We start from the raw sequence: 72,089 nt of genomic DNA on the forward strand, positions 1-72,089 counted from the left end.
GATAATGAACCGTGCAAACAGAGGTACGTAACGACTATATTCGTAAGCTCTAATTTATGTGTGTCACGGTGGTAGTATTACGTACGTTGAAGCAAGTGTTCGAAACTCCCGTTCCGCCATTAGGCGATCTCTTGAGTTATACGTTAACTGCGTTGTCATGCAATATGCCCAACTGTAATTTTGGCTATTGTGTTTTTACTATCTAGTCGATATTATACGTATTTTTCTCGATTCGTAGGTAAGATTAGAATGAGGAATAGAGGAAAGGTACAATTCCGTATGTAAGTAAGGTTAGAATTATATATTTCTCTCTTTCTCTCTCACTCTCTCATATCATATGTAGCAATAATGATATATATATATATTTTTATTTTCGGAAAGACCAACACACATATGTACACAGATTTGTTATTGTTATATATTTTCTTGAGTAATTGTATCACCACGCAAGAATTTTATGCCTAATTTTGATTTTGATAATTATATCTTTATTATCAATCTGATGATATATACATCTCTTTCTTTCTCTTTCTCTTTCTTTCTTAATTACTTATATATTTATATTTATATATATTTATATTAGATTTTTTTAGAATTTTATATTATCTTTTAATATATATATATATATATATATATGTGTGTGTGTGTGTGTGTGTGTGTGTGTGTGTGTGTATGTGTGTGTACAGATTAGTTTTTTAGTCTACATTGAATTACATTTAACTAAACAAGTCTTGTTTAATTTTAAGCGTATTATATACACATTTCTCTTTATATTTTTTGTCTAATTTTGATTTTGGTAATTATATCTTTACTATTAATTTGATGATATAATATATACATCTCTCCCTTTCTCTTTCTCTCTTTCTTTCTTAATTACTTATATATTTATATGAGATTTTTTAGAAATTTATATCTTAACCCTTAAATGCATGAATTTTTTTTTATTACTAAGTTATTTTTTTTAAATTCATAGGTAGTCCCAGAAAATGAGAAAAATATTTAAAAAAATCTGAGGCATATGTTGAGCATTGCCTTTGTGCCTTTTGGATTGTATATTTCGTTCTAAGGAAGAATTTTATCTTCCATGTTTAGGTGTGCCTTTGATCTCGACAAAGAGGAAAAAATAAATATGTTGCAAATTTGCAACACTATGCATTTAAGGGTTAACACACACACACACACACACACACACACACACACACATGTGCAGATTAGTTTTTCAATCTACATTGAACTACATTTTACTAAACAAGTCTCGTTTAATTTTGAGCGTATTATATACACACTTCTCTTTATATTTTTTACCCCCCCTTTTAATAAATTGTTCCGAATAGAGCGACGACTGTTATCATTTTGCGACAGAGACTGTCGCGACGAAGCGAGTGACAATTTTCATAATTAACAATGTCCTGCTCATTACGATAAGGTAACGATCTGACGGAAAAGTCAGTGGCGCGAAGGTATCTCCTTCCGCCTTAGCCCGTGAGTCCTGTAATCCCGCCTGCAATCATTTTGCGTCCACGAGCGGACTTTCACTTTTCCTCCGCCGACGATGCGTCTAACCGAGCGATTCTTTATCCGTACGAGAAAGAAAGAAAGAGTGCATGCGGAGAGCGCGCCGGCGGTAGAATTTACGTAGCACTTAATCCCGCCGCTTAGAGGCCTGGGCAAAATCACCCTACTTCACATTCTCGGGTACCTATTCCTCCGCTTCTTTACGCCTCCTTCGCCACTCATCATCGTGAACATCCTTGCTTCGCGTTCGAGCACTTCTGCTCGCGCTTTTTATTAGCTGCCGAGAGCGGCGGTATTTCCCTAAAGCAGCTCTTATCAGCATATATCACTTTTCACCTTGTTTCATACTTTTTTATATCCTTCCTGATATTTACGGGAAATCAAGCGAAGTAATAACGTAAATCAATAGTCATGATACAACAAAACAGATATTTTTTTATGACTGATAGCACAGCTAGATTTAACAGAATTGTAGGATCACTCAGAATTCTTTACGTATAGAATTGATCTCATTTGTGTGTTTGTGTGTGCAAAATTTATCCTATTGGGAATTTAAACCTTTAAACTTTAACGTTGGTCTATCGTATCATATTTATATCTTTTATATCTCTTTATCCTCTTTACCGCCATTCAGCGTTATTAGCGAGTGCTTATCTAATGTTCCATAATGCGATATCTCGCTTAATATTACTACAAGCATTCTTATTCTCTACATGCAACGAACATAGATGAGCAACAGAAGAAAGCGGCGGAAAACGAGTTAAAGCATTGACCGGTCCAACGAGAAATATCTCACGCCTTTTACATTTCAAACCAATCGTTGTTTACTTTTCACGCGACAGGCGAAACTCGAATCATCACCTGTTATTCACGAGACGAAATCCGATCGATCGTGTTCGAATCATCTCGATAGTTCGCGTTACGTCTGTCACGATCGCCGGGATGCACCGCAAAAAGGCGCCCCGAATCAGCTGCGAAGCCAATCCTTTAATCGTCAGTACTAAAATATTATAAGGCGCGTAATCGCCGCGATCGCGCCGAAATCCGCCGGCTAATCTCTCCACCGTAAAAGCGGTTTTATGTACCTATCTGCCGGGAGCTCTCGACCGCTCTCGGTGCTTCGCTCTCGCTGCTTTCCGAGATTTTAATGGCAGTCACACAGTAGAGCCGATGGCAGAGCGAGCGGGCCGGTACGAGTGTACACATTATTCCGTCGTCAGAGACAACAGAAACGTTAATCTCGGTCGCCAATTATCGGTTTTAGGCGGCACTCTTCGTTGTCTTTCGCCCGGCGCGGGCGTCGTTCGCGCTAAAAACCGCCTGCGCTCGTTCATTCGCTCGCTCGCTCTCGCTTGCCCGCTCGAAAGAATGATTAAACGCGGTTCGATTCATCGATTATCGGCTTCGCGCGCGCCGAAGGGAAATCGCCCCACCTAGCGCACCTATATACATCCCGCGATTAATATCACGGACTTCAGCGAGACGTCGCCCCAAATTCACCGAGCTTAATTCCAAATTTTTTCCATTCGACTAATGTTCTAAGGGAGATTAATGTCGGATATTAAATATATTGTAACGATGGAAGTTTCGGAACAAAAATGAAGTATGAGATCATCAGTTAGAGAGAAAGAGAGAGAGAGCTTACTTTGAATATGTCACAGTATATAATATTTTATTTAAAAGAGCATCTATAGCATCTATAAATCATAGACTTGCTCCACTTTTGCGTCTGTAATCTTTCAAATAATAACTCAGAATTCTCTGAAGAATTTGTCATTGAAGTTAAAGTCCGAGTTTGTGAGACACGCTGTAATGTCTCGTAGAGAGTGCATCTGTCAAGATGGGCATCTATATTAGAATTTTCTTCGCTATATATCTTCATCAAGTATGAAGCATTTAGCTGCCGCTGCGATAACTGTAGAATATAAGTGTCTGCGGCTTATTCGGCAACGTTACGTCGGCGATTTGATACCGGCGACTTGCGATTCGGCGAGCCTGACGGTATCAAGTCGACGGTGGCTCGTGATTACTGGACAAATCAGTGGATTATCCGGAAGCTTGGTTTCGCGGGGATGGGAGCTGGGAATAGGACACCGAGGCAGTTTCCATTTCAGTCGGGAAGATAACAACTCGGAGCGGGGAAGTGACGAGTCTCCGTCTGTACTGTTAAAGGGCAGGGAATCGCGGGTGGAGATAGGTCGAAAGTGAAAGAGAAAAAAGGGAGAGAGAAACAGGATTGTGTGTGTGTGTGAGAGAGAGAGAGAGAGAGTGAGACAGGTATATGAACAGGGAGAGAAAACTAGGAACATGGCATGCAAGTGAAAGAGAGGAACGTAGGACGATGACGGGTGAGTAAGGGACAATCATGGAAGGAACACGACGAAGATCACGCAAGGAGAAGAGAGAATAGAGAGAGAGAGAGAGAGAGGGGGAGGAATAAAGAAGGGGAAGAAGAGAAAGAGAGTGAAAGGGGGGCATTGCATCCGAAAAAATAAAGGAAAGTAGCGCCGGTAATCCAGAGCGCGGCCCGGGTCTTACCGAAGCTTCCACGGATGTTTATTGAGTCGGTACGCGCACGCGCTACATGCAACACTATCATCTCATCTCATCCGGTCTCGTCTCGTCGCCCGTGTATTCCCCCATGCACCTTTCTTCTTCATCTCTCTCTCTCTCTCTCTCTCTCTCTTTTTCTCATCCTTTCTTTCTTTCTCTCCCTCGCTCTTTTGTTTTCCGCGCTCGGTTCTACCTCCATTACATTTTCCTTCTTTTCTCGCGACCGCCCCCGCTCTTCTTTCCCGCTCGCCACCTTATCCTGCGCCTTCGCGACGTCCATTCAATCCTATCTCATCTGCTCGAGGTTACCCAGGACCACCCGTCGCCCCATTTTCCTCGGGAGCCGGCTCCTTCATTCATTTCTAACTCGGTAAACGCGCGGACCGATCCTGCCGCCTCGATAGCGCGTCTCATTTTTGCCCGGCATCGTTTGCAACGGTTTGGAAATGATACCCGATGCGACGAGCAAGTCCGAGACCGAGTCTATTTTCTTGCGTAATCGAATTTCGCACTGACTTCTTAGAATCGAGCAATTAAACCCCCCCCCCCCCGAAATTAGAATTAGAATTTTACTTTTGCATACTAATTTTCTATACTATCGTGTTTGTTACTTGTGACTTGCGCAACGCAGACCCGTAGCAGTTTCATAATTACGCTTGCGGGAGATATTTATTAATAATTATGGAAAATACACACTGCCATTAATATGTTGTTACTTTTAATGATTTCACGTGGATTACACCCCCTCGCAGCAATTATGCTGATTGAGGCCGGCAAGATCGCGGGCTGCGAAGTAAGCTCGATCAAAGCGGCAATAAAGACGCGCCTCGGCGCGTTCACGAGCGCGCACGCATACATGCCGCACACGAATCAGATAAATCTCGCGTGAAACACGTGCGCGTGTGGTCCCCTCGAAAGGGTTGTTTACACGCTGATAACTGGGCGTGTACGATATGAGATTATTGTAAAGATAGGAAACGTATATAACCTACGGTTGTAACCTACGCCACGCCGACGCAGATAGAAACACGGGAATCGCCGCATTTTTTCTCCGCGCTGCTTCAATTACGTCGACGCGTGTTTACGCAGCACTTATGCGCGTCGTTCTCCTCTCCGTCGTTAGGAGGCTCCGTCGATTTTCCTTTCGTGGCGGCAAATTATTGCCACGAGACGCGTTCGCACGTATCGCTCTATCCCTCGCGTAGACATTTTCCCAGATTCTTCTATATACAGCACAGACTTCGATTGGAATATTCAAATTTGTCCTGAAATGGGTTATCCCACTACGATGAAAATCTTATTCTTACATCGAACATGGAACGAAGCCTCTTTTCCGCGACGCTGATTGGCTGCGCACTGCGGCTTGCTTAATCGCCATAATCGAGCGGCAGTTTGACCGAATATCAGATTAGGAGATTAATAAATTGGATTATATTTTTAACGTTGCTATGTTTAATAATGCGCGCGTAACGTGTGTATATTCGTCAAGTGTAAGCACTTGAAACGTTACGTATGTTTTGTTCAATCGTAGTGTAAAGTAAGCAGGAGAAATCTTGGAGAAAACGCTGGGGATGACCAAATATATATCGTTATATCGTTTAGCGGGAATAAATATCGCGTCACGTGACACTCTCATTTGAACATCCCGTGTCTGAGAGATCTTGATCGCTCCGATCGATTTTCTGGAATTAAAGAGGATCTACAGTGGGATTTGTTTGTCAAACGTAATGCAGCCGCGGGCGCATTCGCTAATTTACCGACTTTGCGTTTGTTAGTGTGTCGAAGTGCGGCGGTGGCCGGATAAAATTAGAAATAATTAACGAAGTTAAACCTCCCCGCGGCGTAGAGCGGGCGGGTCGGAGAGGGAGGTTTAAAAGCCACCTGTAACCGTTATTACTTTTTCGCCTTCTCGGATCGTTCGCCACGCACGTACCGGCAAACGACGTTCCCGTCGTTGCCGTAAACGAAGCCTGTCCCTTTCCTTTTTAACGCCGGAATCACTCTCTTTATTGTCGCGTCGCATCGCAATGCATCACGCGCACGCGCGACCGGAGCACGCGCCGATCAATCTTGAATCTCTCGAATTTTCTCCGGGACGGAAACCGGCGTCGGAGGATCCCACGACGTTATATATTTCGGAGTCGGAAGACGTCGATCTTCGCAAGATCGCCGCAACATTAATTATCGCGGTAATGATCGCGTTCGGAAAACACAACGGTTGAGTAATTCGTCATCTGATCTAAATTTCGGGATTTAATAGTAAAGACTTTACTGGTCGCTTGTGTTTTCTGAACACAGCCAATGTTCGGTTTAGTTACTCGTTAAGAAGCGATTTTCCTGGCTCTCTCACATAGATTATATAATTATACTTTACAAAATTTCTCGTAAAATCGACTGATAATTGCTGTCAGAAATTTATGTGTGAGCAAATTTGCCACTTCTTATTAGCGTCTGTTTCCGGCATTTTTCAGAGTCCCGATTTTTATCTTGTTCGTTATCCTCGATCTTCGTGAATGGGTGGCACGGGGCGCAGATCGTTTTCCCCCGAGCGACAGACTTTCTCATTCTTTACTTAATTGCGAAAATCCAAGTGGTAGACCATCCTTGGCCTTTCGGATGCTACGCTCGGTTAATGCACCAGCACCTCCGTCGTAACCTCGGCAGCCCGGAAAACCGACGATTTTCTTTCCCCCGTCCTCTCCTACCCCGCATTTTCACCAGCGTTCTTCCTTCTCTCGTCTCTCTTCGTTGCTTTTGGTGTTCACCGACACCGGAGAGAATTAGAAGCGTAGAGAACGTCGACGTCGTCGTCGACGACGACGACGAGTCGCACCCTTCTCTTTCTCGCCTGGCCTCTTCTTTTTCCCTTCTTTCGCCTCCGTTATTCTCCACCTCGATTCTCCTGCTACTCTATATCGGGGAGCCTCCATTAAATTCATTAGGCCATTAGTGGCTGCAACCCTCCAAGATGGCTCCCGTCGCCTGGCAACGCTCTGCTTCTCCACGCTCACCCTCTCTTCTCTTCTCTCTCTGTCTCTCCCTCTTCCATCCTTCCGTCTTTCTCCATTACTCCCTATCTCCTGGGTCCCATCTCTCTCCCTCTCTCTCTCTCTCTCTCTCTTTGTCCCTCTTTCGCTCGCTTCTGGTCTTCCTCGTCCCTCCTTACGTCTCTCTCTCACTTCCCGAGCGAGGTTCCGCTCGCTCTCTGAGGCGGGTGGGTCTTGGCGGGTGTAATTAGATTCAACGAGCGAGAAGGGAAGGGCGGAGGGTGGCTGGTAGGTTGGAAAAGGTGGTGGCCCAGGAGGTTAGCCTGCTCTCGAGGTACGCCGCTGAAGAGGGCCATTGCCAGAGGATGGCCAGAGGCTTCCCCCGTTTCTCCTCGCGATATCCTGACAACCCCCTTCGTTCTTCTTTACTAGCGCTATCCCCCTTCTTACGGCAGGTCGCTTTCGGCGTACACCTACATGCTTCCGGGACAGTTTGCTTCCGTCCTCGTTCGCTCCGCGAGTAAATTTTATTATTGTTCTCCCGCGGAGTAATTGTACGCCGCTTTTATCCACCGACAAACTAGTCCGCTCGAGCGGATCGGAGCGTGGAAACGAAGATCGATTTCGTCACGCGATGAGAATCGCAAGAATTTTCTTTTCCACATAGTTTTACAAATTGGATTAATTGTATTTTGTCTTTCGATAACTGTGAAGAAAGATGATAGAAATAGGCGTCGATTCAACGAGCTAGTATTAATTCAACGTTTTTGAAATTTAATCAAGTAACATTCCTTTGACAACAAGCTTCGTTTCTATTTCCGAGTAGACGTTTTGTTGCAAGGTTGGGCTTGAATTTGCGGAACGTTTACGATCCTCGTTCTCCAAAGGAACAATTTGTCCTCGCATCAGAAATTAGAACGTCGTCGTGTAACACATAGATGCACCGAGTGCGACAAAGCGACAGCATTACTATGGAAAGATTAGGCGAGACAGGACGACGGTGGACAGTGTCGCATTTCTAAACACGGAGGCCGAGGCGCGCTCGTACGTGCGGCTGTTTTCGGGGGTGGCAGAGCAAAGGGGACTCTTAAAATACTCCAAGAGCTTCTAAATCATGGAGGCTTAGTCGCCGTCGTGCGAGCAGGGATTACCTACCTTACTTCAAAGTGCCCTGCAGGTGCAGGCTCTCCGTTTCGAATCCTCTTCCACGACAGAACGTTGAATCATGACGCGTCAGTCGCATTTAACGACACCGTTTCGTGCGTGCTCGTCGAATGCACGTTCTTTTTATCCCCGACGGTCGCTCCTTTCTTTCTTATTACGCCATCGCGAAATTCGCTCGAAGGAATTCCGAATTAATATCCGGCCGATGTTCTACGAGGGTATTTCCGACATTTCCAAGGGGACGCTCACTTTTCGAGACTCTCTCATCGGAATCAGATTCGCAAATGCGAACTAATTGAGGATATCTCGAAAGTATTCGCGTTCGCTGTCTGAGGGCGAGTAATTCGATTCGATCTGCTCGTCACGGATCCGCCTCAATTTTCCGGTGCGTTTCCTCGTTAAGTGCCGACAAATTTTTTAAATCGCGCTCTCTCGCTCGGGACTCGCGCTCCAGTCTCGTTACCGAAGTAACACCGGGTTGGCTCGGAATATTCGGAAGCGCGGCTAACGATTACCATAAGAATTAAACGCGAGCGGGAGCGCGGAGCGATTCTCTCCCCGACGAGGCAACGTCATTTCATTTTCGCGGCAAACGAAGCCGAGGAAGAATTCTCCCAATTCTCTAAGCCCCCGCCCTAAGCCCTCAATTTCACTAGAGTAAAAGCTCAACGGGAAGCGTGATAAAATGGCTTCTTATTCTCGCGTTTATATTCAATCTCGGTCGACGGCGCAGCCACAAAGGGCTCCATTTGAAACACGTTAGTCGATGCCGTATACGCCGGATAGACACACGGCGAAGGAGGGAGGGAGAGGGGGAAGGGGAGAGGAGAGAATCGCGGTGATGCATTATGTAGTACCACGCTGATCCTTATATGCATCTATGCATGGACTCCGCGACGCACCAACTTTATAGGCGTGCTGTACTAACACTTACCAGCGACCCGAACCGTTAACGTAATCACAGACACATGCGCACACACACGCGCACACATCCATCAATAAGGTATTTTCGTAAGGTGTGCTCGAAAAAGGTCTTTTTGACCGTCGGGATGCTATTGTGTATTCTCTTTATTCATCGAGAAGTCGATCGTGAGATGCGGATTAATCTACCAATCGGATATTCTCAAGAAGACAGAAATATATTTCTTTAGTTTGAAATTTTTAAACGCTTTATCTGAAAACGTAAGAGTTGTATTAACGTCTTTTCGGAAAATAGAAAGTGCCTTTTCCATCTTTCTGTCAGTTCTTTGCTTTCGGATTTTTATCGAACGTGTTTCACGGTTGCCATTTCTACGGCTCGCGGTTGTAATTGCTATGACTTCTGCTACTTATTTATTCGCACGATTCGAATTTAATAATAGGAGAGGCGACCATTAGTCTTTTGTAAATGGAATGTTGAGCAGTGTTCATTTAATCACTCGAGGCATCGGGTCGCTGGAGTTTCCGTTCGAGAGAAAATGCGGGTACAGCTCGACTTTATGGCAGCGTGCATATGTACAACGTTTCGCACTCTGGCTGATTGCTGTGCGCGGAGACAATCGGCTCTGCTAAATGGGTCGATCGACGTCGGCTTCCAGATGTTACAGCAATTACAGTAGGCCGCGAATAAATAATTCACCTGAGTGTGCTGACTGGCCTCCAAATATTAGATGTGTAAATTAATTCGGCGCTTTCCTTGCCAAAAATCAAAGATTTATTTACCAATGGAAAGTGTATAGTTAAGTATACTTTTAAATATCGAAGTATTCCACGTTATTACCGATAATCTTACACCACCTATCGGGCAGCTGTCGAATCCCATCGCGATAAAAACTTGGCGGTTTTGAATCAACAAAGTCACCGATAGATTTTCGAGTATCTTCTTTTACTTTAAAATATGCGTCAGTTAAATGGTGTTGTGACAACAAGTGAAAATCTAAAGGAGCAAAACGTCGGGAGAATAAAGCGAGTACGTTACAACTTTCCAGCCCGTATTAAAAATGACGACTTTTGTTCCTTTTGCCACGTAAGGTCGAGCGTTGCCTCGGAGCAGGCTTTTCCGAAATCTTCTTAAAACTTCTGATATCATTTTTACAAATTGTACAACTCACTGCGCTTCCGCTTAGAACCGAACAAATCGTTTTTGCGGCTTCAGTAATATTTTCTTGCAGTTGCAAAATGCAAAAAGAATACAGCGCCGAATACGCGCTTTTTCGATAGCAATGCCGTTTGCTACTATTTTCTGAGGTTGTATTGATCGTCCTGCAATATTACGTGATGTTTCGCAAACACAAATGGAAGCTCTCCGAAACTGAATCATTGAGCGAAAAAGTATTTAGATTTAAATTTAATTTTCTCTTTAGTAAAATTACGTAAAATTGAGGGCATCGAATTAATTGACGCGCCAAGTAAATTCTTCCCCTTTTGAACGATAATCACCATGTGCATCTCTGCCACACTGATCGTCGGTGCTCATCACGATGAAAGTGCTTAGAACTTCAGAAAAGTCCGTCGCTTCAACACTGGTGTGACAATCGATTCGAATCTTCCCCTTGTCAATATTTCGCTGCGCAAAGGCATCCGGCGGTACGTAAATTGGACAACGGTTTTCTATCAAACAAAGATTAGTCGTCGCGGGAGACCCGCCCATTCGGCTCGTTAAATTACAGAACGCATTATTTTTGCACTAATGAGTTGCCGGGACGAGCCGGTCGGAGGCAACTTCGAAAGTAAGTCGCGCACCGAGCACGCCTCGCTTGATTCGACACCACCACCACCGCCGGTACCGCGGCGGTAGCTCGTGTACCGGCAATAAATAACGCGCTACCCAAGATCTACTCTATACACGCGAGATATAGTAGCCTGCAATAGTTTGCATAGAGGACCCACGTAAGGCGAGTGTGGGCAAAGGGAAGAATAAAGGCGCGCGCGAGCAGAGACCGCCAAACTTGGAATCGAATCTTTTTACAACCGACGTCGGCTTAATGTCTCAAGTAGCAGCTCGCAGAGCAGCGCGATACGCGAATATCTCGTGAGCCGCTCGTGTTTCTTTCGGTAAATAAACACGCGTAAACTGTTTGGACCGATTCGCGTGTGTCGTTGTTTTTCCGTTCTGTAAAAATCGCTGTTTACGAGCGTTATTCCTCTCATCGGCATTGATATCCGCCGTTACAGAAGTAACGTATCACTGACCTTGGCTACGTTGCCGCGTTGACGGCGCGAGATAATAATAACGACGTAGGCGCGGAGTTCGCGCGAACTCGCCAGCACGCTGGTTACGCCAATGCGTAAGAGCGGCGATAAGGTCGAGCGCTGATGTTGGCGCAGATACGCGGCCTGCCGCGTATCTTTATTACCCCTCGCGAGACACGTTGCTCAAGTTAATGTTAATTGCCATTTTATCTTACTCAGACGCCTGATATTTTGTGCGCGTGATCCTCGCAAACTTTACGGCGCGTAAACGAAAGGCGCGCCTCACGGCGAGTCACAGCGGCGACGAGCCTCGTGAAAATGGCTCGTTTCACCTAATAACCGTAGCGCACCGGCGTTAATCTCGCGAAGTAATCATAAAAGTAATTATCGCCGGCACGTCGGAATTTATCGTAAGGAGCTCGACATCGCCCGGTGTCCTTACCTCTTGCGCGAACAGGCACTCTCTTCTATCTTTCATCGGAGAGAAAGATGTATGATATTTGGAACGATATTAGCACTTAGTTGAACGATTACCGTCAAAAATCCATGTTTTTGCCATGAATTATGATGATTTTTTAGTATAATTACGGTAAATATAATAAATTATAACAAAGTAACAAATATGGAATGGTAACAGAAATTGATCATTTCACATGGTTCAACACAATCGTAATAAATAAATAATACTGTGTATAACAACGTTCTTAACACATGTTTTATTGTACATATGGTAATAATAATAAATAAAATAATGAAAGAAACAATCATTTCTATTGAAAAAAAAAAAACGAATCACTGTCATTACACGAATGTTTACGTTTGATTATATTCATAACTCGCAAATTACCATTATCAGCTCGTCCTACCGCTTCCTGCACACTCATTTACTGATATATTTTAATTAAATCTCAATTGTCTACTTTTATATAATATTAATTATATTGTTCAATAGTTACATAATTGCGCTAATTATACCATACATAGACAATACGCAAGACACCTGTCAATTGAAAAATTGGCGTAGTGCGTGAGGCAGGCGACTCACAACACGTACAGTCACATCTTTATAGGAATTGTTTTTCCTTTCATTATTTCATTTATTATTACCATGAGTAAAACGCGTATTAAGAATGTTGTTAATTATAGCATTATTTGTTATTCGTTACGAGAGATTGACTATGTGCAAAATGGTCGATATCTCTTGCCGTTCCATATTTACTACTTTTTTTACTGTGTATAAACGTAAACAGTTGAGGCCATGTTTGACTATAAGACATAACAAAATTATAGTTACTCCGTTCATTTTTCCCTCAGTGCGTTAACCCTTCGCCTTTGCTCGCACGATCCGTCTAATAACTTCGAGCACTTAGCCCGATCACTGTCGATGAAATCATCATTCTAAAACCGGCGTAACTTTGCAGGCTTGACTACGTTGCGACTGACAACACTGGTTGAGTACGCACGCACCTCGCATGACGGCGTCTCGGCGTACGAAGAGGAAAATCGCGTCGTCGCCCATGGGAGAGCGAGCGCGCCGTAAGTAAGACAACATATTCACGAGGCTGTATCGGATTTTATTCCGCGGGTAAATCCTCGAATCTCAACGGGCCCGTGTCTTCGCGTCTCTTTCGTCCCCGGGCTGCTCGTCCTGATGGTCCTCACCCTCCTCCGTCTCTTCACTCACCGCCGTATCCCGCGCGCTTTCACTCGGCGCGGAGAAGTTTCGGGAGTTACGGCGACTGCTCGTAAGCCGACGAAGACGATGACAGTCCCGGCACGTCTTTTTACCGGCGAAGGTCATTTCGTCGGAGAAACGTGGAGATGGCAGGGTTGCGGCCCGCCCCAGCCTACTTCGTTTCGCCTCTCCCCTTCGCCCTTCGAGCCCTCTCTCTCATCCCTGCCTCTCGTTTTCCTGCCACGTCGCCGGAGCTCGTCCGTATTCAAATGTTCGGTCGGGGATGCACGGAGGCGGACGAGAACCGAATTACCTGCCCTCTCCGAATTGGAGACCGGGGACGGGGGCGAGTCGCTGTTACGGTAGCGAGGCGAGAAGAAAGTGGGACATCCAACGCGGAGAAGGCTTCCCCTTTTTCATTTATTTTTGCGAGAGACGCAGCGCGTCACTAAACATTTCATCCGAGCACGAAGTGGGTGTTGTCCAATAATCTTAAAATAAGGTACAAAGGGACAAAGCGTGACTTGCCGTAGTTGGTTTTTCTCTTCCTTTTCCGAAGCTAAATGCAAATCGGACACGAGCCGGCCGTGCACGACGACGAAGCGAGATGTATTTTCGGCACTTGCGTTCCCGGCGATTCCTCCTTTTTATGCGAGTTTCTTCGTTTAATCCTTCGACCGCACTCTGCATCGGATTTGTCAATAACCTAACACCTGTTTATCCTCGCATGCGTGCGATCAAGCAATAAAGTAGGAAAGTTACACTTTATTCTAGAATGTTGTCAACCTCTTTTGGAGTTCTTCAGATATGCAATTGAGAAAACCGCGCGAGGTCAATATGATCCTATTTGCGTTGCGCGTGACTTTTCGAAAGGTTAACGTGATATACAAGTGCGCGGGAGGAGAGCGGGCAAGCAATCTCTCGTCGAGATCTCTCCTCTTTGTCCATAAATAGTACACCGATGTTATAAAAGAGTTCGTCACGCTCGGAGATTTTTAAGGAAAGAGTGTCGTGTACCCGCGCGCGCCCATATGAGCGATAAGATTACGGAAGAAGATAAATTACGGAGAGATAAAACGCTCTTTGTACGTTGGACTTACAATTAGGAGGAATTTTAAGAAGAAGCGCGCGATGAGATCTTACCGAGATCTCGAGAAAAAGAAGAAGAAGAAGAGAAAGAAAAATAGCAATAACGTTGAATTCGCGATCGCGATTGAAATTGAGTCGCGGCGGCGGCGATCGTCTCTCGTGAGAACGTAATTAATGCGATTAACGAACCGTCTCTCGTCAAATCTCGCTCGGCTTTCTCGAGCTCGTGTCCCCGGTGTGTCATGTATGCATAACGGGGAACGTACGGGCAACCCCTACGCGCAACATCTTATAACTGCCGCGCCATTAACGGCGCCGCGCGCGCGATCATTGTAATATACGTTTAGTTTAGTTTAGCGTACGAGGGGCTGCGAGAGAGCGAGCCGCCGCCGATGCGACCCCTCGCGTGCCAGCCGAGGGTGCATAATTTATCGCCGCGTCCCGACCGCCGTAATGCAATACGTTACACGCTCGGCATGCATGCGGATTCCGCGTAGGTTATCGATGCTCCCTCAATGTCCGAGGGGGCACGGTGGCATAACTAACTACCTATAAATAGCGCGATCATGTATCGGCATTCATTGGCTGATACCGCCCCGTTTTGGACAACGGCACTTTATATTCCGCCGTGACACATAACGACGCGAAAAATAACACATCTACGGGCTCTCTCGCCTTCGTCTTCCGCGCAGAAATGTCGTTCACGTCCGGGCGATTTTTAACGCCAACTTTCACGCGTTCCTCGCAGGAGGCGGCGGCGGCTCGTCTCCTCAAAATCGCCGGAGATCAATTTTTACTTCCCCCCATCCGCCGTATATACGCGTCGAGAAATGAAAGTTTTTATCTCTCTCCCTTTCACTCTTCTTTTGTCTTTATTTTTGTATTTTTTTTTTTTTCAATTGTCAAGTTATTATTTATGTGTGTATTATTAGGCGTTTGAGGGTTTCCCAGAGAGCGTAGAATAAATAATGCTTTCTCTCTTTCACTCTCTCTCTGTCTGACCGCAGCGAAGTCGAAAGTCGCGTGGGCAGGGTTTTGCATTTCCGAGGCGTTCGACTTTAGAATAGAATTGGTTTTTATTGTGACTAGATTACAAACGGGGCCTTTACGGCGCTCAATATCGCCCAGTAGGAACGTTTACACGTAGTGAGTGAGGTGACAAACGGGAATGAAGACATTCTGCGTGACGTTACGGATCACTCACCGCAGGGACCGGGATATGTGATTACGACGAAACATTTGTACGACATCGGGATTCATACAAAATAGCGGTCGTTTCTTACGCCTACCTTACGTGACTATGTCTCGATCTACGGCGATCATCGGCCGCTCGCTGTCGACTTTCGAAGTCGATCGATTCGCGATCGTGTCGTCGTCTCACCCCGTCTCTCTCTCTCTCTCTCTCTCTCTCATAATCTCACCGACGCAGCGCCGCGTCTTCCACCCCCTTCCCCGACCCTCCCCCCGTTATATCATATAATTTATACAATTATCCGTGGCCCTCCGCGCGGCATTTGATCACTTTACCATACGTAATATATTTGGGTTTAACTTTGGCTTGTTGTTTTTCCTCACAGCGTGATCTATCAAATAATAAGCTACTTATAAAAATAGGACACTTTTCGTTGGTACGTTAATGCCTCTCTAATTACGCAATCAAGGGATACGTATTATAAGTTAAACGCTGCCGTTGGAACGATAGACGAATACGAAGTGGAAGAGGAATCGACGGACTTCAAAAATCCCAAATTACACGCGCCCCGCGAGAGAGGATACTGTGTGAATATTATTTATAATTATTCCACGATACTAATTTCATATTTATAACGTACGCCTAGCCTCGATAGGATACTCCCTGCTCGTTACACTGTACAACGCATAGACCGTTTCTCGCTCGCTTACAGCCTACAAGATTTTGGTATTTTGCTGAATAATCGTTATTATCGTCATTGCAATGTAACAATTTTGGTATACAGTTACGCCCGCGGCGTAAAGTGCCCGGCGTCTACTATACATATATCTACAGAATAGTGAGTACACGATCCCCCCTCCTCCCTCCCCGTCGGGAGGGTGGGATCTCCATTATCCCTTCGTTTTCCGCGCTTCCGTTCAGCGAAAATTAATCCCCCGATCTTTCGCGTCGTTTGCGGAAGAAGAAGTTCACCGTGGAGAACGCATCGTATACAATCGGCGCGCATTCGCGTGCGTTCGCGCACGTCGAAGAAGAAACCTCTCTCCCCGCGTCCCCCGGCTGAAAGAAAATATTACACGTGGATTCATCACGAGACGTACATACCTATATACAGCGCATCGAGGATAACGGATATATATATATATATATATATCGCGACGGCCGATCGGAGAAGAAGGATCGGGGGATTAAATGCTCGTCTCGTCGCGGCGGAAACTCGACATTTGTACTCCGTCAACTTCGACGCGTTTCACGAATTAATATTTCCACCTCCGCGCCGGTCCCGACCGTCGTCAGAGCGGCCCGATACAGCCGGAGAAACGAAGAGCGAGATCTCGCGAGACGAGCGTCGGAAATCTTACTGCTGCCCTCAGTCGTCGTCCCGCGGCTGCGTCTGCGAGCCGGACGCGATCTGCGGCGTCGTCCAGCAGTCGAACAGAGACGGCCAGTAGGTAGGAGCGGTGGTCGCGTGCTGCCAGTAACCGGCGAGGCCGGTGCCGCCGCCGGTGGCGGTGCCGGAGCCGCTCACGATCCCGACTCCCACCGGGATGCTGCCGGCGGCAGCGGCCACCACCTGTTCGGCAGCGTTCACCATGCTGTTCACCCCGAGGACAGCCCGCTCGTCTTCCATCTTCTGGTCCGCCGCGGTCCCGTCTTCGTCGTACATGAGATAGTGCGGGTGTGAGGTCGTCGACGACGGCGTCGAGGACAGCGTCGGCGAGGCGGCGGACCGAGGCCTGGGTCACTCTTGCGATCTCAGCTGATTGTCGGCCGACTGGCCGGAGCTCATGGCGGACGGCACCACCTGGTTACCGCCGCCGGCCAGGGAATTGCCGGAATTGGACGCTACGCTGTGGTGATGGGGGCTAGAGGTAGCCCCCGCGTCACCTCAGACCTGAGCCCTGGCGGTGGCGTTGCCGTGCGCCTCGGGGCCGCCCGGGGAATGTGGGTTCGCGCCGGCCGCCGTCGTCAGCGCGTACTGGCAAGCGCTGAGACCACCGCCGCCTCCGCCGCCGCCGCCGCCGCCAACGGAGGACGCCCTCGAGCTGACCGGGCTGATGCTGCCGGCTGTGGTGCCGGTGGTGCCGCCCGCGCTGAAGGTCCCGCCGCCGCCGCTGTAGCCGCTGCTGTGCTGCTTCGCCTTCAGGCGTAACGAGGCGATGCTGCTGGAGGTCATCACCGTGCAGGATTCCGGCGGCGCCGCGGTCCGATGGTGCGGCGTGTAGACCGGCGGCCCGTAAGGATGGTGCGGCGCCGCCGGCGCCGCGTAAGGACACGCCGCGCCCGACGCCGCGACCGGCGAGCTCGCGACGCCCAGACCGGAGCCCATACCCGGCAGCATGGACGTGGCCGCCTGGCCGACCGATACCGACATGCCGCCCACGTGGCTGCCCGCGACCGACGTCGCCGCGGCGTTGAAGCAATTCACCGGGCTGACCTGCGCGTGGTGGTGATGGTGGGACGCCGTCGGCACCACCGAGCCTAACGTGTTCATCCAGGGGAAGCTCTTGCCGCTCAGCGGCGACGGCACCTTCGTCGCCCAGTTGTTGTACGTGCTGTACGAGCCGTAGAGGGTGTCCGGGTCCGGGAACGGCTGGGTGATGAAGCCGTTCAGGCTGGCCGTGCTGAAGCCCGACTTGAAGTCCGCCGCGGCCTGCGCGGCGGCGTTCATCGCGTTCCGCTCCTTCTTCCGCCATTTCGCCCGTCTGTTCTTGAACCAGACCTGGAAGCAGGAAAAGGAAGCGTTGCGTTGAGTCGTGCTGATAGGTGTATTTGTTGCGCACTCGAGAAGGGAATTTCCCTCGAAAAGCGTGTTGCGTATTAAGTTGTTGCGTATTGTGCGAAAGAAGATGACAAGGGGGATGACGATTCGACAATTTTTCGAACGACAAAGAACGTTCGAGGCTTTTAATAATAATGATAAATAATCTGTCGTAGTTTGACTTCGATCTGTCGACGACGGTAGATGATGTAATAAGAAATAAGCGATAATAAGGAAGCTCCTCTGGTATTTAATCAGGTGTAAAAATGACACAGGCCTTTAAGAAGCGATATACGGACGGTTTAGTACCATCAGATATTAATATTACTTATTAATATTAATATAATTGAGGAAAGGTAACGCGTGTTAACGCACGTGTCGGATTATTCGTCGCTCAAGCGTGCGCGACGTATCAGTTTCTCCACGCTTTGACCGAATCCTGAATTCCCATCTTTCGATGCGAACATTTTTTCCCGGAAAAACTCCATTCTCACTCCATTTAGCGTAGAATTTGAACGTAAGTAACGGTACAGCTTTAGTTCGAAATGGAAAGAGCGGGGAAGTTACTTCTGTTTTCCTCATTTAAAGACTTGATGCAGAACTAAGTAGACTTAATGCAGAAGCAAGATTTTTGTTAATCGTAGGAACTCCTGTCATACGAGAAATTTCATAACTGCACAGAAAATAAGTTTGCCTGAATTTACTTGGCAACGAACGAATCAGATGGTTTAGTTGAAGCAACCGGGATTTCTGGTCCTTACGAACCAAATTCGGTTCTCATAACTCTTACGATCGGAAATCCGGTTTCTTTCCGCCGAAACGCGCGAACCGAACTCTAAATTCAATTTAATTCGCCGACGATCGTCGGACTTCTCGTTTCTTCGACATTACCGTTCTTTCTTTCAGAACACGCGTAAACAGCATTTCAGGCAACCCCACGGGGTACGTTTTCTCACGGTAGACGAACGCTACTCTCCCTTCCGAGATTTCGCCGCTAACGTATATACGACTCGCGCGAAAACGACCGAACGGAGGAGAGGAGAAGCGCAACAACGCGTAGCCGTTTCTCGCCAGATTTCGCCGGAGAACGCTCGCGCACCCGGGGTTATTAGTCACGAAAACGCAACGAAGAAAGCAGCAACGACGGCTCCTCCGACGCTACTCCGGTAAACGGCGGAGTTCCGAGACAAATAGCAAGAAAACCCCGGCGAGCTTCTCCATCCTGAAATATGACGGCGTTAATTCAAGGCGGCCCTCTCTCTCTCTCTCCCTCTTTCTCTCGCGCGTGCGCTCGATACCACGGCGAACCTTGTCAGCCGTTTCCACCCTCTCTTCTCATACCGACTCGCCCTTCAACCTCAAACCCATCCAGCGTACTCCAACGTCTCTCTTCCTCAACGACGCCCGTTGTCCCTGCTCGCCCCCAACAATTATACGGATGGTTGCGCTCAGATACACGTCGCTCTCGCGTAACTGTAAGGCAAGGAGCGGGAAAATGCGACATACGGAGGGTCGGCGGAGTAAGTATTCGGCGAAGGAAGGGCCCCCGGTAGTTGGCGAGGAGGAGGCTGATAGGAAGGAAGGAAGGTCGGTATCGGGGGTGAAACAGCGCTGAAGGAGGTCGGAGAATACTCCGCAAGATGGATGGCCTCACGATCACGCCGTGGAAACGCTAAGAGGCGCGACGGGTCATTGAAAGTGGGGGTGGGAGACTAGCTAATGAAGAATAATGTCCCTTCCCTCTTGACGATTATTCCTGGGAAACGTCGTGCAGCAGCTCGAATCTTCTAGTAGTCTTGATTGCGTAACCGGACGTGAGAATTTTAACGAGATAACATAAAACGGGCAGGACATGACGTGAACAGAATCACGAGACAAATTTCACCAAATCGTGCGAATTTGTTCTCACCGATTTTCCATTTGCGTCCCAGTTATATTTGATGCTTTACTTACCGACACCGCAGCTACGTTTGCTTTCAATACGGTTTGGACACATTTTCCTCGATACTACTTGGAACACAGCCCGAATTGAAATGTCGGCCCTTGTTAAATCTTTAATTCTATAGCACGGTAGAAGCAAAGCCAAAATAGGTTCAATTTCAATTCTAATAATGTAGCATTAATCCCTTTTTTCTGATATCTTAAATTTTCGTTCTAGTTGTTCTAGCGTCAAAATAGATTCTTCAAGGTAGCATTAAAATTCAATCTTATGAAGGTAGAATTAAAGGCTCAAGGGAGAAGTTAAAAAGTATATCAGTATTATCAAAGTAGGTTTCTATTAGTCTACAGGCCGTCTAAGTAGGCGCAAATTGTCTTTCAGAGATTATTTATCAGAGTAACATTAAAATTTCGAGGCGATGTCTAACGAGAGATCTTAACTTTTGAAAATTATTCAAAAGCAACTTCCATCGGATATCGGCTGCGTTCCAAACTACGTTGAAAAGAAGTGTTCAAGTCGTATTAAAATCAAGTACACAGCTTATTAATAGGTTTCCGAACGGTAAAATGTCAATGATGTATCGGCATATTGTTGTATCATTTTGTTACCGCGGAGAGTGAGTTTACCCGCGATCTGAATCCGCGGCTGGCTTATGTGCCGGTATATTTCTTTCCGTTGTTTTTTTTTTTGTTCGTCTCGCATTGGTAAGCCGCTCGTGGAACATCATTGAATTTTACGAAGCGGCCCGGTAGCCGCGACACCAGGGCGACGACGGTAAGCCAGGAGGGAGTAAACTCGATAGGACAGAATGGTACTACGGTGGGCGAAAGATGCCGCGACTCGAGAATCAATAAACTCTCTCGCGCAAAGGCGCACACCGTATACACACGAGGTGCCGCGCCCATAAAGTTTAACAGCGCCGCGGAATCTCGACCAGCGGCGGATGGAACGACCGGGCGGATCCTAATGCCTCCGGTTCATAAGGTCGTAAATTTGACGAATGTACGCGCGAATCTCGAACGGGAACTACCGCTTGACCCACTGGATCCCCAGCTATTGACCGAATGATCTGTGAATCCGTGAGAGAAATCGCGCACTCGACGTAAATGTGTCCGTCCGATGACAATTCACGATACGATCAATCGTTTCGATCGATCTCATTAATATTATCAATTCAATCGGAGATATAGAACGGACTTGTACACAGAAAAAATACATACTGCGTTTAAGTAAATATTTTTCTTGTTTCAAGTATTTCTACATATAAGTTGATGTATCCACACGTACATCGTAAATTCATCGTAAGCATGACATTTATTCCAAATATGTTCTGAATCCTACTAAGTTTGGTATTTCAATCGAGAATATTGAATTAAAGCACTGAAATTAAAACTTCAGTTCACTTATTCAAATTAACTGAATTTAACATTTCTTCGACAAGTTTATAATATTCTTGAAAAAAGAACAAATTTTTGTTCAAATAAATGATAATGAGCCTTTCTAATACTTGTGATGGCTATATTTTAATACTATTATCAAGAAAAAGAATATTCTTCCTTCAAGATCATTTTTAAAGGGAGACAAATAAACTGATTAATTGCTTTTCTTCGAAGTACAGGTAATATTTTTCTATAAACAGTATGTATAACAGCGGCCTAGTCGTGGCGTTTATCGTAGCAATATATTAATATTTGTAATTGTTGTCGTGGGAAGATTCGAATGTATAACATTTAACGATGCGCTCACACGCATCTGTAAAAAATTAAAAATAATGGGAGAAAAGCGCGTACCAAAACTGACATGGGTATTGTAAACCGACATACCCATGTTTCTCGGTTACGAGAGTTACGAACGGTCACGACGTATCTGTGACGATGTCGGAAAATTGAAAAGAAAACGCCACAATATGACGGATACGCATCATGGATCTCTTCATAAAACTAAAGTATGCAAAATTCGGAAAAGCGTGTTTCCGCATCGCGGACCGATTAATCGCGTGTCGGACGACTCCCGACGGCGATGTCGGGAAAATGTCGAAGGACGTCTCGGAGGCGGTCCGGTAGACGCGATAAATCGAATCCACTGTTTTCCGCCTGGCAACCGGCTCGAACAATGGTCCCGTCACGTCATTCGGGCAATAAAACCTCATCAAATCACGACCCTTCGCCACCGTGTAAGCTCGTGTGCGCGCGCACTCGCACGCTCGGCTCAATCTACGAAAGCTTATATAAATGTAATGAGACCGTGACCGGGGGTGCCTCATCAATCACACCCCCTCCGCCCAACCCTGTCCCATTCCGCCGTCGACGTCGCTCCTTCCCTCGGTCGTCTTCCGCGCCGCACATACGTCTACGCGTTACATAGACACCCTTGAACACCGCACCGGCCCGTCCGTGGTAATCCCGTGACTTAACATCGGGCTCCGGGCTCTCCGGGTAACCGCGATTTGTTCCATTGCGCTCAGAAGTTGCGCGCCACGCCGCGCCGTTAGTTCCTCGGTCAAGAGAGTCCTCCAGCTCTCATGGCCGTGGCTCCGGCCCGAAATTCTCCCTCGAGTAAGTATCTGTGTTCAAATGCAATGCTCTTTGAGCGATATCCTATCGGAGCAAAGCACCATGTTCCGTAAAACTACGATATTCGGAATATCGGAGGAGAAGATGGTATTATGGCAAAATACATATCGATTGTGGACAAAGTTATTGTACTAAATGGAGGGAAGGGGGTGGCTATAATACCACCTTTTCTTCTACTAAGAACTTTTTCGATACCGTTAGCGCGACAGATTACAATCAAACTACAAAATTTGCCGAGTCTCCTGATAACGATTCGCGTGAGATTTATTAATTCGCTGCGACTGCAGCTTCAGCTGCGGATGAACTTGTTGTCGTTTTTACGTTTGGAGAAGAAGGCGGCGTATGTACAGGCAGGTTTTCATCGTAAAATTGGAAACAATCCTGACGACAGGATTTCTCTGAGAAGTCACATCTCGTTTGATAAGGTTAGCGCAATCCTGGGAGTTGGAGGGATAAAATGAAAATTGCCAGCATTCCGACTGCCACGAGTTCTTTATAAGATATTCCTTCCCGAGCGGATCAATCGATTTTGCACAACATAGGTTTCCTTCACTGTGTAGATTCGATATCGCACGCTGCAGATAAACAGAAGCCGTGAAATATCGCGCGTCGAAGAGAGAAAGAGAGAGAGAGAGAGAAACTTTTATTTCCTCCGGCAAATATCGACCTAAATTTTCAAGTGGAAATTACACCGAAAGTCGACGCTCGGCGTCATACGCAAATTGCGGTGTTCGCCAAATTTATTCGTAAGATTGTACGTAAAAATGTTCGTGTAAATATTTATTGCATACGTAACGTGATAAATTACGTTGACAAGTCTCATATATATATATGGAAGTACAAGTCTCTTTTTTAACACCGTTTCGCTTCACATCGATCGGGCACGCCACCGAACGAAAGAAATTTCAAAGTACTGTGTTGCCGCGTGTAAACACGTAGAATATAAATTTCTCGACCTGGCATGAAATCGTAGTTCCTTTACGCTTTTGTGAGTCTAGATTAACGATCTCTCGCCCATATTGTGCGAACATTCGCGGGAGTTCGTGCGAGTTCGCGTCGTCGCGAGACGACGAAGGAAGAAGGAGACAGAGAGGCCGAAGGACGAGTCGAAGGAGGAGGCTGCGACGCCGGCAGAGGGGTGAGGAAACTGACATTCGTAGGGTGGAGATGGGGATGGTGGTAGCGTCGGAGGGGAAATACGAAGGGGAATCTGAGGGAAGGTTAGTCGTGGGTGTAGAGAAACAGAGAGGAAGAGAGTGAGTGGAAGAGAAGCAGAGAGAGAGAGAGAGAGATGCCTCTGGACGAGGAAGCGGAGGTGGAGGTGGAGGAGGATAATATTGATCCCCTCGTAGTCCCGCCCCTCCTCGCCCAGCCGACGCCATCATTATATTATCCACCATCCCTCCGTCTCCGTTCCCGACGTATGCGCACACCTACGACCTCTCCAAACTCACGGGTGTCCTGGACATGCACGCGTGTTGTCGCTCCTCTCAAGAGGGACCTCGTCGAAAAAAAAGAGGGAAAACGCATCGAGAGAGAGAGAGAGAGGGAGAGGTAATTCTTGGCGTTCCTACATTCCTTCCTCGATCCTCCGTTCTCCGAGTCTCTCTTGAACACTCTCCGTCGCCCTTGTTTCGCTCTGCTCCACGTCTTTCCGGAGAGAGTGGGGCTCAAGGAGGAGCGCGTTGCCGTGGCCACGGTGGATTCGCGGCAGGTCCCGAAAACCTCGCGAGAGGACCAGCGCACGAGGCGCCACTTCATTAAAAATAAATTCCATGAAGGAGCCGACGGATATCCGAGGGCTTCGCGAGGATTTGACACCGCAGACTCCGCTCTTCCTTTATTCTCTCGCGCTCCGTTTCACCTTTCTCCCGGCGTACGCGTTCGCCTATTCGCGCGCCGATCTCGATTGTCCTCTCTCAATTCTCCCGTATTTCTCTCCTGCTTCTTATTTTCGTAAAAATCGTCCGAACATCGAAGAATCACGAGTTCGCGTTCGTAAAAAAGTGCGACTGTGCGTTGGAGTGTATTGAAGATTGATGATGCCTCGGTCGAAGAATGCGCCATAACTTCCAGCGGAAGTCCACCGAAGGAGTTCGCACTCCATCCCTTCGCTCGAACGTCGTTACGTCGTTTCACATTGCCGAGCATCTCGTTGTTGCAGCTCGAAAAGCGCGAGCAATCGCAAACAGGTGCGGTAAAGTGTCCGCGGCTGTGCCGAAAACACGGGGACGGCGCGACGGCGCCACTTCGTTAAAAGTAAATTCCGTGAAGTATACCGCCGGATATCCGGAGGGCTTCGCGGGGATTTGACGGCGCGAAGGTGGAAACCTTTTGTCTGTCGGGAATAAGCGGTTCGCCACTCGTAACTTTGAACTACTCCTACATCGCTTTGGGAAAGCTCTCGCGACACCGTCCGCGATTTATAACAACATCCGCGCTTTCCCTCCCCCGCGCGCTCCTCGCCCCTCGCACAAGCGCGGAGGAGGAGGAGAATTCGCCGCGCGGCTAATTTCGCGCTCGTCGATATTCCCGATTGCTCGCCGGCTGCGATTAATCCGCGCGCCCGGTGTTGCGCGAGACAACATCACACGGTAATTTTTAAACATTTCCGTTACGCCGGAAATAAATACGTCCGGTACGAAGGAGAAGCCAGCTGCTCTCTTATGGCAAGCTCGCTTACGCCGACCATCATGGCTGCCACGATGAATTCTCCTACCTTTCCTCCTCCTCCCTTCTCTTCTCCCGTTGCTTTCGTTCTCTCTCTCTCTCTCTCTCTCTCTTTTAAAAATCTCTCTCTACTCTACTCTCTTTCTTTCTCGCTTCCTCTCTACGATATCCTCCTTCTACCTCCAACAAGCTTTGACCCTCTTTTTCTCGTTCTCCCCTTGCACGAAGAGCAAGAGAGAAAGAGAGAGATCTCCCTTTTTCTCTAGCGCTTCCACATGCACCCACACACATGCGCGTTCGCTTCCTCGCACGCGAAATATACTCTCCATCTTCTGGCCGTTCCTCTCTTCCCCCGTCCCCTCCATCTCCTTACGTCCTCCCGCGCCGGGTCTCAGTTTCCAACAGTGGCGTCTCCATAAATCTCGCTATAACGTCGAGATGGATCAGCGAGAATGGCCACGTTCCGACAAGGGGGAAACGGGACGCGGCTGCGTTTGTATCGTTGCATACGCCATGCATACGTGGTGTGCGCACGCGTGTGTTCGAGGATAGGATCGGTACGGATGCAGCATACCACGGGTCGGTGAACACGCCGGCGGGCGAAACCGGCCATCGGGAGTGGATACGAAGAAAATTCGTCACGTCCGTGACAACACCGGTCCGCGCTTCACGCGTATATCAACAGCTCGGCGCGAGCGGTGTTGTTTCGCAGTTTCTGCGGAGACACGGACGAGGGAATTACAGTTGTAGATTCGGACACATTTTTCTTCCTTCATCTTCAAAATTCGCTGCAACATTCGTTCTTCTAACTCCAAAGCACCGGTATGCACCGACGGAGGTCGATGGTGCGAACGCGAGGAGACCGATAATTGCCGGTAATTAACGGGAAAATGGCTCGAGAAGGTATTTAACAAACGAGCGTCTGAAAGCGATCTTCAACAGCTGAGAGTTTAGAATCCAAAGTTAACAGCTGGGAGCCGAGAGAGCCGGGACTTGAGAAATTTTGTAACTTCGTCGCGTCGGAAATTTTTTTCATTCGGATTTTATCGTGTTTTACCCTCGTCTTTCGTTGTTTGTCTGACAATTACTCGCTACGTAGCCGTGCAGACCGGAAGTATATACGACGGCAACGAGAAATCGTTCGTGTTAAAGCATTGCGAAGGGCGGTGCTGAACGATACAAACGGCGTACGAGCCGGCGCACGACGCGAATGGGAAGGTAAGCTTTCTCTCTCTCTCTCTATCTCTCTCTCTCTTTCTCGCTCTCTCGCCCGGTGTGAGTAGTTTTATGGATTTTTTTTATCGTTGTGCTGGTGGACCGTAACAGCTGCAGCCGGGTGGGATTCGGATATTCAATGTCGGCGTACCTGTATGGATATTAAATTAACACCCGTAAGCCGCGAGTATTAACAACTTTGCAAAAGATTATACGAGATTATGAGCTCAAGCGGAACACGTGATTTTTAATGCCGCCGTCCCGTCCTAGCCTCTCGAGCCTCTCCTCCATTTCTTTGTAATTTATAAATAGTTACGGCTCATTGCCCGCGTTCCATTCCCGCCGATTCGTTTCCAGTTAAATGCACCTTTTTTCCTCCGTTCCTTCGTTCTTTTTCGTTTAACCGCCGTGGGGATCGGGCGGCGATTTCTCCGCGATATCGGCGCGGTCGCGGCGAATTTATCGCGTTTTGGAGCTTCGGGATTACGGGTGGCTCTCTCGTCCCTCGTTTCTTTCCTTACATCGCTAAACAAGTCATCAGCGAAAAGCATCGGGATAGATCGGCCGATGAATAGGACGGCCCCGGATATTTATAACGCGTGACGCGCTGCACGTCAATTATTTGTGCAAATATTAAACGTAAATAACATTTCCATCGCGCACTGAAAAAAAGGATTTGGTAACGCAAGTACTAAAATTTGGTGAATATTTGCCGACCAAATATTTGATTACTACAACCAAATAATTTAAGTCCCGCATACTAAATGTACGATATGCGAAACTACAGTACTGTATGTACAGTATATGGAACGAAATCATTTGGTTACAGTAATCAGATATTTGGTCGACAAGTATACACCAAATTTTACTACTTATTACCAAATCCCTATTTTCAGCGCATTATTATTTTATTCCGAACAAGGCGCAGCAGTCTCCGCAAATCAAAATCACTGACTGTTAAAAATCGCAAACACTTCTTATCGGGATAGACATAAACGCAGTCGGCACTGGAAGAATGATTTATCGGCCGCGGTTATCCGAAAATCTGTGCGGTTTGCCCGACTTTGAACTCAAACGCGAGATATGCATCGAGTGCGTGAGATTATGAGGAAATATTGAGAAAAAGGAAAGAGAGATAATTAAGATATAATATTGCTCAGGCTGATGAAATTTCGACTACGTGGCGATACATGTCAAACATTGTCCATTGGTATTTCTAGTACTACACAGTAAATTTCGAGTTAAACTTAACACATTTCACATGTCCTGAACGGTCCGCACAAGCTTTTGTGTTGATTCAATACAAGATGGATATGTTGAAAAATAACGCAAATATTACGATAGAAATTAATACAAAATTAACCACCCAAAATGTTTCATTATATATTAAACGACATTGAGAAATACAAAATGTGTAATTTAAAACTTACATGTTGAATATCGACTCAATACAAAATATTGAGATAACGTAAACACGATATACAAGTGTTAAATTAACGCACGGATAAGTTAAAAATTTAACAAACAAATTTTAACAAGGACCGAATCTAACACAAATACAAAAATGGTTTCTTTTACCGTATATCTTTTCCTCCATTCAAATTCGATTACCGTTATAACGAATATCGACTTATAATGAAAAATATAATAACGTGTCAAACTTCGCGCGACATATTTCGTAGTATCCGCGCGATGGTATGCGTTTTCAAAACTGCAGAGCTCTGAAATTTTCCGACAAAACTGCGGAACGCACTGCAACCCTCCGTGTCAAAAATACAATGCCCGATGGAAGATTAACTGCCGCCGATTCGAATCCTGATTCGCCTGTGGAGTACACGCGGCTCGCCCTTTGCCATTTTTCATCTCGTTCAACGTGATATTAACTTGAAAACGGCCACTCTCGGACATTACCGTAAAGCCGATCGTATCTCCGCTTCGACCCACTCTAAACTCGGTGCCGTCCAAAGGGAGCCTTTTGCGGGATCAAAACTTACGGCGCCTAGCCTTAAATTGAATCTTACGCCGGGTTACTTTTATCATACGGCGAGACGCATCATCACGCGCGTTAAACGTATCAAAGCTACCTTAAGCCATCAATTATTATTACAGCTTGTTATACGAGCGTCACCACTTCTGCTCACTCATTATACGAGTCTCAGTGCTCCCGAACGTTACATGAGTTCTATCATTGCTATACGCCCACACGTCAATCCTAGCGTACTTACTGCCGCACATTTTGCAACTATACCGCTCATTACACGAGCGCTGTCACTAGTCTTTCGCCGTATCGCTCGGCAGGGGGGGTGCAGCAGCGTTCAGCAGAACTTACGAGCCGGCGAATGCGACGCGCGAACCAGAACGACGGCCGACCAACCAGCCAGCCAGCTAGCCAGCCAGCCAGCCAACGCGGGCTCGACGTTAAACCCGCGTAACCCGCGTGGAAGCGCGCGCGGAGATGCGAGAGGCGCGGTCGCGGCGCGTTTGCATACGTCGCGATGCAAATCGGCTCGCGGACGCGAGCGAGATACGCGCGGGTGGACGGGCGGGCGAGCGGGCGGTGCACTGCGGCAACGGAGTCCGTGCACCGGAATGCAGCCGAGCGTTGCACAGCGCGGCCAAAGGTAATAATTGATATATAGCGATAGCATTGGCCGCTGACAGCCGCTAACCCGGCCGAATACGGATGACACCCGGTAATCCTCACTCTCATACCGGTTAGTGTCCACCTATATTCCGCGGCGTCCCATTTCCCATTCCCATGGCGTGTAAGCTCGGTTCCTCTCTCCCGCTCATTCTCTCTCTTTCTCCCCCCTCTGTATTTATCTCTCTCTCTCTCTCTCTCTCGCACGTGCAATCCCTTCACCCTCCGCGGGCGGAGGTATACAGACGCATATCCTGAATGTGTGTCGGTCGCGATCAGGGCTCCAAAGAGGATGTGGATGATTGCGCGAGAAAGAGTGAGATGGAGCGCGAATTGGACGGAGAAGAGAAAGAGAGCGAGAGAGAAAGAGGAATGAGAGAGATCTAGAGAGTAGAAAGAGAGAGAGTGTGTGTGTGTGTGTGTATGTGGCACCGCTACTGGAGCCTGGAGCCACAGTGCGACTCCCGTGCACCAGCCAGCGCCGCCACGAGGTGTGCGGTGCAACCATACTAATCCGCCGATGGATTTATGGTCTTAATCACCGGCGGATTATCTCGGACAGCCGCGCTCTGCTGCCACCGACCGAAACATACGCCTGCCTCTTTGCAGATAACTGTACCCAGCTTCGCGCTCGACCTCTCTTTTCCTCCCCCCCCCCCCCCGTCTCTCTCTNCCCCCCCCCCCCTCCGTCTCTCTCTTTCTCTCTCTGCCTCTTTGTCTCTCTTTACACTCTGGTCTCGCTCGCTGTGCTCCTCTCTCCGACTCTCCAGCGCGTCTCTCTTCTGTTCTTCTCTCCAATATGACGTTTCCGGATCTTTCGTCCGGTGCCGGGGATTTCCATGACGTCACGCTGAGAAAATGAGCCCTTGCGCTAAGGTGACGACGCTGCGACGCTGTTATCTCGCAGTCGAGACATTCTTACAAGAATCCGTCGATCCTATGATCACGCGTCACGATGTCCGGAGGATCTACACCCGCGTTCGAAACCGTCCCGGCGTGACGATAGTCAGTGAAACGTTTCCCGAAAAGGAAGAAACCATTGTTCAGCCGTTCGCGGTGAACCGGAGCGAGTCTGAGTGAAAGCATAAGCGTCTCCTGAAATACGGCCCTATTATCCTCCCATTATGTCGAAGGGTACAAGTTAAGCTCCGAGCTAACGAAGGTCGCGCGAAAGGACGTCCTTCGCAGGTGAAGTGCACGCGCGAAGGGAGGTTTAAAATGAAGAATGTCTCCATAACGACGTTACAGTTTGCGAACGAGCGACGCGGTGTCGTCGGCGGCGGTGGTTGCGGCGACGGTACCGCGACGGCCGGGGGATCTGCAGCGTTTTGGTACATGGCGTATAGCACCGTGGCGGGAACACCGTACCACGCTGTGTGTGGTTCTATAAATCCACCGGGGCTTACTGGCGCAAAGCCTCCCCTGCGGCCTGCGCGCGGCACTCTCACCTCTTTCCCCGTGTGACCTCCTATCTGTCCGCTCTTCCCGCGTCCTCCCGCGCCTTGTCCACGCACACACTTTGTCCACGGTTTCGTCTCGCGCGGAGCACCGGAACGGTGCTCTGAGACGCGCGAGAGAAAGAGAGAGAGAGTCCGGCCGTCCGGGATTTTCAGGAGCGTGTCCGCGCCGCTCTCGGCTGATCCGCTTCGAAGTCTCTCGGACTTGGAGCGTGCGATCCGTCGTTTGTTCGCGAATCAAGTGGCAGAGACGCAGCCGGGGGATTCATAAAGCGTTTTCGGATTTGCGAACTTTCCCGCTCGGGTCTCCTCTCCTCTCGGACGCCGCCGCCACTTGGTCGCCGGCGACCCTCCGTTTCGCGAACTTTCGGAAGTGCTCCCGGGGAGAAGACGTTATTATACCGCCTGCTGTGCTGCCCCGGGTCATTATAGCGCGCGGTCCTTTCGAATCGGCCCGTTTGTATACGAGACTCGGGCTTCTTCTTCGGAGCTTAGAAACTCAGCCGGCGGAGCTTTGTTGTAAGCAGGCGGATTTTTTCCCCGGCAACCCTTTCCTCACCGTATATAAGCAACGATACGAGTTTACGTGGGAGACGTTGTGAGATCTTTCTCGTCGCTTGATCGTCGTCTGATCGCATGATTTGTTGTCAATGTAGATTCACGCAAAACGATCGGGTGGAAATTGTTAAGAGAAATTCTCAACGCGAGTAAAAGCGTCCTCTCGGACTGAGAGCGTCTGATGATGTTTAAAATTACATCGCGCCCTTGTGTCTGCCCGGTGCAGTCTTTCGCAGACTGATCCCAGCGAGACGTTGGGATATCATCCGAAGTTAACGGATTGTTGCCTTTGTAATCGATATCTTGACGTCTCAATGCGCCCATTGTGAGAGCCCACTACCGCTTTATGAGCCACGAGCTCAAATTCCTCGAGGCACAATTCCTGAGAAGACAATTCTCGAGATCGCTGGTGTTTCGGAACACAACGTTTGTTCGAAATGAAAGCGATGCGTTACCAAAATATTTCAGAAGTAAACTTGAATTTAAACCTGATGTATTAATTTGCATTAACTCTTAATTAGTCACGTATATACTATTTCTCTTTAAATTTATTAATGCATTTCCAAATGATGATTTCTAAAAGGTTAGATTTCTAAATGATTATCTCAACCTTTGAGGTCAGTTCGATTAGTCATCATTGGAATCGTCTCCTTCCGGAAATTCACTTCGGATTAAAAGATACGCGATGATTCCGGTGGTAAAATTTCAGATTGCCGATAATAAATTGCGATGAGTCTGCTTACCCTGACTCGAGCTTCCGTCAAATTCGTCCAAACGGCCAACTCTTCCCTCGTCGCCATATCCGGATACCGGTTCCTAATGAAGGTCTCCTCCAAATTTTGAAGCTGACTCGACGTAAAATGCGTCCTTTGTCGCCTCTGCCGTTTGTTCTTCTTGCCGTCCTTGTCGTCGGCATCGTTGACCCCGACCACTCCGGGAGAAACGACACCGCCGCCGGCACCCAATTCGTGTTTTACTTCTGTGTGTGTTCGTACACCTGGAAAGTGTTAAGGTATCATATCCTCGATAAAACCATTAAAAGCGTGTCGAACAAAACCGATAGTAAATGAAGAGTCTTTCGAAGGAACGGTTTAATTCCGAAGAAGAGCGGTAACAAGAGAAAACATCGATTAAAAGAGGAGACTTCTCTTTGAATTTACAATTCGTGGGGTTTAAAATTATCCATATAATTTTATATAAATTATACAACAATGAATTACTTATATAGATGAAAAGAATATATATTTCTTTTTTAATTTATAAATACGTTTTGTACGTAACTCAAGGCAGCTTGACACGAGCGTAACACCATATATATATATGTATTTTTTTTTTTAATTTATATCTAAGAAAATGTCATGATATCAGAGATGTTTGATGTATCGAGGGGGCGATCCGATTACGTTTACACAGCTTTCGCGTCTTTGCGGTAGAAAATATGACGGACTCGCGTTGAGAAGCACGCGGAGTGACTGGCGCCTCCTCCATCGAATATTACAACGGATGAAGTGAAATGCGCGGCGGAGGTTTGTTGTTAGCCGGGAACGTAAGACTCAGGGTGATATTTCAATTTGCGGGGATTTAGAACGCGGGTGAGAACGTTTCGGCTAAGTGCCGAACAAACGTGCAAACAAACGTAGGCGACCTTTTCCGCGCCTCCCATCTACCGCGCCATCCACCATTCCGCGCATTCGTCCCAGAACTCCGTGTAAACGTGAGAGCGGATGGCGTCCTCCCTCGGACGAAACTCCTCTCTCTCTCTGCCATGAACTAAATTTTGATTCGCAAATACGTCTCTCGTTATGCGGAGTCTAATGTCGAACTTTGAATTACGAGTGATTGTGGATACACGAAATTCACGTAGATCTCGTATGATTTTTGAAACGTATATGTCAGGCGTACATATGTCAAAAGTATCATTACGCTAGTATAACTAATAAGATAAAATAATCTCGGTATTAGCCACAATTAATATAATAACCGGTATGAAAGATATTGATATTAATTGCCAATGACGAGAATTTTCGCCATTTTAGACTGCATTTATTACCGCGGAAAAAGATGCATTTACTCGCCGTGAAATATTTTTTTAAATATTATAACCCCTAAGTAATTTTATTATTGAAGCAAAGTATAACTAGGGATTCTTGGTGAGTACAATTTTTAAGTTCGATTTGCAAAATGTTATCTCGGAAAAAAGATATGGCTATCAGAAAAATGAGAATTTGTCGAATTTTCGAATGTTTACGTCATGAGATGTTATGTTACAGTTTTACAATGCACTAAATATAATATTCAGATAGTTTAAAAAATGCTTACATTTATTGTAAACTATCGTCAAATTTCAATTAAAATTTGCTATATTACCTATCATTTTGGATCTGTGACAAAAAATTGTTTAAATTTGACTTGAAACCCGTCATCGGCATTATCAAAAACTGATATAAGTTTCCATTAATCTTCGAGAATCTTTTGTTTCTGGCAATTTAGAATATTTTCTTAGCGTAGTTTTAGATATGACGGTACGATAATGACTCCTCATCTCACGATTTTGCCACGCACGGGAAATATAAAGAAGATCGTATTCTGTTATCCTTACGCAGAAGAAACATACCTTTTCGAATATCTGGCCTATGAGTGGTGTTTGTGCGGTTCCTCGGCTGAGCGGTGGAGAATCCACCGGATGGTGTCGTGGGGGTCGCTCCCGGTGTGCTAGGGTTACTACCGCCGGGAGTGTGGGCGCCGTGACCCGTGGTGTCGAGCCTCGCAAGGCCCCCGTTGGTCTCGTCCCTGAAGTCACTCTGCGCCCAGACTGCAAAACACATCACACCCTCTTGCAACGTCGTCTAGGGCCACGGTAATCCTTATTTATTCTCGACCAAGGCCGATCGTTAATTAGAGGGCAGCCTTTATGCTACGTCATCCCACGCGATTTCGCGGCATAATGAAAGATACATTGCTATTTCAGATTAAATCGGGACAAATAATTGATGGTAGCGAGATCTGTGTGTGTATGTTTAAGCAGATATTCATTTATTACATGTATAATTGTTTATATTAATTGTAATCTCTCTAAATACGCTGAGCAACACGAAATTTGCTTTGAGGTTCAGTAAGTCGTTACAAAACAATTCTGAACAATTCTGAACGTATAATGTCTCTGTCATGTTAAGATTTTTGAAAAAATTGCTAATAAAGTTGGGAAAAAATCGTGATTTTGCATTTTTCGATAATGATTAATTCTTACTAACTCTTGTCCAGAGTTATTAATTATCGAAAAATATTAAAATTGCGATTTTGAGCAATTTTACTAACAATTGTTTTCTCAAAATCTTTCTCAAAATCGTCTTTCTGACGTGATAGAGACATTCTGCGCCAATATTCGTGTTTAGCGGCCCGAAATCTACAGGAAACCATCGGCAAAATCTTATGTCGATGAAAAATCGATTTTTCGCTGCTCAGTGATATCATTCCGCGCGTATAATTCGGTAAAGCGCCAATTGGCTTTTATCTGGGTTATCGCGGGAAATTCTTCTGCCGATTATGAAAGCAAGCACGGGGAGATAAATTTCTGCCGTTTTCTTATCTCCCTCCTTGAACTTCACCGTAACATTTTAATGTCGAAAATCAAGGGAGACCCCTGTTGGGGACCCATTCGGATCGTAACGTTTCCCGTACTTTGCGCAATCGGAGACAAACGGGCAGCAACGTGACGCTAATAGCGATGCATAATTCGCGCGAATAGGACGATTAATAAAGCGCGTGTTACCTCGCCACCCAAGTAAGAGTAACGTCTCGGTGGGGCGTGAGCGCTCCTCAAATCAACGACTATTTATCCGCCGACGGAAGTAGACGCGACGAAGAAGAGGCGAAAAGGACTTTCGCTCTTTTCGACGCCCGCCGCTCACACGCACGCACACGTGAGAGACGCGCGCTCGTGAACCGCGGCTGCAGGAGCTGAGAAGTTAATCGGCTCAGTCGTTTAGTTTCGCTCCGTTTAGTTATATTTGGTCTCCACGGGGGCGGCAAGGAGGAGGGACGTGGTTCACAATTAGTCGGCGCATAACTCGGGCTGATTTAGTGCCGCGGAGCCTGCTACGAGGCTCGAAGACGCGCGTGTCACTCCGCCTCGATACCGAGTCGCCAAGTGTGCGCGCACATGTGTTCGAGCCGACGTGTATGCGCGGCAACGGAAAGCACCCCGCAATATTTCAACGGCGGACCGGTCTCGAGCGCGTCTCAGGACGGACCTTTTCGAATTAGCGCCGATTCCGCCGCGCGAGACGACGAGGACTCCATTCAGAAGTTTCTCACTTCACCATTGAGCTGTTTGCTTCCCCACGTTATCAGTCGCTCCTCTGTTGGACAAAAAAACCGGGAAAAGTTCGTGCGGCTTCCTTCTTAGCAACGAAGCCGTCGAAGTCAACGGCGACTGCTTCGTCGAGTGAAACTACCTTTCAACAAAATTTCCGAGTCCAATCTTCACCTAAGAATCCGCGCGAACTTTTCCGGTATTTAATATTTATCGGGCATCGCAACGAAGCAAAATCCGTATATTTCGGCATCGGATCGGCACTTCGCGAGTCTTCCAGCCGAGCGTGACGAACAGGATTCTTGCAAATGCGGGGAGATCGGGAAGCGGCGATCGACAGCGCGAAACCAGCCAGATAAGAAAGGACAACGGGACAGTTCATCGAGAGAGTCTATCCGCGCCGCGGAGTTTCGCGACCGCGCGGCTATTTCAAGCGCGGAGTTATGACACCACCGCGTAGTGCAGTTTATCACGGTTTCCCGCGCGCGCTGCGAGTCAATGCGAGACATTTTTTTGGCAGCCGGGGGTACCTGTCGGCGTGCGAGGGCGCGATATTTCTAAGCGGATACGTCCCGCGGCGTAGATTCGCCCGAAGTGTAACGTAATTCGCGCGCTCTGATCGAGGAAGTCGTCGAAGCCGACGACGGACAAGCGCCAAACGGTCGTTGACAGTGTCAAACGGCCTCTCTCGGTTGTTGTCGTCGCCGTTGACAGCTCCTCCTCATCGGCGAGCTCAGACACTCGGCAACTGCGACGACCCGTTCCCGCCGACTGTGACTCCAAGTCGGACATGCGTTTCGTGACTTGTTTCCTTCTTTTTTTCTTTTCTACTAAAAATCGCGCGAATAACATATTCCCGAAGACTGGCAGGTTCCTCCCGGGGGCAGGCCGTATTTATAGCTCGGCTATAAATTCGTAGGAAGCCGTCCCTTCACATCCTCGACGAGGGGGAGGGAGGGGGGGAACGTGGCGAAAATCGTTGCACCGCAACGCGGAAAATTGATATTGACGAATATCGCGACGCGAAGTCGCGTAAATCAATCTCGTCGCCCGCGAAGCCCGCGCGATCATGCATGCGCGCGCGGATCCTCGTCTCTCTCTCTTTCTCTCTTTTTCTCCCTCGCGTTCTCGTTGAAGCGCCGTGTATGTTTACACAATCATTACTGTTATTTATCGCTCCGGTAGCGGGGATTGAAACCGGTGTAATTTCGGTGAGTTCGGATCTCGTGACCTGCAGCGCGGCCACCGCGCGTAAATTATCTCTGTATTTATTCGCGACGACGCAAACGCCACGATTAACGTAAGGTAAATTTGAAAGTGCTCGAGGTAAGAGCGGGCTGAATTAATAAAACGCGAAAATTTCGCGCGTAAAGCGGGTCTTAAAAATTAGAAATTGCGAATTTCGTCGCGACGGCGATCGACTCCACGATAATTTTATTCGTGTTTCTTTTTGAAACGCAATAGCAGCTCACACGGAAGACAAGAGATTTAGTTAAATACTTACTTGATCCAAATAAAATATTTCCCAAGTAAATTATCCAAGTGGAAATATATTTATTTGATTTAAGTCTAAAATTTACTTAAAGCAAATAAATTTTGCTAAGGACTACTGGAGTAGTTATTCACTTGAATCTAGCATTTTTTTTCTGTGTAATAACAAGTAACGAGTCGGCGCCTAACTCATTAGAGACTTTTAATAATAGTAATAAATAATCTGTTATAGTTTGACTTCAATCTGCCAACGACAATAGATAATATAACAAGAAGTGTATTTTGGATACATCCGTAATTTTGTGGTATTTCTTTATAAAGAATTATACAATTACAGTAAATATATGTCTATAAAACTACTTCCACTTTAACTTTCTTTGTAAAACTAAAAATTAAAAATTTCTCTGTAAAATTCTGATTCATTTATACATTTTTCACCATTTATGCAGATGATAGGTAAGGTTTTAGCTACTCAGGAAAAAATCGATTGTAAATTTTACGTCGCTGTGAAAATGAAGAGAAATCGAGAAACCTTTAGGTCGTCATCTCACTCTCCTTTCTCTTACTAACCAACTAGATTTAGTTAATTAGTGCTTAATTAAATTAAATCTTACCGAGATAACGCAACTGATTACCGTTCTACTCTTCTTTCTTCCGTAAACGCCACGTGCTCACAAAAACTCTAATATGAACAATAAACGCAATAGTTCTAATAACACAGAAAACAAACTGTTTGGTTGTTAATAATTAGCACTAATCGGCTTTAGCTCACAACTCTGTTACGAGAGCTTTGCGCGTCCACATTCGCAGTGGCGAAAGAAATCAAACTCCCCGAAATCACACACGGATTTCGGAGCCGTCGTGGCGCGTTTCCTCGCGGGTGTCGTATAAATACGCGACGGCGCGATTAATTCGCCGGCCGACGAAATGCGTGCGGATGAGCCGCGACGACAACGGGATTATGCAAGACACAAAGTGCGGCCGGGGCGCGCGCGCGTCGCTAAAATTTCAGCCGGCGATCGGGAATGCAGTTTCGCAGCCGGGACGTTTCGAGGAACGCGTTTGATATCGGCGTGTAAATAGCGCCTGAAGCGCGCTACCCTAATCTTCGGGCGATCTCCGAGCAAACAGATCTGTTACCTAAACGGTCGCTCGACCCGCACGAAACACGTGTAAAAGACCTACGAATGGGCATGCCGGGATAAACGTGTGTTCAAAACACGACGGAGCGGTCTGTTTGCCGAGGCAGCTCCCCGCGGAAGGACGAACGCACCAAAATACCGTCGCGCCGGGCCCTTCGCCGCAAATAAGTAAACGCGATGGTTCCCCGGCGCGATCGGAAGATGTAGTTCCTCACGGGGAACAACGTCGCGCTAGTAACGATATCCGTGCAAAATAAATACACAAAGGGAGGACGTAGATTAAGATACTCTCTAAATTTCTCGGAGTGAAACCAAACGAGCGGGGATTCGCTCTGAGCGATGGTGAAAAGACTGTCATTCGGAATGGAGTGACATTTCACTCGCGATTGGAGCGAATGTTTTATTCGAAAAATTATTAAGTGAGCACAACGATGAAGAATTTCGAGAAAATTCTCGGTACTGAAATGATTTATTTGCATTAATTATTTAAAAAATAAGGGCTTACTGCTTTTAGTACTGTGCATTCCTTTGGCGCTATACATCTATTTCTCTTATCCTTTATAATCCTCTGAAATAATTCTCTGCTGGGTATCACGATATCAGCTGATCCATTATCGAACCTATTTCACGGAACACAGCAAGATGGGATATAATACTACGAACTTTGCAACTAAAAAGTGAAAAATCACTCCGACTCGAGTGATTCGGTAGTCACTCTATTTTTCGAACGGAACTCACGTCACAGGGTAGAAGAATGTAACCTATGAGAGCGAAAAGTCACTTCAATTTGAGTTACTTGACCATCACTCCAATTTTCGAGTGAGGATTTCACCGCACGAAATTTCGAGAGTACGTTTCTGCTTTCGCTTTTTAAGATTCCAGTCCTTGAAAATCTCCGGAGTTTAATTAAACATGAGAGCGAAGGGGGAGGAGGGTTGTAGGGATATCCAGGCTTTTTACCGCGAAGGCGTTTGAACGTTAACCGAGAGATACGAGTTCGCGTTCCACGTTTCGATAAAGATAATGTATACGAGTGAAATCTCCTGCACCATTGCTTGTATATTATTTCAAGATTAGGAGCTAATCACATAATCTGCACCGTAATCCGACCGACACTGCCGAAGCGACCTACTCGGCGAGTAAAATTTATAGACCACTATTTCTCACGCTTCAATGCGTCGCGAACGGATGTGGAACACGCGTGAAATTCCCTGTCGCCGGCGATTCACCGAATTTTCATCGCACTTCTCACACTTGTCTTTTACCGTCTTTTTACTTGTCTTTTATCGAAATAATTATTCGATAAGTCAATAATTCAAGTCGAGCTTGAAAATCTCTTCGTTACGTAGAAACTGTCCTTTTGATAGTTTATATCCATCTTCTGACGAATAAGTCAGTATCCGCGTTAAAAATTCAGAGTTATATTTATTATTGCTCCTCCCGAAAGTTTCTTTTCCAGTTATTGCACAAAATATAAGCGGGAAGTAATAACACTATCTTCTCCTCAACATTATTCAATAATTCAAGGATTACTTTCGATGATATCGCCATTGTATCAAAGAGATTCATTCCAACGGCGCTGTTGGCTGACTCTACCGGTGCAACAGCGTATTTTCCGCGCGTATTTGCGCGACAAATGACGCAAGATGAACTTTGCATTTTTCCGTATCTTCCGCCGCACCTGCGAAGCAGGAGGGATTAAGCGGGGAATTATCGGTTCGCCAAACAGTTCTGGAGTTCCGAACTTCCCGCGACGGTAATCCAACGCGAGTCGAAAGCAGAGGGCGAAACTCGGATACTACTCAGCCGCTCGTACTTCAGGAATATTTGCGCGCACCTGATAATGATAAATAAAACGCTCGGTGTGGAGCGTGCGGGGGCGCAATGGTTTCCCGGGGTGTCGTGTCGTGGATACACTTTCTTCGCGTAGCGCGCACGTTCCCACGAGATCCCCTGCGGAGTTCTCCGAGGCTTAAGATGTCGTATCGTTTGACGGCTGTGTGTGTGTGTGTGTTGCCCACCGACGGCCACCATGGATTCGTGGCAGAGTTACCGCGATACCGGAGAAGAGAGAGAGAGAGAGAGAGAGAGAGGATCCCGAGAGGGCGGAATGTGGCACCGACACTCTCCACCCCGTCCTGTCAAACACGTTCGACGTCCCTCCGATCCGCGATCCCGTTCGAACATTTCGTTCGGAGCGCGTCGTTTCTCGAGGAGAAGGAGAGAAAGAGAGAGAGAGAGAGAGAGAGAGAGCGAGAGGGGGAGAAAGAGATCATATATTGATCCCTCGACCCGAAAACGTCGAAACAATATGGACCTTTCTTCCAGCCGACGTAACCGAGAGCTCCTTCGGACGTCAAAGACGTCACGCATGAATTTCGACTGTAACACGAAGCACGAGTGAAATGTCTCGCCAGAATGACGAGTGTGTCTGTGACAGACGTAATCAGGAAACGCGCTACGAACGAATCGTATCTTCGAATCGCGATATCGCATCGTGGCGATTGTTATCAGGCTAAATTTCGACGGAGCATCGTCGTGAAATAGCGCGATAATCGAATTCTTCCGTTTCGCAATCGCGGTTAATGAAAATCCCTCGTCAATCCCGTCGTTTTCGGGAGAGCACGAGAGGCGAGAAGAAGGCGATTCTTGGATTCTTTCGCGCGAAGTGTCGCCTCGCGTCGACTTTCGCACATGTTCTCACACACACACACACACACACACACACACACACACAGAAAGAGAGATCGAAATTCGGCCCGACGGACGAGAGGGGCAAGTAAGCACAACAGTCGAGCAGACGGAATAAAGAAAGGCGGGTTAGTCGACGACAGTGAGGAGGACAAGAAGGAGGGGAGGAGGGGACGGTAACTAGAGGGACTACGAGACAGGTTGTAACTCACAAATTTATTACTTTTCCCTGCGCTTCGAGTTTATTTTATGCCAAAGACAAACCGGGCCCCGTCCTACGAGCGAGGGGGAAACGACGAAATGGGAACGAATATCTCAGCTGCCTCCTCTCGCGCGTTTTTACGCCCGCGGGATATATTAGTGGACCGCTAATCCGCACGGATTTTACGGGGCGGCTGTGCATGCGAGAGCGTCGTCGTCGTCGACGAAGACGAAGACACGACGACAACGAGCGACGGCGATGATTACAACGAGCAAAACCGTCGTTTTCATACCGTCCCATTTAGCCCCATCGACTCGCTCGTCCCGATCCCATGACCTCGGCCATGCCCGAGTTTGCGCTCATACTAAGTCGACTTACGCCCTTTCGTCGATATCGCGATGTTACAGTGAACTCTCTGTCGGCCGACGTCGCGCGCGCTATCGAGAACTTGTGGATAAACCGGGATCCGCGCGGAAATCGTCGCGGCAACGTCGTGTAATCGTCGCCGCGGAAACGCGGCGAAAGCGTCTCGACGATGTCACGAGATTATTCGACGGTATAGTGTAATTAAACGATTCACTTTTAGAGACACCCGTGGAAGAAACTAGCGTGGTGGAATTAACGAGGTGTTCGGCTAAGCGCATTTTTGTCAAACCAAACGGAATATTTTGGTTTATTATTAGGTATGTAATAATTAATTCGGTGCTTTTGTTGACACAAAAATCAAGGTTTACTCATCAGTGGAAGGTGTACGGATTTGAATTGTCGAAATAATCTCCGTTATTACCGGTAACGTTTACCGTCATCTATCGGGCAGCTGCCGAATTCTATCGTGATAGAAACTTGGCGATTTTCAATCAATAAAGTCATCGACATATTCTCGAGCATCTTCTATTGTTTTAAAACCGTCCGCCGGTTAAATAGTATAGTAACGACTGAAGTAAGTGAAGGTCTGAAAAGGTAAAGTCTGGAGAATTAGCTAGGTGTAATATAATTTATCCGTATTAAAAATAACATCTTATGTTCGATTATTTTAAACAGAACGCTTGTGTCTAAATTGTCCAGTTTTACCTTAAGCAGAATGCATATGATCAAATTTTTCTGGTTAAATAAATTACGAATTATGGGTCGTTCACATATTCCAGCAAAGGGTCCAGCTAATATCCATATTTCAGGTTAATTAAACCGACATTTTTTTTCTGTGCGTCGCAAAAATTGCCGAAATCGCGTCCTACGTTACTTGCACATTTAACCGTGACAATAACTATTGCGACTTTCCTACGTAACGCGTTATCAACGTAAAGAAAAAAACTACATGAAAATATTACTCCGATATCGTGCCTCAATTTCACGTGGTCGGCGCAATTGAAAGTTAATATTTACCCGTAATGCACACCGCCGGGTAAATAATGCAGTTTCGTTAATTTTTCGTTATAAGCGCGAACGTAATCCGGCCGTGATAACTGCACACCGACGTTAAGCCGTGGAAACTATAAAAGCCGCGGATTATGATTTAGGCCACTGTAGTCCGATCTCCGATACAAAATTAACAGCGTGCTGTTATTTCGACGCTGCTTTCATCGCCCGGAAGTTTTACTCGTGCGCGCGCGCGGCAATAAAGCTCTCGTCAATATAGCTCGCGGCGTCGATCAAGAGATATTCGGCGAATTGACATTCGGCTGCTATTAATTTATTGCCGTAATCAAACCCGGAGTATCCGTCACTGAAATAATTTACCTCCTCCGTGACGTTTATAGTGCATACGTATTTATACGAGCAACGATTTTTGTATTGTACAGATACGTGCGCGTTGTTTGGCATAAAGAATAGAACGAGTATCTTTGTTAGGAATAAAATTCAGATATTAATAAAACGCTGACATAAGGATTTCTTTATATTTCTTTCGCCGTTCTCTTTTATATGTGGACATCAAGATGGTTTATGCTGCAAGATTCTTCGATGAATGTGCGCGTACAAACGCGATTTTCTTGAAACGTGAAACAAATCCGCCCGGTGAAGATAAATAAAAGAACGAGTTAGTAAATTTAAATTTTATAGAGAGAAAGCTACGTTTTCACGCGTGTAATTAGGGAAGATGTTGCTTCTCACACGTGGAGTTATTAATATAGTTTTCCACGACTTGGCGGTCAATGAGAAGGTAGTACGTGAGCATGAATAAGAGACACATGGTGCAAAATTCGTGGGTGTTTAGCGGACCATGGCTTGACGTAATTCGACGACAAAGAGGGTTATGAGGGTTAGCGAGATATATGCGTCTTACGCAGCTGCGAAACGCTTGAAAAGTCGCACACACGACGTCAATCACCGCTATTTTCTTGTGTTCCTTGTACTTTTCGCTACTAAAACTCGCCATTAGCGTTAGAGTCGGATACTTCACGTTGCGTAATAAAATAATTTCATCGAGTGCAGACGCAAAGGTATTCCTCAACATTAAATCGGCTCTCGAAATAATCTCGAAATTAATTCTGTACAAATTCTCAGTTACTTGTTAAATTAATTCGCCGTGTTTGTATTTTTTTTTTTTCATTTTTGCATCTTCCCCCTCATGAAGTAAAGCACGAGTCTCCCTTTTGACAGACACGTGTATTTTCCCGAATCGACGTGTTCTGAGAAAACCGAAATGCATCACGTATTCGGGGGGGGGCGCCGTTTCTCAAATGACGAACGAGCGCAGCCGTGAGTCCAATAATTACTAAAGCGAGCGATATCCGTAAGAGGAAGAACGCCGGGGTGACGTCAGGGGTTGAGGTACGACAGCGTGGTGAGAGCACCTGCGGGCCCAGCCTTCTCGAGCGAGAGAAAGTCTGCCGTTGGGTCTCCCAACCCGCCCCTAATCTCCTAATCCTTAGCTTCCTTAGGAAGTCGTTTATTAGTCAACCGCAACCGGCCGCTATGCGTCACTGTAGTAAAGTATTTTGTGTCCGGAGTCTTAAAATCGCTCCGCCTATAAATACGTAAAGACACTTGTGCGCGGCGCGTCACGTCGATGGATGTCGTTCGACGAGACGCATTGTTGGGGTGTATGTAAGAAAAATACAAACGGAAGCCCTAACACAGTCGTTCCAAATAATATAAGCTAATATAATACGAGGTAAATAATAGCGTTCTAATGATATAAACACACGCACGTATAAAATTTCTTCGATTCTAATTTTTATTTAATTCTAATAAGTACACACTGAGGATAAAGAATATCTAAAAAAATACAAAGCATTTATTTGGCGGATATTAATAATTTATTTATTCATTCATACTACTATATATATTTTTACACTGAGAAGGAATACTTTCAAATGAGAAAATATACATGTTTCCAAGTCTCTACAATGAAAGAAAAAAACTCGTTTCTTTCAATGTAGCGTTTAAGAAGCGATTGTTTATTTGATATTTAAATGAACGAATTTAGATTTAGGTAAATATGTTACTAATACCCGTCTAATGAATATTTCCTATTCTTTTTAGATATTTTTTTTCTTAATATATTAACTGACGATCGGAAACCGTATCCAGTGTATCTTAGCAACTTTTGACGATAGTATTTTTTAATACACTTATTTGGAATCATCTCTTCAATTGACGCATGATGGTACGAGAAGGATCACTCTCGAATATTTTCCTCTGATGTATACTTTTTTCTGTCGATGGAAAATATTCACGAGGATCGCGCGAACGATTAGTTTGTTTGTCCGACGCGGAAACGCGTCGGAGGAGTCTGTGGTTACACGGATAGGGTTCGTCACCTTCGACCGTTTGTCAAGCAATTTGTATAGTTTCATTTTGACGTGGGGAAAGCACATGGAACCAATGAGTAATCCGAGAATGGGCGTCTCTCTCTCTCTCTCTCGTTCTGTGAACGCGTGACGAGGGTATTTCGGAAAATCGTGTCGAGCGAAAGCACATCGCGAGCCCACAGACTGCCTGGCGCTTTCGGGAGCCCGTGTAGGATCAGAATTCGAGAAGACTACGAGGCTAAACGATCGGAAATGGATATCCCATTGCAATGAGAAATTATGATCCAACATAACGTGATCTCCCTTCCCACGGCAGAATCTCGAGAAGTCATCTCGTTTTTCCGAAAGAAAACTGTCCTCCAGATATAACGACGAAGAAATCCCTCGAAAACCGTCATTCATCGGTCGTCGGTTCTGCGAAATCTGGAAACAGCATATTAATGCTGAAAGTACACGTCAATAATTAAAAATATGATATATGACGCCGATGAAGACACGATAACAAACTATGCTATAAAAAAAAACTTTGTAATTGGAAGTTCCGAGACGATATAAAAGACATTTCGCACAGTAACATCACTCTGCAAGATACAACGTTTCGCACTTGTCGCGAGGGACATTTCTTACACATCCCGCCGACGGACGTTCGGTTCTCACAAATCGGCACGCACAGAAATCTCGTCGGCGAAACAACCCTCGGAAATGAGCCTACCCCAGCCAACGGCGGTCGGAGCCCACTGAGTACACAAAACCTCGTTGTTGAGGTAGACAGGAACCTGCCAGGACCGCAGCAGCTGAGATAATGGGAAGGAAATCAGTTCATTTCTATGTTGATCCCACCAGTTCGGTCCCTGGCGCGCTTAAAGGATCGCCACGATTGGCTGGCTGATCGAGAAAATCGAGCCGGAACATCAGCGCGGAACATCGTCGAACGGCTCGCGTCTGTCTATCTCGGAAAGGATTCAGAGGGAAGGCAATCACACGGAACACAACGGGATAGATCCACTAATCGTCCCGTTGCGCATGAGGAAATTGCAACTCTCCCGTTGCTCTTGAAATTTTCCCGAGCACGGCGCCTAATTTGTAACATTTTATCACGTGGAACTACGATATTATATTTCATACTTAACATGTAATACACACACACACGCGCGCGCGCGCGCAGAAAAAAGAGATCGGTTGAATTAATCGATTAATTAGATAGTTAAGGTCAGAAATGACTGTAATTTCTCTCAGTGAGTCTTGAGAAGCGGGAACTTCGGTTCCCTGAAGCAAGATTCGGCGCTAATTCGGCCAACCTTTTCCTGCGTGTGCGCATACGCAACGGACCGACCGTTATTATTCGGTACTCGGAGCGCAAAGGAAAAATGCAATTCGATGCAAAGCACAGATGTGAAAACGATACATAATATCATTCTTCGCGCGAGTGTCGGACGAGTTTTCGGAAGTGCCATCGGCCGAAGTTTCCGAAATGGTCGCGCGGCAAAAGTTGATCCCGCATGCAGAAATCTCGGGCGACGCGCGGGTGGCGGTCCAATTCCGCGGTCTAAACGTCTATAAGTTTTGCGGCGAGAGGAGACTTTTGCGGCTGCATCCCCCGGGGAGGCTAGAGGCTAGCCGAGCAATTTGTCAACACCATTAGACCGGCAGGGGCGCCAAGGGTTGACTTTGGCGCATCTGCTAGCCCGATCGCAAGGCCGCGCGATAATAAAGGGGTAGTTAATGACTAACGGGGGGCCGAGAGCGATCGGGTGCGGACCGTATGCCGTCCTGTTGACAAAATACCGGCCCTCCCGGCCGGTCCAGCGATGGTAACAGATTTTTCGCGAGAGAGAGAGAAAGAGATCCTTCCCGGCCGAATTTTCACTCACAAAATCCCGGCCCGCCGCGTTCTATTTCCGCGCGTTTTCATTAGAGGGCGGCGTTGCTTTTATCGCGGTCGACGCTGGCATTAATTTCCATCGACGCGCCAATATTAATAGAGCTCGCGTAATCCGGCCGCGATATTAATGACAATAATATGTGGGGTAGCGCGCTTCCGATGGAAATTTTAATTCGCCCGCGGCCGCTACGTATTTGTCAGTGTCGTACCTGTTGACCGATCAGGTGCGACGGCAAATAATGCGCAACGTGAGAGCGAATCGGCTCGAAAAAGTGCAATGACGGGATAGCTGAATACCACGGAAGAGGCCATTGGGAGTGAGTAATGCGTTAGCGACGCTTCCTGCCTCGCGATTTGTTTCCCAAACAATGATCCTGATCCTCGAAATATAATGTTACGTTTCGATCTTAATACACTAAGAGACATCCATCTTCCATTACCCGGGGACTAGACTAAAGTTCGGTTGTAGAAACAGAAATACTCCTGTGAGAGGTTTCTACTCAGTCCATTGTTCTCAGTTATCTCAACCGTGTTTAATTCAGCCGAATGTTCACAGAAATGTCCTCAATTGTGGTGACAGGGGTACTTTTTATCGTTCGAGCTCTCATCTAGTCCTTATTTCGCGCAGGAACTAAGTTCTTCTTTCCGTATAATAACACTTACTACAAAAATGGTTCTCTTGGATGTAATTCACTCATTATGATGATTATAGTTATGTAAATACCAGATATTTTTCTCTGAATGTACAAATACCTTCTCTTTGGATCTCTCTATACTATTTTTCCGAGAGAGAGCACCTCTCTCTTTCTCTCTCTAATTCTACTATCTTTAAATTTTCCAAATCCACTCGAAAAGTGGAATAACAGCCGAATTATTCTTAAACTTGAATGTCGTTTCACTCATGCGGATTGAATTGCTCAACTTCGAATCGTTGGGTGAATAACTTCATTCGAAATTGAAGAGTGAAGCTGATGTGCTTCACCGTCGCAAAAACAAATCCATTCCAATCGAACTAACCAATCGCTCGTACAAATCAAGAATCCGCTTTAAATTTGAGTCGATCATTCGCTCTTGCCATTTCGAGTGGCGGTGACTTCATTCCCGAGTGAATTTTCGGCTGAGACTTCACCTCCGAGAAATTTAGAAAATACGATTTACCATAAATTTGCATACAAATGTCGGCCGAGTTTTGCTGCCTGAACTGGCCAGTGGCCAGTCGAAGCGATCGGACGGTGATATAATCCGCCGACGCCGAGATTTCCACGCTATTTACACGCGCGCAGATCGCGATCAACGGGCAGCCGAGTGGATAAGATTCCGCTGCACAGCAGGGGGAGACGCGAGAAGAGCGAAGATTTTCGTGGGAGTAGATGTACCTGCGGTCCGCCGGCGTCGGTCTAGGAGTGAAACTGAAACGGGGATAGGTAGGATGCCATTGGAATAAGATCGGGTTTAGCCGCAGCGTCGGGTTCGAGCCCCGGATAAGTCTGCCTTATCCCGATAAGCCGGTGAGTTAATGAATCACAAAACAGGTGGTGGCGCTGCCACCGGGAGAAGAGGATCGTCTTCGTCGTCCCGGCGATTGCTCTCTATGTGCGACCGAATTCGCCCGCTGTCGAATGACGTTACTTTACGATGAGCATCGGACAGCCTTATGAAACTCGACTCCGTCGTTCGTCCGGCGCGACGGACAAACTCCTGGAGCCTTACACTGGGAAAATGCTCTCGCGGCTCAAACAACATCGAGTTTCTCTGCGCCAGCGATCCCACCATCGAGTGAATGAAGTTATTCGAATTTTGGCTTTATAGTAATTATAACGATAGAGCACATGAGTGAGAGAGAGAAAGAGGGAGGAGGGGAGGGAGCGATGCGTAACGTGACGGAAAGATGTTCCTTCTTAGAATAATACACTGATGGAAAATTATAGTTACTTTCGATGCCAACCATACATACTCGTTAATTTTAACTATAAAAATAATTAGAACCATTTTTCTCAAAATGTTATTACACACGGAAAAGTATTACCCGTCCCGCGAAGAGAAGCAGTTGATTTTTCTTCTTTCGAGTACTGATTATCTTGAACGGAGAATATTTTCTCGACGATAGTATTGAAACATACTCGTTGGAAATGTCAGAAAAGCTTAATATCGTTTACACGCGGGAAGAAAAATAAATCGAGTAATTGCTTCTCTTCGCAGTACGAGTAATATTGTTCTCTGCGTACAGTGTCGGTGATAATAACCTTACGTACACGTTGCTACTACTGTAAAATATGATCGGCACCGAAAGTAACCGTATAATTCTCTATCGGTGTATAAATCGACGAGTTGTATAATACGGGAGAGAAGTGCGAAGTTACGTCGACCCTGCTGAAACAGTCACGTTGTGGAACGCGAATTTAATGATGATCTTGAGATTATTTATCCCCGTGACGCAGGAGTCGACAGACGTGTGTGTAGAGAGAGAGAGAAAGAGAGAGAAACGCGGGTATCTCGGAGTTTCTAAACTTTTCGATGTCACATCACATTAACACCTAAGGTGGCCGTAGTTTTATCTGGGACACGGAGTCGACGGAATAACACAACGGGAGCAGTGCTTATCAAAGCTATTCGTACTAAATTTTATCTGCCACGTCTGGCACTCGACAAGAATCAACGTCGTTTTATCAGACCACATTCTCTTGTGATACTGCAACCGGAAAGAAACAAAAAATATCGACCCTCGAACGCTCCATTGAGCTGTCCAGACGATTCATGCTGCCGTCGGTTGGCTCGTCAATTTTCGGTTCATCGCGCGCACATATCGCGCGTATTTGCACGTCGATCAATCGCCATTAGTTAAGAGACTCGTGCGCGTGTAACACGACGGATTAATATTATAATTTATATAATTCGATAAACGCGCAGTCACACATGCAGCAATCACGGCGGAAATAACGTCAGTTTGATTCTCTCCGGCGGGCGTCGGAGTGTTTGCAGTCTCGCGCGCGCGTATGAATCGCGAATCGCTCGATAAGAACGCAACGAGAGAGAGAGAGAGAGAGAGAAAGAGAGAGAGGCGAGACGTAATATATTAAATTTTGCTTCCTTATCGACCGTTATCAGAGCGAGGTGGTATGTAATTGAATATTTCAGACCGTGCGTCACATCGCGATTCGTCGCGCTGAATCACGCTGATCAAGCGGACAATTTCGCTTTTCCTACATCGAATTGTTCCATCGATTCTAGTCGTTTGCGCGTGTATGTGTGCGTGCGTTTGTTTACTCGTCGCGTTGGTTGGCTGGTCAGCAGTCGGTCGTAAACGACGCCGGATAAAAGAGTTTCCTACTTTCGCGCGATACGTCACACACACATATCAATCTTGTTTTGCAAATAAACACGCGAAATCAGACGCGTCGCGCGCGATACGCGAGATTTTCGGCGGAGATAACGCCGAATGCGGCTGGACTCGCGCGCGGCACCGAGTCGGAAAAACGTCGGATATTTATCGCGCGAATAAATGAGGATCGGATAGTATCGCCGACAACAAAGTTAAACGGCACGACCGGCGAGCTACAAGCGATTATCAGCGATATCGCGCGATGACGACGACGGTGGAAAAAAGCGGGGGCCTCCTATCTCTCGTCGGGATCGATACACAAAGGGACACACACGTCGATCGTAATTACCGGTCTCGCGAAACCCACTCTACCGTCACATTATCGATCCTTAATCCTTTATCACGACTCCGGTACATCCGTAAATGCGCCGATACTCCGTAATTACACACGTCGGGTCTTAAAATAACAAATTCACACGTCGATATACACCCGTCGTCAGCCGAGAGAGAGAGAGAGAGGGGAAGTGTACTCCTCGAGCATCTAGATCGTAGATTTCTCAAGACTCTGTGCGCACACGCGACGTCGAAGTGGATCGACGTTGCTCCACGAAGAAAGAAAGAGAGAGAGAGAGAGAGAGTGGCGCATTACTCCGGAATGAATCAACACTCTTATACTCAGCACCGCGACGAGTGGTCAATCTTTTAATCTTTCCTCGCCCAACGATGACGGATCTTACTGGCGCAACAGATACACACGCGTATCGCGCGACAGATGCGCGTTACTTCTTTAGCGTGACTACCGCCGTACGCGGCAACCGGGGGCACCGAGAGAAATTATACTTATTTCCGACCTCCAGCTTTTGCCCTTTTTACGGCCCCGACCGCGCAAAAATGGCAGCAGCAGTGTGCATATAACGCTGTCGCGTAAGAACAATAAGCATAACCGAATAACATCGGCGAGGTGTAGCGTAACGTTGTTTAGCTGCATCGAAATTTTCCCCGATTTTGTCACATACAGCATAGATCCCGATTAGAATGTACGAAGTCTCGAAATAGGGTTATTCCCACTGCGATATCAATCGGAGGAATCCCATTCTTCTCCCGAATGTAGATTAAAGCCACTTTTCCACGACGTGGATTTGGCTGTGTGATTTGCGATATGCGACTGTTATCGCCCGAGTCGAGTGACAGTTTCACCGAATATCAGATTAGGATTAATAAACAGAACGGTGATGATTTTTAATATTACGCTACTATTTGCTTAATAATGCGTGGATGTGTGTGTGTGTATATGTGTATACTTGTAAAGTGTGCAAATACTTAAAATGTCTCGTATATTTGGCTCAATTCGTAGTGTAAAACCAGTTTGGAGAAATATTGGGAATGATTAAATGGGATCTGTTTATGTTCTCACTCAGAGTCGTACGTTTCAAACATTACACTTTCAACCGGAACCCATCGCAGATTTCCCAACTGGAATCCACCATTATTTCGGGAAGTCATGCGGACCCCAATTAGATCCCGAGAAATTTTCTACGCGGATATCACTGACACTACGGCAACACTTACTAGAAGAAACACGGTTCTCCTGGCTACAATAAATCCCTCCGGCAATCCTAACAATAACTCGATAACTTCTAACAAGTCCAAGTCCTTCGCCAAGTGACGAGTACCTTTACAAATGCCAGATATTTTTCTCTCAGTGCGCCGGTAAGTAAATAAATCGGTCGCGGCCGGTGGGAACGCGACGGGGATGTTCCGGGCGGCCGTCTCTCTCGACGAGAGGCCGTCCCGCGGTACTGTGAACGACTCACCACGTTTAAGCTTCTCGAGCGGCTCGTGGTGCAGCTGGTGGCTCGAGTTGTGCAGCATCGAGGTGTCGTGATGCGAGTTGCCGTGCAGGTCGTGGTGGTGCATCGCGCCCTGCAGATGGTCGCCGTGGAGGCCGGCCATCGAGGCGGTCGCCGCGGTCGTGTGCTGATGATGCTGCACCGAGAGGCCGCCCGTCGGCCCGGTCACGAGATCCTGAAGACACAGATCCGCGTTGCCGCCACCGCCGCCACCGCCGCCGCCGCCTCCGCCGCCCCCGGCGAGTTCGAGGCTCCCCCCGCCCCCGCCGCCCCGCTCCATGCTGTAGAAGGTTAACGTCGTGTTGACTGTTCCTTACGACTCAATGCACGATCAACCTGGCCCGCGATCAGGCCGCGAATCCCGCCGGTCTCTTGCGCCCTAGCCTCGTCCTAGGGACACATCCAAGCGCGTCTTCTCCCTTGTCGCGCGTCTCCTAGATCCGCCGACGAGCGGGCATCAAGCGGGCTCTCGTTCGTCGCCTCCCGAGCCTCTGTCGCTCGACGATCCGGTGCGTTTATGATCGCTGATGACGCGGCCGAGAGTCGGTCGGCGGGCGAACCATAGGTTCCCGACGAGCCCTCGGTGCGTCTCACGCAGTGTCGTCAGGGGTGATCCGCCGTCGGCGCTCTCCCGCTCGCGAACGAGGCGCCGTCGGCACTCGAGACGGACCGTCGGCGGGCCGAGTGACACGCGCCGTGATGCGGAGGTGCGAGAAATCGGGTGACCCACGTCGTTACGTAAAGACTAGGAGGTGAAGAAAGAGAACGGTAATCACGCCGGAGTAAATAGGTTAAACTATCAGCACTATCAGCCCTACCGCAGTGAGAACGATATTTCTTCTCTCTCTCTCTCTCTCTCTCTCTCGCTCGCTCTCTTTTTCTATACTTTCATTCGGCTGCTCCGACAGCCTCTTATCACCGCGAACTGTCGTCACGACGGGCCGATCTCGTCGGTTTCACCCTTAAGTATCGAAGTACCTCGTGCGGTATCTGCGGTCCACGCTTGAGTCTATCGTTTCGCAAAGACGTTCTCGAAACGAGTCCCGCGGACTCTCAACGGAGGAGACGTCATCCGGCTTTCACGAGGTGTCCTACGAGCACTACGTCGACTCTCTCTCTCTCTCTCTCCGCAGTAGGACCTTCACCAAGAACCAAGCAACATTCACCGACCGCTGTCACCGACGGTCAAAGTCGGCGTTAACGACGGACGGACACGGCCTCGCGGCACCAAGATCTAAACTATCACCACTTCCGGATTCTGGGTAGCCCGCGTCCTCCACTCCACTGCATGGATTTACACGGGTGGTCCACCGAGACGACCGGGTACTCCCTCGCTCGCGCGACGGCCGCGCGAGACGTCGTCGCGGCCGGCGACGACGTCGGACGTCGTTGACGGGGACCGCACTGTCACTGCCCGCACCTCCGCCCTTAACGCCGCCGGTGTTAAAAGAGGCGCGCGTCCTCGGGGCGAGAACCGGCACACGGAGCGGGACACGGAGATGGAGGAAAATTCTAAGAAGGCGGCGGCGGTGCCGCGGATCTCGCAGCGGTGTACTCCGATTTTCCCGCTGGTGGATGGAACGGTGTAGTGGCCGCTGCGTAAGTCGGTGGTAGGTGGGTCCGCCAGGCTTAGCCGGTTGAGCCTTTCGGACTGCCTGCCGGCTTAAGTCTCTAAGTCGGTAAGCCGAGCGGATCTAGTGGTCTTGGCTGGTGCACTGGCTGCCTGCTAGCTTGCCTGCCTGGCTGCCTGCCTGCCTGCCTGCTTGCCTGCCCTGCCTTCCTTGCCTTGCTTGCCGGGCGGCCTGCCTGACTGTCTGACTGCGCCTCTCCCTCCGGCTCGCTCGCTCTTACTCCCCTCCATCCGCTCCTTCTCTCTTCACCTCCACACACCCGGCTGGCTGTCCCCCCACCTAGCGCATCTCCCTCGTTCTCCAGCGTCTCTCGCACTCTATAGAGCGCCGCTCTCCCCCTTGGCACGATCTCTCACGCCCGCGCGCCTTTCCTCCCCTCCCCCCGGATCGCCCAAACCCGAGCGTGTCCTCTGTTCTCGCGCGGCGGCTCGCGCAGCTCGCCGTCTCTCTCTCTCTCCTCGACCGCTCGTGCGCGCGTCCTTGTCCGCGTAGCGCGCGCGGCGCCTCCGTCCGCCGCGTCTCCCGCACGATCTCTTACGCCTCCGTCTTGTTCCTCCTCCTCCGTTTTCCCTCCAGCTAACACCACCCCTCCAACACGTCTTCTTTCTCTCACGCAGCATCCCTTCCTCCGGAAACGCACGGTGCAGCGTTCTCTCTCTCTCTCTCTCTGCGTTTCTCGATCTCTAGCGTCGGGTGCGTCCCGGTGTCGTGTAAGTGCGTGCGGCCCGACGACAACCCCCCAGTGCCGGGTCAGTTGTTGTTTTTCTTCTTCCTAGTCATCTTCTTCTTCTTCCCGCTCCAGCTATTTCTCGCGTCCTGCTCGGCGACGTTCCCGTTGTCGTCCAGCGCTCTCTTATTTCCGCAACGTGATCCCCTCGCGTCTTTTTTCCGCAGCATAGTTACTCGAGTTACACGGTCGCACCGTTCGGCTAACGTTCGGTTATCATCAACGTGCACCCCTCCCGGCCCATCCCTACCTATTTCTGGACTTCAACCCCACCTTTGACCCCTCGCGTTGCCCCTCCTACGCCGGCGACGGTGGCCGGCGTGCTTGCCCCTCGAGCGAATGTACACGCACACGTGGTGTGTCCTCTCTCTCTCTGTCTTCCCTTCTTTCGTCGCGAGATCTCGCGGATCTTATCGCATTACGACGATTATCGTTTGTTGCTTCTGCCGCCCGACCTCGTATACCGCCTTGACCATGCAAGATCGTCGCGAGATCCACCGACGATCACCCTTCACTTTCGTGTAAAACACGCGGCAGTAACCCCCGATCGTTCACCTAGGCGTTTCCACGCGCGAAAGCGACTTGAAACGGGCGACGAAACGGCCGAAATTTCTTGCGCGTTTTCACGAAGGGTCAACTTTCGCATTCAGAGGTGGATTATCCCCACGTGTCTCGTACACTGAAAGATATTATCATTATTTTCGGCCTCAAATGTACCCTCTTCACGATTTTAACCCGAAAAATGGTAGCAACGCGGCACGCGTGTAAGCGTAGTTTGCAATTGACTTTATAGTAACGCTTGCTGGAAGAAATGATTTTCCTCTGTAATCATACGATTCTTTCATCATGATAATTGTGGCCGAGATAAAAGAAAATGCAAGTTCCAAGCAGGGTTTAGCTATCCTTTCTTCGACAAGGGCTTTTATTTATCGGAGGAATAGATTTGATACAAATTTTCGGAAGTACGCGAGCGTATGTTTATCTTCTTATTAGTGTATAATATGTACTAATAACATTTGAGAATGAAAATAATCAGAAGAAAACGATTCTTGAATATAAAAATCGGGGTATTTAGCGTCAATTGTCCCGACTGCCATCCTATTGGGGTGCAGACAAGTATTGATAAATCGTATGGCAACCTTGATTCCAACGTTAACAGATGGTAGCAACTGAATGGTTTATGAGACTCCATCGACAGTCGTCCGCGATATCGAATGAATCTCGAACAATCCGAAAGGATAACCTGCCTTTTGTCGATGGCTTTTTTAGTTACCGAGTGGATCCTCGGTTGCTCCATATTTGGACGTGATCATCGATCGTGTTACTTCGCTCCCCGGCAGCCGTTGAGGTGAAAATCGCGCTCAAAATCGGGATCGCTGGTTACGCGGTTATCGCTCGCTCGGCTTATCAGTCGGAGCAAATATCGGACTGCCTGCACGGACGTCGTTCGTATTGAGCTATTCTATTCGATTCCGAAAGGTGTGCCTCTCTGAGCGCAACGTCGCGCTCCAAGTTTATGCTTCTCGCGCGTCCGCTCGCGCCAGCGATCTCGCAAAGAAACGAGTTACCTCGACTGTTGGGTTTACTCGCCGAACGAGAAACGAAACGTTGGTCGTCACCGACTCAGCTTCTCGGAGATCCGAAGTGGCCAAGCAATCCAGAAGATATCGCACCGTCGCATGTGCATTCTTCCCACCAGTCCGTCGCGCCAAGGACACTTTCTTCTAAACGACTCTCATTTACCGATCTGTTGATCGCGATTTGTTCCCTACGAATCAATCTAAACGAATTGTGCAAGAATATTATGTGACATTAGATGCGTGTGTGTGTGTGTATGTATGAAGGAACTCTAATTATTGACTCTCCGATGCAGTCGGAATCTTCTTGGCACAACATGAAGCATAGTGCACTAATCGCTGTGAGCTTACACCTGAGAATAATTGTCCTGCTTATCTTTTGAACGGTAATAGTAATTAGATAACATTCGGATACCGAGAAGGTATGAGTCCTTCATCTGTGTCGAAGCCATTCGTCCATATAGGACTCGGTGCCTAAAATCTCGTCGTGTACTTGAAATCTGGTTACGATCGAGAGGAAAACCAGTTAGATCCGACAACTCACTCACGGCTTCAGAATCGACCGAATATCAGGCCAGTTCTGCGCGCGATGCTACGCATTCCTCGTCTGCGCGACATCGATCATCGCGCCGTGGGTGAGCGAATAAGTTAGCGGACGGCGTCCATCTCGCTCTCATCGCGGGAGGACTTGGCTGGGTCCGAAAGGGTCAGCGACGAAGTGGGCCGCGCGCGTGATCCTCGTAAGAGAATCGTCGCCGGTAAAGGGAAGCCGAGGATGTCGTGACTGGCGTCAAGAAGTTGTCACGCAACGGTGGCGCGCGGGGCTGGGAAATCGTCTTCCGAGGGAGAGACAGACGCGGCGAGAATAGAAAAGAAGACACAGGGAGAGAAAAACAGAGAGAGAGAGAGAGAGGGGTTATCGGCGGTGACGGCGATGGAGGGTGGACGGGTGGGTGGGTGAGGAGGGACGCGTTCTAAAGCACTCGATGGAGGAGAACGCGCGCGGCGGGCGCGCGGAAAACGAAGAGCGCGATACGAAAACGGGGGTTGTAGCGGCAGTACATACGTCAAGCTAGGAACAGAGCGCCATCCCGGGGATCCCCTAACGCCTCGGGGAAAGTAGAGGAGACAAATGACAAGATGGCCACGCCTACCGCACGGGTTGGCGTGGGCGTTATTTGCCGGTGTGTGCGTGTGACTTCGCAGAACCCAGCTGGAGAGTGGGAGCACACCGGCGCGACTCGCTGGCGGTCTGGTGGGACGAGGGAGAGAGAGAGAGAGAGAGGGGGAGAGAGAGGGTCTGCCGTGCGCGAGAGTTACGTACGAGGAACGGCCGCGGGGCAGGACGCGCGTACTCTCGCCGGGGTGTCTCCTGATTTTTGAAGCGGTCCGACCGAGTTATGCGCCGCGAGCGACGTCATCAGCAACGGAAATGCGAGGGCTACCTACAACACCACTTGTCGCACATCTCTCCGGTGAATTAAAGTCCCAGACGTAGGTCGGGGATGGGCGCGTTCCGAGCTGATCGCGTCCGGCAGTTGCGGTATCGGTGAAAATGATTTATGTTCGAACTTGGTTTCGCCAGACAGAGAGAGAGAGAGAGAGAGGGAGACTCATGCCGCATAGTGATGCGAGTAACTGCGGGAAAATCTCTTTCTCGGTGCTTCTAATCAGCGTGAGATCCGCACGGCATTCGAGTGCGTCGGGAAATGATGATCGACCTCGCTAATATGCCGGGGGAAATGGAAAGCATCCCCCGGTCGGACGACGTGGGCAGACCGAAGTTCGCGTCGCGCGATTCCTATCGGTGCGCGATAGACGGAGAATCGGCCTCCGTTTGTAATATACGGCCCGGCCGTAATTATTGTAATTCGATAATAATTGAAGGATTACGGATTACGTATGTGTATAGGAGGGCCGTGCACGGCTTTGCGGCTGGCCTCAACACCCCGAGGCTGTCGCACATGATCGCATCGACTATTCACCATTGGCCTCGCCGGATCGACGTTCAAAGCCGATCGCGACAATCGGGCCCGTTCGATCGATCCAGGATGAACTTCGCGTACAACCTCGGGAACCGCGTGTCTGCGCCGTTTTTCTCTATCGCCACTAACGTACTTGGAAATCGACACGCGTATGAGCCGTTCGTTCGGAAACTCCGGCGAAAGTTACACACCTCGAGGCACGCACACGTATACTGAGGGGAGGGGGGGATAGTTGGAGTAACTGTAATCTCTCTATATTTTACAGCCAATTTTGATCTCAGCTATACGTTTGTAGTTCTTTTAAGTATGTAAAATATATTGGAAAATGAACACGGATTGTATAACAACTAAGAGTACTATGACATATTTATTCGTGCAACTAGATTTTGTGGTTGTCATAAACTGAAATAAGAGAACAAAACGTACGAAAAAATATAGCTGCGATAAAAAATTATACGTATTCATATACTCGTAGAGAAATTTATTATTTCGTTTAAAGTGTGTTGTTCTTAACGTGCTGACGAATTATTATTTCGTCTGAAAAATTATTTATTAGCCATTTAATGTTGCATCGCATTTTTCTGGTGGGATTCGAACCCGAAACCGAGTCGTGGGTTTCTTGCCTTACGCTGGACGCCGATTTTTCAGTTGATATACACCTTATGTATTGCCCATATAACTAGCGTAGTGAAGTAACTTTTCAACAGTACAATTTTATACTGCAAAAAGTAAATAATTAAGTTAAAATACATTAGTAAGTATTAAATTAAAATATATTATGACTATTGTGTTGATTACATGATAAAGTAGTCACTTTCTGTTACCGTTCCATATTTTTTACTCTATTGCGATTATATTTCAAATCATATTATAATTCGCCGTAAATAACTAATTTTCTATCAGTGTACGCGCGCGGCAGACGCACCGTGATGAATCTCGACGAGGCGTTCTAACAAAGTTCGCTGTTCACCTTTCCGAATTTTCTCGCATCGTTACACGTATGTACGCGCGAAATCGGAACTGATGGCACTTTACGTCGTGCGCGATTTATTCGACCGTGTAAATCTTATCACATTTTTTAATCTCTTTTACGAGCCGCCGCGAACACGAGACCCACGTTACTTAATTAACGCCTGCAATCCTAATTATTGCTCCGCGTCACACACGGAATTATTGTTTGTACTTGCCATTTGCTCGATATCGGCGACAACCATAAACGAAGTTATTGCCGGGATGTCATAAAAGGATAAGATAGACATTTATCAGCTACGAACGGTCGGTTGCTCGTTTTATGTCGAGAACTCGACTCACAAGCACACATCCAACGTTAAATATTATCCGCCGAACGATTATTCTGCAACGCGACGTAAAAAAGCATGGAAAAAGATTCTCGAAGGATTCTCTCAGCGAATCGCACCCTCGCAGATCGCACTGCCTGTATTTCCGTCGAGAAACGACGAGTCGGAGAATTTCACCGTTTTTCAATAAGTCGAGTGCCATTGCGTATAAATTCTCTGCATTTCAGCGATGCCACGACACTATTCGTCCGTAACTAAACGAAACAGATACGTTTTTGTAACATCGATTTTCCAGCGCTTTTACTGTTACTCAAGCGACGAGAGTGCGTTTATTATCTAACGATGCAAGTAGCCGCGATTGCGAATGCTCGCGAATCGGCGACCGCTTTTCGCCGAGCAAAACATTAATCGTGCCCGCCGGTGCTGTCTATCGCGGCCGATCTTTATCTACTTCTTTCCTGCGATTTGTGTCGAGATAAAATTTTCCTCGAGCAATTACGGGACAGTTCAAGAAGCGCTCATTAGAGCCTCGATACCGATTAGTTTCCGCGCCGGGACACGACGCGGGAGGAATCTAACTCACTTTTTAACTTTAATTAATTTTTCAAAACAGATCTTCTCGACTTTCGAGAGACGGATTTTCCGAAGTTTCTTCTTTTCTTTTTCTTTTATGAAAAGTCGACTAAACCACCGGTTGAATTGAGTTCTCTTTCTCTCTCTCTCTCTCTCTCTTACCTGCAGCGCGTTCTCTCATCTCACTGCGTCTTTTCGGACGGAAAGATGGACAGCCGGTGGAGTCCTCCCCGAGGAATCACGCCGGGTCTGTTCGAGGTATCGACAAGGTAGACGAGATAAATCGGTCGGTGCGGTCGCGCCATAAAGGATCTATCGGCGGCATGAAAACGTCTCTATGACTGCGAGAGATAGAGAAAAAGAGAGAGAGAGAGAGAGAAAGAGAGGACGAGTGCACAGATCAATTGCCGCCGACACGGCTCGCTCATGTTTTACTAGCGATAGTAAAACGCGCCAGAGGTGCAAACAATCGATACTCGTGCGGAATATCGTTTTTGAGATCCGTATCTGTTGCCGCGATAACGCCCTCCTTTGTGCCTGCATCGCGCCTCCCCGGAATCCGCCGAATTTCTAACAAAGAGGCATCGAAGGTGGCGAGAGTCCGTCGTACCTCCGACTTTTCGATCCTTCCTTATCGTCGTTCTCGGAACGATACGCATCTCGTGACATTTATTGCGGGGTAATCGATCTAACGTATCTCTCATCCACCTTGACATTGTCTCCCAAGGTTGATCCGCCGGCGCGTTCGAGTGAAAAATTATTTTCCTCTTTCGGCCACCTTCGGCGAGAGTCCGCGGATCTCCCGACAGAGACGATCAGATGGTTAACGACTGCGATGTATATCACTGGTATTTCCGATTCCTCAAGATATACAGAGATGTGTATTTAACCCTTTGCATTCTGAGTGCTCACCTGATTGGCTCTGAGGATCTTGCACTGAGGGGGGAAATGTTTTCGGCACTTGTAACTATAATCATCATAGTGAAGGAATTATAGTCAGAAGTTTCCTATTTCAATAAGTGCTACTATAATGTCAGTGATAACAATCTTACATGCATATTGCTATTACTATTTTTGCAGTCAGGATCATAAAAAGAGTATAGTCACGTCCGGAAATAACTCTAATTTCTCTCGGTGCAGCATTTTGCTCCACACACGCCAACTCAGTCGAAAAAAGTTAAACTCAGTGAAATTATACTAAATATATTTTATTCAAAATTACATATTATATTCAACTGTTGGTCCAGGTGGATTTTTTTCGCTTAATTCGACGATATTTATGAATAAATACTATCAAAGCACAGAAAATTGAATAAAGCGCAAAAGGTTGGCACATTCATTGCGGATGATGCTTACGAACAACATAAAACAACGACCCCAGTCTACGAGGGAAGGGAGGGATAACATTTTAAAATTTCGCGATCTCTACACATGGTCCCTTTACATCAAGCTAAAAGAATTTCTGTAACTGAGATACAAAAAAAACAAAATACTACATATCATATAAAAATACTCCAGGTTATATTTCGACATTTTTTCTCGTCTGGACATATTCGTCCATCAATTTGAAGTAGATTCTTCTAATAACAAAATCATCAAAGTGACAGTTCTCGTCTCCTGATTAGACTTTGCGGAGGAATACGCATGATGGAATACGCTAGATTGGAATAGCTCGCAAAGAAAGATTTTCCCAGAGAAAGAGAGAGAGAGAGAGAGAGAGAGAAGGATGAAAGTCCTACTGATCCTATTTACCCGGCTAGATATGGGCCGTTAGCGATTTGGATACGAAGCGACGCTTTGCGGAAAGACAGACGCGTAGGCGCAATAATTTACAACATCCTCGATCAGTTTTGCTCTCTATCGGGCGGCTGTGCGATAAAAACGGCTAATCTATCTAGCTATCTATTTATCTCGATTGTAAAACGCGTCCGTCGGACGCGCCCGGGGGCCTTTATCTTCCTGTTCAACCTTCTCGCGCGAGAGCAATTCGCGCTGGGCTTTCGTCGTCGCGGAGCAGCTCCGAAATCATTCCCGTGAGCTCCGTCGTGTCCGCGGTGTCCCTCGGCGCACTTTTGCGCCACGCACGCGAAGGGAAGAGAAGCGTGTACCCTCTTCGTGCGTCCTCGAACCCGTCGAGTCCCGGCGAGTTTATTCTGCCGCGCGCGCGAAGGAATCATATCGATTGCCGCCGCGTCAAGAACGACCACGGGCAGCCTGGGGAGGGAGGGGGTTGCTCTCTCTGTTTCGATTTCGTTTACTACTGCCGTCACAGTCCCTCTTCCCGTCGCCTACCGGCGACCGCTCGTGCGTTTTCCTTCTCCCCCCCCCATTCCCCCTCGACTCACCCCCGGCGCTCCCACTCCATACGACGAAGCCGTTCGGTCGTTACAGCGCTCCGTCTTTACAAATTTTATATCATTTTTATGAGGCATAAAGTCGTCGAGAAGCCGACCGAGAAGGAGGGAAGAGGGTTAGAGCGGAGGGAAGGGAAAGGAGCTTCTCCGTCCGAATCGCCCCTCTCGCACCCTCTTCGCCCCCGCCAGGCGCCGTTGTAGTCACGTGGCTGGGCGGAGCGGCTCGCACCCCCTCGTGCTCGCTTGCCCGCGTGGGGCGCGAGGAGAGGGGGAACGAGCCGAGCGGGGAGGGATGGTGCGCCGCGCTAGGGGTGGAATGTAGTTCGCCGGACGAACTCTATATCGAAGAACGTTTCGTGTCTTGTCTTGTTAAAAATTTCCGATACGTCTTTCTCATCCGGCGAAATACAGTTTCGGCTGCTGTGCGCGCTCAGCTACGGTTTTTTCGCTACGGCCTTCGGGTTTCATGGACGATGCATTCTGTATCGAAACGCGTAACGAGCGAGACACTCTCTCTCTCTCTCTTTCTCTCTTTCTTTCTTTCTTTCTCTCTGATACTTCTTCCGGATCGATGTCACGATTCGAAATAATTAGAGGTGGCTGCGATGCTTGTGACACGAATAAACATATTGTAACGCAATTCATTGTTGCAAATGCGAATTAAAAATTAAACAGTGCGCACCGAGATGATATATTCAAGTCTGTTGTATTTATTTCTTTCTTTTTTTTTTTAACAGAACACCGTCGATCCAAAACTTTGTCAACGGAAATGTAAAAATACGGATCGCGGATCGGGATTACATTGAGTAATTGGTGAAGAACGAAATTTCGGCGGCGAGATGATAAGTCAAAACGTGACGAATCGATCGGGTCCTTCGCATGGACCATTGCCGCGCGCCGACCGATTATACGGCAAGGATTACTCCCAGTTTAAGGTTAATCCTGTTTAAGATGGACGGAAAGTAGGCGAAAACTTGGCTTCTTACTCGGTCAGTCTTCCAGCGATAGTGCGGCTTAGCGGCATTAGGGCCGACGATCTCGTTAACGAGCTTTCAATGGAGACGACTTCGCTCGCGGATTCGTTTCGCGCTTTTTTAAATACGCAGCACGGGGCACGATTCCCAACAATCCTGACGTTGCCATCGCTTGATCCTGTGTTTCGATTTCCCCGAGTTACCCGTATGAAACATGTTAAATGTGTCAAATTTAACATAAAATTTCTTACTGTGCAACATTAAAAATGTAAGCCTATTTATTAACCTTCTGATTTGACATTCGGTCGAACCGTCACTCGACTTCGACGATGACAGTCGCACGTGACAGCGCCAATCGCCGAAAAGAGGCCTTCATCCTATGTTTGGGATAAGAATGGGATCTCCAATGGGGATAACCTATTTTAGGACACTAAATTCTAATCAAAATCCATGCTGTATCCGGGAAAATCTGGGAAAATTTCCATACGGGTGGCTTCATGATGGGAAAAAAAAGACATCGGTACGCGCTCCTCGTTTACCGCTGCGCGTATCTCCCTATGAAAATTTATCATGAAAATATTTAAATGAGATTGTAAAAAATGTGATAGACTCGACGAGTTTTGATCTCTTGGTGAAATTATGTCTCAAACCGCGGAGTCCTCCGTACCGTCATCTACGTACAACTTATCTTTACGAGTACGATTTTATGACTCTACTGATTTTACAGTCGAACGTCTCGTTTTCGCAAGTATCTCGCGACAAGTCTGAACATCTCCAACACGATGTCCTGTTCAGAAATGAGGTGCGTCGGAGCGCGTTACATTAACGCACTTTTTACCACGAGTCCGTAATCGCTATTTCAATTCATAGTATGTGAAGCGCGAAATTCTTTGTCTCTTTCGCTACGTAAACTCTCTCTCTCTCTCTCTCTCTTACTTTGAAATTCAACGCGCAAGTGTAAACGGCGTCACCCTTTTGCGTGTTTTGATAAATGAACCGCGAGCACCGTCATCCCCTTACCCGACCTCCTTCAGCCCCCTTGATTCCACTCCATCAATTTTCAATCACAAAGAAGTCTCTGCTCTGCCGCCACGGTTATCGCGGCTCCTTCTTTGGTCGGTTATAGCTGGCTATATACTCGGTCTCATACCTTCCTTCATATCCTTTTTCACATCCTGGTTCGCTAGTCTTAGTTCACAAGAACCTTCCGCCGCAGGCGACAAAAGTATTTCGCAATTCTCGTCAGAGCGCGTCTCGAACGCGAACGACATTATTTTACGGTTCTCGCCGAATCTTCGGATGAGTATTTCGTCAAATATAAGAGAATAATGTATCTTGATTTCCATTTCGGGGGAAAGGGATCTCGCGTCGATCTTTTTTTTTTTTTCGGAGGAAAATTCCGATTTTTCGCTTACGTTACGTTGAATTTTTGACGTAAAATATTTAAACACGTAAAAAAGGGAGCGTGACAAAATCGCGATTTAACGAAAACAAAACAGTTTTGGCAAACGTCGGGAAAGGAGATAATTTTCGCGATTGTGTCCCGTGGAGATCAACGTGTGCTGCATGGGATTACGTGGATAAAGAGAGGCGTGCAAGATAAGCAAGCTTTTTTTTTTTTATTATTGGCAAATGCTCGAGTCTCGTGCGTGACTAATCCTAATGAAAGCGAACAGCACGCATTGGTTGTGTTTAAACGTCAATGGAGATAATAAATGTACGCGGATGGCAAATATTAACGATCGTACGAATTATCTTTCGCCCCAACGCGGCTCGGCTATAAAGATATCTTCCCACGATCCTTTCGACTGTTATTACTTCTACGACTATTACTACGTCATCGGAAGTCCAATGATTGATCCAAAACTGTCACTGATTTTCCAAAATTGATCCATAATTTCGGTGAGAATCAAACTAGTTGTGTCAATCGTGACACTTCATTAAACAATTATCGGGGGAACAACGACTCGTGATGACTATTATACTAATACGCATACTCCCTCTCTCTCTCTCTTTCTCTCTAGTTATATGTTATCATAGATATATACTAATTTTCTATTAATTAACAATAATTCTATTAATATTCTGTTAAAATTATTAATATGGCTGTAATTGCCACACATTTATCTCCGTGTCACATTCACTCCGTTTGTTCCTGCTTGAGTGCCCCGAAATAATTATTTATTTTATTTAACGAGGTTGTAACGATTCAGTGTTGTGTTTTCAGTGATGCATCAAGGTAGTTATTCCTAAATTTAGTATTGGTCAAGCGAAATTCATGTATAATATCTGCGTATTAATCTTTAATATCATCGTAGGTTTCATCTGAAATCTTACTTTCGGTTTAGGTGATATTAAAAGCAGAAATGAAAAGTAGCACACTAATCTCGAGAAGCGTGTAGGAAAAACGCGAATTTCAGCAAACACTTCAGCTCTCGAAACCTTTTCTAATTGTCAGGACTCACGAGAGCAGCGCGATCAATCGTAGAAGTCGCCGCGCTGTTCACGCGCGCGTCCGGATTCGAGCGAGCAGCCGGCGGCTTCGCGAAAAAATATCGAGCGCCGGCGAAATCAAAGGAATCTTCCGTAATCCAGCCGACGGTCCTCTCCGGACGACCCGTCAGGCCGCAAAATATACTTGAAATTACGATCTATCCAGTCCGAAGGACGCTTTCTTCTCCTCGATTCTGCCCCGAGCCGAAGCGAGAAGAGGCGAGCTCGCGCGGTCCTCGAAATTACTCGGCCGCGCTAGTGTGGGCACACGTGTGCGCGCGCGTGCGTGTGTGTACCCGGGCGCTCGCGCGTGTATCGTGTGCGCCGATACTCAGGACGCACACAGTCGTGGGGCCGCGTCGACGCCGCCGGTATCGGACTCGCACACATTGGCGCTCGGCCAGCGGGGAGGTGTGTGTAGGTGAGAGAAGCCGAAGAGAGAAACCGTACCCCCGCGGTCCCCTTGATAGCGCGCTCCGGACGACGCCGACAGCCAATGGAATCGCGAGTCCGGGGCGGTGCCTTTGGTGTCGGCCAACATGGCAGCTCTTCGTCTTGCTCGCCCGCCGGCGGACACAGTGCCGGAGGTGATCCACTTCGTACGTCTCTCGTCGATACTCCCGTTTCCTCCTATTGTTCCACGCCGGCGTCATTGTCGCGGCCGCCGAGAGAGAGCCGCCGCCGCGTCTCGCCCGCCGGAAAATTCACGATGCAGTGACCCGCGTAATTCGACGCGCGGATGGACATCTATAGCAATTGTTTTTCAGTAAACGGCCAGCTACAGCGGCTCCCACAATCGGAGCACGGAGACGCACGGCCGCGCCGAGCACGTGAGGTGAAGTGCAAGCGACAGGTGAAGCCGCCGCCGCCAAGACGCGCTGTTCTTAATTTAAGCTCGCCGTGCGCGAGAGGGACGCGTCCACGGGGAAGAAGTGAGCGAGTATCGCGCGGAATTCCGCGTGAAATTCGCGTCTGCACGGGCCAAACGATGCCCGTTGGTGTCAATTGAATTCGCCCGTTTCGCCCGGGGAAACGAAATTCGATCGGCGGACGGATTCTCGTAGGAGGTTCCCGCTCGGTCAATCGTTCCCAGCTGCCTCGAGTCTTAATGCAGCCGAATGTTCGCACGAATCTTCCGGTAACGGAATGTCCCAGTCACGGTCAACGGAGATGTCACTTCTTACCGCCGAGTTCTCCCTGTTCTGCCGTAGGAATCTTCTTTTCTTTCCCGTATAGAAGTATCCCGTGCTTTGAGCTCGAATCTTCTCGCGCGTGTTTCCCCGATGTGGCTCATTTGTTCGGCAGACTTAAAGACTGTCCACAATAGCCGTGAAGTATGCGGTAAAAAGTAAGCGGTTAGCTAATCGACCGATCACAGTCGATTATTCTCGGACTGTAAGAATCCGATCGGTCAATTAGCTTACCACTTACGTCTTACTTTACGGCATGCTTTACGGACTGTTGTAGACGGCCCCTTAGGCTTCAGGGTTTACACAGGAGATGCCTGGCACACAGTCTCGTGCGCTCTCTCTGGTCCTGCGCGAAACGAGAGAATCGACGCGATGGCAAATGCAAAGCGTTAAATTCGCGGTTAAATGAATACAGCTTTGAGAAAATGTCGAGCAAAGATCATTCGCAGAGTCGATGGGTCGCGAGCGATCCCACATGGAAAGCGTCTGCTTTTCTCTCACGCGAATCGAATCGATGCGAAAAGTAATGGAACTTGTAACATCCGGGCTATCGCCCGTCGCTCGCATGATGATGACTGTTGCAGTTGCATATATAGGAAAAAAAAAACTGTCAGAATTAAGTAAACGTAATTATTTATTTTTCAGCTTCTTAAATCGAGTAATATTTTGTCAATTTAAGTATATTCTAATAGCTTGTAATAAATACTTATTTGAACGCAGTGGAATCTTCATTTGCAAATGAATTGCTAAATGTAAAATAGTTCTAAATTTGAGGGAGTATTTACTAAAATTAAGCAACACTTCTTCTCCGTTAAAAGAACCTAATTGTTTTAAATTCAGACGTTTTTTCGTACAAAAATGTTTTCTAAAAATAATCAAAAAATACTTCCTAAAAATAACTTCTGATATTCCAAATGTCGTAAATTTAATATTTGTCGCGATTATTTTAACTCATACGGATAAATATGTGCTTATACGAAGGAAACGTCATATTATGTATGGTCAGTTATATTTCTTTTCTTATTATTCTTTTAATAAGTATTTGCCAAGAAGTATTGGACTGACCATTTCATTTGGATCAAGTCAATATTACTTGAACGGTAGCGCTTTCTTTTCAGCGTAAACGCGCGCGCGCTATTCGATATCGAAGCTTATAATTACATAATCACGCGATCAGCATCGATGAATCGCGATACATTGATTTGAGCGAAAATAGATCGTGTCGTAAGTGGTTACGATAGAGCTTCCTCGTGTCACGCTCCCGATTTACTCCGGCGTCATTTATCGCTCGATCGAGCCCGGGAAACGTTCATTACTTCTTCCAGATCCGGACACGAGACTTCGCGAACAAGCGTACAAGGGTGCGTCGATAATATATCATTGCAGGATTTTCGGCGACTTTGGAAACGGAGTTTCGGCGCGAGCTGCGGCTAATCTCTCATGTAGATAATAATGACTGGAAAAGCATTGTACGTCTGCCCGGAAAATTCATTCCGGCCGAAGCTCCGCATAACTTATAATGGCTTAGGTGATATCGCAAATTATTTTCCCACCGTGGCCCGGATTAAGCAGCGTCTGCCTAAAATAATTATCCCCGTCCTATCCGATGATAATGTTCCTATAAATACCTTAAGAGCTAAGAGCTCGCGCTTGAATTTTTCGCCACAGATAATCGTCGGTGGTGACTCATCGATCAACGAAAATTATTACGATTCAATCAAAATCACTGATTCGATATCACCTCGTAAAATTATACAATCGGATTCGTATTAATTAAATAGCCGGGTTAAGTTATTGTAAACGTGAAATTTATCAGATGCGTCAACGGAAATGTTTACTGGCCGGCTATTTACCGATTGCTCGGATAAAAGATAAGTTTTCAGACAATTGTGCCGAATCAATCACAAGTATCATTTTATGGGTGTATTTTCTTATTTGAACGTGTGACGCAAGAATTCTCGGCGCGTCTTTCCTCGCTTCTGACGTCACGTCAAACAAGGATAGTTGCAGCGAGGGGCCAGGAACCTCAAGGACAGTTTGCGCCTATTTGAACGGCCTGTAGACCAATAGGAAACTACCTTGGCGACATTGACACTAATTACTTTCTCTCTCGAACCCTTAATTCTACAGATTTCATTTGCGATGCTCTCTTGAACAACCTGTCTCGACGCTAAAACAGCAAGAGCAGAAATTTAGAACACCGTCATCAGGAGACCAGAGTAGAATTAAATTATATTATTAGGATTAAAGTCGCGAACTTATATTCATTACAAAATTAAACGTGCAGAGCAAAGTGCCAAAATATCGACTCGGGTAAATGACTCGTACTCGCGCGAAGGTCGCTCGGTACTGCGGACACTTCGCGAGAGACTCGGTCGAGCGGATTAAGTTTCTTGTTAAAACTGCGGGATTGCAAGGTGACGCGAACGCATCACTTTTCCGACGGCCTTTTCCATTTATCCCCGAGAACGTACTCGCGCTCGTGTCTTCGAGGGCGCGCGTGCATGCACCGCGCGCGCGCGCGCGCGCGACGTGAGTGTGTACGTTCAAGGACCGACATAAAGATAAGTTCCTTCCACGAAGACAGTGGGAACAAAGATTGTAAGAAGGTGTGAAACGAGCCACGTGCTCTGTTACGCGCCCATATATCATGACCCTTTCCATTCTCTCTCTCTCTCTCTCTCTCTTTCTCTCTCTCTTTTTCTATTCCTTCCAGCTCGTCCGCTTTTTTTTTATCCTCCTTCTCTTTCCGTGCGTCTCCCTGTCCTTCCGACGTTGCAAGGGTGCAAGGGATGGCGGCAGTCTATGAATATTCCCGCTCGCTCCGGCAATGAAATGATGAACGACACCCCCGTTCCACCACCATTCTACCACCACCACCACCACTAACACCAACAGAACACCGTCGACGCACAACCCGCGTCTTTTGCCAGCGTCCTACCGAAAAGAAGAGGCTCACGCTCGGTTTCCTCCCGCGAGAAGGTGCCTCCATGCGAACCGTGCCATCGGTTCCTTAAACTTCCGCGAGCGTCGGAACCACCCCCCAGGTCTCATTTATCAAAATCAAGCCGCTTCTATTGGCAGCCGACGTAATTGCTCGAGGACGTTGGGCCGCGTTCGACGGAAACGTTAAGACCTATTTAGACGGCCTATTTAGGCGATTTCTCGAACTCGAGGTCGTTACGATACACGATCGTCGTATCGGCGTCGTTTCGTAAATACACCGGTCTCGTATGTGAGAAGTGACTTCGTCCCTCGTGCTTTCCGATTTGTCAAAGGAGAAGTCGATACACGAAAAAGCTCCGTATGTCGCGTTTGTTACACCTTGATGGGAATTTCGTCGACGAGCAAGGCCGCCTCGATAAGTTTTTGCGGACGATATTTTTCTCGCCGGAGAAATGATCGTCGCGCTGTAATAAACGTTGCAAGCACAACGGAGATTTCCGTTAATTCTCCCGGGGCAATAAAAAGCATTGTTTGGCGGGAAACTAGAGCGAGACCGAAGCTTCGCCACGATGTTTTCGTATTCGCGCGTCGATTTCGTCCTCGTTGGCCTCTTTTCTCTCTCTCTCTCTCTCTCTGTTTTTTGTTCGCTGCTATTTCGGCGGTGAATTTGCGCCGGCACGTTCGACGACGGCGCGGCGTGCGATTCGCCGCGTGTCGTTCGACTCGCGCAGCTCGTCTCGTCGATGAGTGACGGCTCATAAAATCTTATCGTCTGTTGTTCAGCACGAGCAAACGGCCCCTCCCGACGCTATCGCTTCTCTTGGGTTTACGCAAATACGAGAAACGATTAAGCGCGAGCGATCCTCCTGCCACCTTCCAAACATCTCTCTCTCTCTCTCTCTCCTTCCCAGTTCTATGTAAATTCTTCCGCGCTCTTACTTTTTTATCTCCACGACTGGCCAATTCCCGAGATGTTTGCGCGTGTCGTCACAAACCACGGTTACAAGCGAGCCCAGATGATCGCGATGCAGATGTACACAGTGTCCCGAAATTGCCATCATCTCCTTTGCCTACGCGGAAAGAAATAAGTATCAATTCGAGGAATTCAATCTACTAAGGATATATTCATGTTATTCAAGAATAATTTTCATGAATCAAGGGGAAAATATAATATCGGGAGGAACGATATCTTCAAACTAAGAATTGCATCAGTTTGAAGATACTGTTCTTTCTACCCAACATTTTTCCTCTCAATTCGTACATTATTCTTGAATAACAAGAATATGATATTTTTCGTGGGATCATATAGAATTTCTTCATATATGAAAGCAAGTTTTATTCTCATATAAAGTTGTATATTCTTGCTTATACATGAGAATATGAGCTTTGATTTGATACTATTTTTTCCGTATACGGACTTTTTTTTTCATGATGTATGTATTTTTTAGAAGTTTCCTTAAAGAATGCTCGATCGTCTTTCCGAGCAATTTTCGAATCTCCAACGCGACATATTTGTGCAATAATTTCGTTTTCACTCGGATGAGTCGCCATTTTGTAATCTTATCCTGCGGTATCTGTTGGTTGGGAGGGATGATGATGAAACATTTCGAACAGCCTGTATGTCACTTTTCACGGAGGATTCCTTAACACCGCGCTTAAATTGAAAATCATTCGCTATAAGCCTACGCTGTACTTTCAGTAGCCACACTCAATATAGTACATGTTTGCACTTATGCCCACATACAGTGTGTTAAATAGGCAGATCCGGTGTTTTACATAACGCGTCACGTACGTGTAACACCAGTCTCTGATGAGAGATTTCTGCGTCACACACGTGTGACGCAGGTGGCGAGCGTGTTAACACGATTTTGTAATCAACACCCAAGTAATTACGCCTGCTCACGGATACATGCGCGGATGACACGTGGTAAACGTACGTTTGTATGAAATGACACTTCTTTCTGCGCTCTTGACAAGCGCGAGTCAGATGACAACGATCAACGATAAGATTATGTCGCCCGATAAAGAAGCATCTATTTCTGCCATTCTGAAAACAGTCGAGACGGCCGCTCACGGCCGCGTTGCGTTGATTAATCTATACGATATTAAATTCTCTCACGCGCATTACAATCGCCCGTGAGTCGGAGGCGGCGAGCAACGGTCGCTTTGCAGATTACACGCGGTGTGAATTTCCGATGGCGAAAGTTACAAACATCCGTCCCGAATAATCGAAATCACCGAAATTGGCAGGCGAGTGGGGAGAGCACGATAAAAAGAAGAATAGATCTTCATTGTCGGCTCAACGGTTGAAAATTCGCCGACTCCGAAACTTTTACCGTTGTAATCTCTCTTATCACGAAATTATTATATTTCAAGAGATTTATATATTTTTATCAGAGAACGCGAATGTGTGTAAAGTCGAGCCGGCGCCCGGCGGGCCGCCGGTAGATTATTATTATTCCCCCGGGTTGAAGTATTCTCATTACACGTGAACTTTTTCCCTCTTCAAACGCAACGTTAATCCCGGAGGATCAGAGCGG

At 47.3% G+C, this 72,089-nt stretch overlaps 2 protein-coding genes across 2 annotated transcripts; both read right to left on the reverse strand.

Annotated features, from left to right (window-relative positions):
- Nucleotides 1-16,715: 16,715 nt before the first annotated feature.
- Nucleotides 16,716-17,135, reverse strand: LOC106746162. The gene is made up of 2 exons (XM_014622416.1): nucleotides 17,122-17,135; nucleotides 16,716-17,082 (listed from the first exon to the last, which is right to left on the reverse strand). Exons 1-2 carry the CDS (start codon nucleotides 17,133-17,135, stop codon nucleotides 16,716-16,718), a joined length of 381 nt encoding a protein of 126 aa, XP_014477902.1.
- A 99-nt stretch (nucleotides 17,136-17,234) lies between these two features.
- On the reverse strand, nucleotides 17,235-52,081 carry LOC106746220 (pituitary homeobox homolog Ptx1). The gene is made up of 4 exons (XM_014622531.1): nucleotides 51,769-52,081; nucleotides 33,775-33,972; nucleotides 31,904-32,157; nucleotides 17,235-18,068 (listed from the first exon to the last, which is right to left on the reverse strand). The coding sequence occupies exons 1-4, from the start codon at nucleotides 52,079-52,081 to the stop codon at nucleotides 17,235-17,237; spliced, it is 1,599 nt and encodes a 532-aa protein (XP_014478017.1).
- Between the last annotated feature and the right edge of the window lie 20,008 nt (nucleotides 52,082-72,089).

The sequence above is a fragment of the Dinoponera quadriceps genome, unplaced genomic scaffold (assembly GCF_001313825.1).
Source record: "Dinoponera quadriceps isolate SergipeBrazil2010 unplaced genomic scaffold, ASM131382v1 scaffold566, whole genome shotgun sequence".
In the NCBI taxonomy this organism is placed as follows: domain Eukaryota; kingdom Metazoa; phylum Arthropoda; class Insecta; order Hymenoptera; family Formicidae; genus Dinoponera; species Dinoponera quadriceps.

What these genes read in the sequence shown, in the direction of transcription:
- LOC106746220 (XM_014622531.1), bottom strand. Translation starts at nt 52,081, where the DNA reads ATGGAGCGGGGCGGCGGGGGCGGGGGGAGCCTCGAACTCGCCGGGGGC. An exon ending in GCCGCTCGAGAAGCTTAAAC is followed by an intron (nt 33,973 to 51,768) that starts GTGGTGAGTCGT and finishes TGTGTTTTGCAG; the next exon opens with TCTGGGCGCAGAGTGACTTC. An exon ending in TGACGGAAGCTCGAGTCAGG is followed by an intron (nt 18,069 to 31,903) that starts GTAAGCAGACTC and finishes TCCTGCTTCCAG; the next exon opens with GTCTGGTTCAAGAACAGACG.